Source organism: Dreissena polymorpha, unplaced genomic scaffold, assembly GCF_020536995.1.
Source record: "Dreissena polymorpha isolate Duluth1 unplaced genomic scaffold, UMN_Dpol_1.0 chrUn133, whole genome shotgun sequence".
NCBI lineage: Eukaryota > Metazoa > Mollusca > Bivalvia > Myida > Dreissenidae > Dreissena > Dreissena polymorpha.
The window spans coordinates 1-53,382 of record NW_026273447.1 but is presented as its reverse complement, the minus strand read 5'-3'; the positions used below and the strand labels follow the sequence as shown (position 1 = coordinate 53,382).

At 35.0% G+C, this 53,382-nt stretch overlaps 2 protein-coding genes and 1 long non-coding RNA gene across 4 annotated transcripts; 2 read left to right on the top strand and 1 right to left on the bottom strand.

Moving 5' to 3' along the window:
• Positions 1 to 3,246: 3,246 nt before the first annotated feature.
• On the bottom strand, positions 3,247 to 15,030 carry LOC127864126 (uncharacterized). Its single transcript, XR_008041500.1, has 3 exons — positions 14,913 to 15,030; positions 3,813 to 3,858; positions 3,247 to 3,413 (listed from the first exon to the last, which is right to left on the bottom strand). It is a non-coding gene; the product is annotated as an uncharacterized LOC127864126 (long non-coding RNA).
• Positions 15,031 to 19,970: 4,940 nt separating this feature from the next.
• Positions 19,971 to 23,958, top strand: LOC127864128 (tryptase-like). The gene is made up of 5 exons (XM_052403823.1): positions 19,971 to 20,575; positions 21,536 to 21,669; positions 22,798 to 22,950; positions 23,223 to 23,365; positions 23,601 to 23,958. Exons 2-5 carry the CDS (start codon positions 21,555 to 21,557, stop codon positions 23,760 to 23,762), a joined length of 573 nt encoding a protein of 190 aa, XP_052259783.1. The 5' UTR covers positions 19,971 to 20,575; positions 21,536 to 21,554; the 3' UTR covers positions 23,763 to 23,958.
• A 7,583-nt stretch (positions 23,959 to 31,541) lies between these two features.
• On the top strand, positions 31,542 to 43,960 carry LOC127864127 (tryptase-like). Of its 2 annotated transcripts, none has more exons than XM_052403821.1 (10): positions 31,542 to 31,676; positions 35,330 to 35,372; positions 37,910 to 38,127; positions 38,952 to 39,090; positions 39,799 to 39,816; positions 40,315 to 40,540; positions 41,500 to 41,633; positions 42,779 to 42,931; positions 43,204 to 43,349; positions 43,633 to 43,960. In XM_052403821.1, the coding sequence occupies exons 1-10, from the start codon at positions 31,590 to 31,592 to the stop codon at positions 43,792 to 43,794; spliced, it is 1,326 nt and encodes a 441-aa protein (XP_052259781.1). In that variant the 5' UTR covers positions 31,542 to 31,589; the 3' UTR covers positions 43,795 to 43,960. The 2 variants fall into 2 exon arrangements, with proteins under 2 accessions (XP_052259781.1, XP_052259782.1); XM_052403822.1 differs by lacking the exon at positions 31,542 to 31,676 and adding an exon at positions 35,131 to 35,181.
• Positions 43,961 to 53,382: the final 9,422 nt, after the last annotated feature.

Sequence of the window (53,382 nt, the reverse complement as noted above, 5' to 3'; positions counted from 1 at the left end):
ATTTCTATTTATCATCTGTGAAATAGTGATGTGCTATTTAAAAAGTGTGTAAAACGTTTTTGTTGCCAAAACATTGCAGACGACATATTTCTTTATAACTATTGAACTTAAATTACCGACGACAAAAAGGAAAGCTTCAGGTCGAGTCGACTTAAATGCTGATTTAAGGGCAAACCCATAGTACAGCTTCCTTTTCGTTGGACAAGTCCTTGTATGCAATGCTGAACTCTCTATCATGGTACATACTTTTACATTAAAGAAAATGGTAATAAAATATATGTAAGATATATAACAACTTTCGGAAATTGTAAACGTACATGATACAAAATTACATGCACTTTAAAACATTACATTTCAATCATAATAAAAATGCTGAAACAACTAGAGATTGTTAGTTAAAATTGATTATCTGGCTTACTGGAATTTGAATAAGGTCCAGACTGTATAACATGGTATACACGTATAAATAACAAATATTATGCCTTCCTAGAAATAATTTTAGAACAACAATCCCTATAACATTTTAATTTGTCGTTGTGAGGAAAGTGACAAATTACCTGAACAGAAAGCTGGCATGCAAAGTACAACAATGTATTACAATTACAAAAACAAAACTGCAGAAAACCTGCGCTTTGTTTATTTTTGTTCCAAATGATTAAAATGCATAAAAATAGAAAGAAGCAGTACGTCCATACAAGCGAAATTATTAAACTAGTAAGGCAATAAATATATATTCCAACATGCGGATTTATAAGCTTACCCTCGTTTCAATTCTTATAGCATAAGAATAAGGCGATATCAGAACCAATATTTTGTCCAAATACAAAATACAAATAAGAAAGGTTTGGTTGTAAAGTTATTTAAAATGCATGAAACCTATTTCGGCTTTACAGTTGGATTTTTAAATTACATCTGTTTAAATTGTTAAGTGATATTTTACTTCTCTTAGGTCCTTTTTCCACAATCGTACTTATATTTTTGATTTCTTGATGTGAATTTACCTTGAATTATTCAGACGATAAAATTAAAAAACGTTCAGATTCTTCCATGTAATGATGCTTTATGGCCATACTCAAAGCACTGGCTTCTTTTTGCATGACAAATACTTTTACGTAAACGGTAACAAATTATAAACATTTAGAATATTGTTGACAAACATGTTTGGAAGTTAATTTAAAACGTTTAATCTATATTCAAAAATACATGGACACATATCATAAATGTAAATGTTAAAATGACTTTATTGATAGTAACGAAATAAATCTTAATATGTGTTGTATCAGTAGGCGCTAAAATGATATTAAGAGTTATCTGTTTCGTAATTTGCTTAAATATTAGAGTTATATACAAAGTTCATGCTTGCAAATTTATTTAAGTTTGCATTAGACGAAACATTAAAATTAAAATAAAAACATCTTTGTTATCGGAATTTTAATTGTACATAACTTCAAGTATTGAAATAATATTTATTTAGTGTTCGATGTGTTGCCAAAAAAACGTTGTAATATATTTATGTTTATGTATAAATTGACCCCGCATTATTGGGACGTCAAACAATGAAAGCTTTCATATTTTATGCCCCCCTACGAAGAAGAGGGGGTATATTGCTTTGCTCATGTCGGTCTGTCGGTCTGTCGGTCGGTCGGTCGGTCGGTCGGTCGGTCTGTCGGTCTGTCGGTCTGTCGGTCCGTCCCCCAGGTGGTTGTCAGACGATAACTCAAGAACGCTTGGGCCTAGGATCATGAAACTTCATAGGTACATTGATCATGACTCGCAGATGACCCCTATTGATTTTGAGGTCACTAGGTCAAAGGTCAAGGTCACGGTGACCAGAAATAGTAAAACGGTTTTTGAATGATAACTCAAGAACGCATACGCCTAGAATCATGAAACGTCATGGGTAGATTGATCATGACTTGCAGATGACCCCTATTGATTTTGAGGTCACTAGGTCAAAGGTCAAGGTCACGGTGACCCGAAATAGTAAAATGGTTTCCGGATGATAACTCAAGAACGCATACGCCTAGAATCATGAAACTTCATGGGTAGATTGATCATGACTCGCAAATGACCCCTATTGATTTTGAGGTCACTAGGTCAAAGGTCAAGGTCACGGTGACCCGAAATAGTAAAATGGTTTTCGGATGATAACTCAAGAACGCATACACCTAGGATCATGAAACTTCATAGGTAGATTGATCATGACTTGCAGATGACCCCTATTGATTTTGAGGTCACAAGGTCAAAGGTCAAGGTCACGGTGACCCGAAATAGTAAAATGATTTTCGGATGATAACTCAAGAACGCTTTTGCCTAGGATCATGACACTTCATAGGTACATTGATCGTGACCCGCAGATGACCCCTATTGATTTTCAGGTCGCTAGGTCAAAGGTCAAGGTCACAGTGACAAAAACCGTATTCACGCAATGGCTGCCACTACAACGGACAGCCCATATGGGGGGCATGCATGTTTTACAAACAGCCCTTGTTCTGCTTAATGCTGATTTAAGGGCATACCTATGGTACAGGCTCGTTTTCGTTGTACAAATACTTGTATGTTATGCTGAAATCGCATTTGGTATATAATTATACATTCACAAAAACGGCAATAAAATATATAAAGTATATAACAGCATTTTGAATTTTGAAAAACGTACATGATCAGAAATTGCATATACTTTAAAACATTATATTTCTATCCTAAATAAACGCTGGAGCAACTAGAGTTTTACCCTATAATCAACGTATTATGCAACCCCTAGATATGTTTTAAATAGCGCTTTGTTTTCAATTCCCCCTAATGCTTGAAATGCAAAATGAACACACATAGAAATAATCAGTTTGTACATGCACGCGAAATAATTTAATTTTTATGGAATTTGTATATATCCCTACATGCGTTTTTGTTTCAATACCATGTATGTATATTCAGGTATACACTGTATGCATATTATATAAGAATACGGCGATATCAGAATCAGTTTTTCGTACAAATGAGAGTTACAATGTTATGAGGTTAATATCTATCAAGAACAAATAAGTAGTGAATCAACTAAATTTACAATATGCATGAATATGTTGATGTTTTTTTCTGTTTTTATACAAAATACATCATAACATCTACATGTATTATATATCGTTAAATGTTTTATCAGGATATGTTAATTTGACACCATAACGAGAATGCGTTCATATTCTTCGACATAATACTGTTTTTTTAGAAAACCAAATAATGCATCATAGAAATAAGCAGCAGCTAAATCGTTGATCACATTGCTGCAACAAGCGCTTAGTAAAGCTCAATAACACCACAACAATTTGTATTGATACTTTTTTTCCTCCTGCAAGTCCGAATGTATTGAACAAAACATTGCACACTTTGGAAAATGCAACCTAATTCTGGCAATGTATCTACAATACATAAAAATAAAGTAATCAGTCAAAGAATGAATACTCAGATCTAATTATGAACTAGATTGTTGACAATACTACTTTCTCAACATGTGTGTTTACACATGTGATTATAAGAGAAAGCACTTGGTTAAGGAAAATATTAATTTGTATGAAAAGTTATTTCATTATTAATATGACGAAATATAAAAAATAATAAACTACTTCAACGAAGCAGTTGGATTTTAAAATTGTGCATCTGTTTAAATGGTGATGTGATATTGAAGGTTTGTACATATTCGTTGCCATATTCATTGTAATAGACTAATTAATATATATATATATATTCAACTTAAATCATCCGACGACAAAAATAAAAGCTTTCAGGTACTTCGACTTAATGCTGATTTAAGTGCATACCCATAGTGCAGGCTCCTTTTCGTCGGACAAATACTTGTATGCTGTGCTGAAAACCACCATGGTACATAATTAAACATGCACGAAAACGGTAATAAATATAATTAAAGATATCAAAACTTTAAGAATTTTGTTAACGTACATTAATAGAAGTTACATGTTCATTAAATCATAACATGTCTATCCTAAATAAACGTTGGAGCAGCTAGAGTTGTATTCTTATATAATGAACGCATATTTAGAAAATGCTATAGGCATGCAGAACAAAAAACATGGTCCTGAATGGATTACAGGGTGTACACGTGTAAACATAAAGTATGCAGCCCCAGAATAAGTTTAAATAGTTATTGATGGGAATGCTGTGCTGCTGGAGCAGCGGAAGTTTTACATTAGTATACTTCACAAAACACTTTGTTTAAAATTACCACTAATGCTGGATAAACACAGGCATAGACAAAGTCAGTGCGTACATAACATGCAAGCATAATAGTTAAACTATTATGTTAAAATTTATATACTCCTACAGGTGTTTTATTTGCCTACCATGTACATGAATGTATATTCAGGCGTACCCGTTATGCATATTACATAATAGTAGGGCGATATCAGAATAAGTTTTCCGTTCAAATGAGAGTTACAATGCTATAAGGAAATTATTTATCGAGATCATGTAAGAAGTGAATGAAGACAATTTAAAATATGCGTGAATATGTTAACGTTTGTTTTCTGTTGTTTTTTTTTTCAATAAAATCATACATTCTACATTTATAAATATCATTCAATGTCATATCCAGCTATAATTTGACATCATAAAGAGAATGCGTAAATATTCTTCGACATAATACTGTTTAAGTAGAAAACCTAATAAATGCGTTATAGAAATTAGCAGAAGCTAAAATTGTGATAACATTGTTTCTACAAGCCCTTAATGTAATAAAATGACAACGCAACACTTTGTATTTATATGTTGTTTTTCTTCCAGTCAGTATGAATTTATAAAACCAAACATAGAATTTCACACTGTGATAAAAATGTGGGAAAGTATATAAAAGTACTTATTAATAAAACTGTCTAAGAATGAATAATCAGATGTAATTATGAACTAGATTGTTTACAATGCTATTTTCTTGACATCTGTGTTTACACCTGTGATACGCCTGTGATAATAGAGATAAAAAATGTTTAGAAAATAAATAAATTTGTAGGCATAGTTATTTCAGTAATAATATGACGAAACATAAAAATTAATAAACTATTTCATATAAGCAGTTGGATTTTTAATCTAACATCTAGTTTAATGATGATGTTCTATTCCAGGTTGAATGTTTTTGTTTCTAAATGCATTGTTATAGACTTATTTATTTATATAAATTGAACTTAAATCATCCGACGACAAAAATAAAAGCTTCTACGAACTTCGACTTAATGTTGTGTAAATGGCATACCCATAGTACAGACGCTTTTTCGTTGGACAAATAATTGTATGCTTTGCTGAAATCCATCATGGTTCTTAATTATAAATTCACGAACACTGAAATTAAATATATTAAAGGGATCTTTTCACGGTTTGGTAAATTGACAAAATTGAAAAAAGTTGTTTCAGATTCGCAAATGTTCGGTTAAGTTATGATATTTGTGAGGAAACAGTATTACTGAACATTTGCCACGGTCCAATATAGCCATAATATGCATCTTTTGACGATTTAAAAACCTTAAAATTATAAAGCGTTGCAACGCGAAACGATTGAATAATTTGGAGAGGTCTCTTGTTGTCGTTTAAATTTGTAAAACTACGAAGATTGCTTATATAAGGTATAAAATACGCATATTATGTATGATTGGCAGGATAGCTCAGTTGGCTAATGCATTTTTACTTAAGGATTCCAGGGGTCACTGGTTCGAGCCCTGCTGCGGGCTACTTTTGTTTCCTTTTTTAAATTTAATTTTTGATTTTTTACTGGAGCTTTTAAAATTTAATGTTTACATTTATCAATATAAAGCATTTAATGACAAACTTCAAAAACATGCCAAAATCTGTGAAAAGGCCCCCTTAAAGATATCAAAACTTATGGAATTGTGTTAACGTTCATGATCACATAGATTACATGCACTTTAAAACATGACATTTCTATCATAAATAAATGCTGGGGCAACTAGAGTTTTACTCTTATATAATGAATGCATATTTAGAAAACGGTATATGCATGCTGATCATAAAACATGGTCCTGAATGGATTACATGGTATAAACGAGTAGACAAATTATGCAACCGCAGAATATGTTCGAAAAAGTGCTTTGCTTAAAATTCCCCCTAATGCTGGAAATACTCACACATACAAAGAATCCGTTTGTTCATGCCCGCGAAATAATAAGCTATTATAGTAAAATATATATATTCCTACATGTATTTTTATTTGACTACCATATACGTGTTAAGGCGTACATTGTATGCATATTACATAATAACAGGGTGATATATTTCGTACAAATGAGGAGTAACAATGCTAAGAGGTTACTATTTATCGAGATATAAGTAGTGAATCAAGTCAATTGACAATATGCGTGAATATGTTTACGTTGTTCTGTTTTTTTATTTAAAAAAAACATCATACAATTTAAATTTATTATATGTCGTTACATTTTATATGAAGATATTTAATCTGACACCATAAAGAGAATGCGTTCATATACTTCGACATAAAACTGTTTGCGTAGAAAGCAACATACATTCTAACGGCAAATAATCAGAAGCTAAAATATTGCTGCAAAAAGCCCTTAATACAAATAAATGAAAGCACAAAACGTTGTATTCATTTGTTGTTGTTTTTTCTTCCAGCAATGGCACACTGTGGAAATGCAACCTATTGCTGGAAATGTATATACAAATACATAATAAAAATATCTTTCTATGAATGAATAAGCAGATCTAATAATGTACTTAAAACGACAACATTTCTATCCTAAATAAACGCTGGAGCAAGAGTTTTTCTCTCTCTTATATAATAAACGCATATTTAGAAAACGATATAGGCATACTGAACATAAAACATGAATGGATTACAGGGTATACACGTGTTAACGTAAATTATGAAGCCCAGAATATGTTGTAAAAAGCGCTTTGTTTAAAAATCAACCTGATGATGGAAATACACACACATCGAAAGAATCCGTTTGTCAATGCAAGCGAAATAATAAATTATTATGGTGAAATGTATATATTCCTACAACGGTTCTATTTGACTGCAATATATGTGTATTCCGTCGTACATTGTATGCATATAACATAAGAATAAGGCGATATCAGAATCAGTATTTCGTACAAATGAGAGTTACAATGCTATAAGGCTAATATTTATAGAAAACACATCAGCAGTGAATCAAGTCAATTTACAATATGCGTGAATATGCCACGTTTTCTTCTGTTTGTTTTTTTATTTAAAAAAAATCATCATTACATCTACATGTATTATATACCGTTAAATCTTATATGAAGATATTTAATCTGACACCATCAAGAGAATACGTACTGATATTTCGACATAATACTGTTTTAGTAGAAAACAAAATAAATGCATAAAATAAATTATCAGAAGCTCAAACTTTGATCACGTTCCTGCAACAAGCCTTTATTATACAAAAAGACATAACACAACTTTTTATTTATACCTTCTTTTCTTCCAGCAAGTCCGAATGAATAAACCAAACATGAAAATATATATAAAATACATCAATAAATATACTGCTAAGTATAAAGAAACAGATACAATTATGCACTATATTGTTTGCAAGGCTACTTTTCCAACATATGTATTTACAAATGTGATTATACTAGAAAGCATTTGTTTAAGATTTATTGTTATGCTTAGTTATTACAGTATGTATATGACAAAACATACATATTAATAAAATATTTCATCTAAGCAGTTGGATTTGTATTTTGAATTATTTTTAAGGTACTTCGACAAAACGCTGATTTTAGGGCTAACCAATAGTACAGCCTCCATTTCGTTGGACAATTACGTGTATGCTATGCTGACAATATCATGGTACATAAGTATACATTAACGAAAACGGTAATAAAATAAATATAACATATCACATCTTTAGGAATCTTTACATGATCAGAAATTACATGTACTAATTTCTATCATAAATAAACGCTGGAGCACCAGAGTTTTACTCTGATATAATGAACGCATATTTAGAAAACGATATAGCCATGCTGAACATAAAACATGGCCCTGAATGGATTGCATGGTAAACACGTATAAACAAAAGTTATGCAACCCCTGGCATGTGTTTTAAAAAAGGTCTGTGTTTAAAATCCCCAAGTGCTGGAAATACACACGCATGGAAATAATCAGTTTGTCCATGCAAGCAAAATAATTAAAATATTATGCTAAAATGAATATATTTTCCTACATACGTTTTTTATTTGCTTAACATGTATGCATATCCAAGCGTACACTGTATGCACATTACTTACCAATAAGGTGATATCAAAATCATTATTTCGCGCAATGAGAGTTACAATGCTCAGCTATAAGGTTAATATTTATCCAGAACACAGAAGTAGTGAGTCAAGTCTATTTTAAATATAGGTCAATATGTTAACCATTTTTTGTTTGTGTTTTTATAAAAAAATACATAATAAAATCTACATTCTTTATATATCGTTATATTTTATATGAAGATATTTAGTTTGACATATTTAGATAATGCGTGTATATACTTCGACATTATACTGTTTCAGATAAAAATATATCAATAAAAGAAATTATCAGAAGCTAAACCCTTGATCACGTTGCTGCAACAAGCCCTAAATGCCAACACAATTTTTTATTGATACTTTTTTTTTGTTCCAGCAAGTCCGAATGAATAAAACCAAACATAGCTTTGCACAGTGTGAGTAATGCAACCTAATGCTGAAAATGTATATAAAATACATAAAATTAAAGCGATCCGTCTAAGTATAAAAGAATCAGATAATATTATAAACTAGATTGTTGGCAATTCTACTTTCCCAACATCTGTGTGTACACATGTTATTATATGAGAAAATATTTGTTAAAGATAAGGATGTATGGTTATGCAAAGTAATTTCAGTATTCATATGCCTCAACATAAACATTGATTAACTATTGCATGTGTTTGAATGGTGATGTACTATTTAAAGTATGTACTTTTGTTGCCTAAATCATTGCTGAGGACTTATTTTATATAAATTTTATCCGACGATTAACAAGCTTTCAGGTACTTTCGACTTAATGCTGTTTTTAGGACATACCCATAGTACAGCCTCCTTTTCGTTGGACAAGTACTTGTATGCTACGCTGAAACCCGGCATGGTACATACATATACATTCACAAAACGGTAATGAAATATAATAGTATGAAAGATATCACAACTGGTGAATTTTGCTAACGTCCATGATCAGAAATTACATGTGCGGTAAAACATAACAACGTTAAAGGCATGCTGAACATAAAGCATGGTCCTGAATGGATAACAGAGTATACGCTAGCAAACAATAAACAATAATGGTAAAATGTATATATTCTAACATGCGTTGTCATGTCAATACCTTATATGTTTATTAAGGCATACACTGTATGCAAATTACATAAGAATACGGCGATGTCAGGATCAGATTCTCGTACAAACGAGAGTTACACTGTTATGAGGTTAATATTTTTCGAAAACACATTAGAAGTGTTTCAAGTCAATTTACAATATGCGTGAATATGTTGATGATTTTCTCTTTTTATACAACATACATCATAACATCTACATTATTATATATCGTTAATTGTTATATCGATATATTTTAGTTTGACACCAATACGAGAATGCGTTCATATTCTTTGACATAATGCTGTTTTAGTACAAAACCAATTAAATGCATCATAGAAATAAGCAGCAGCTAAAACGTAGATCAAATTGCTGCGACAAGCGCTTAATATAATAAAATTCCAACACAACACTTTGTATTGATACTTTTTTCTTCCTGCAGGTTTGACTGAATTTAACCAAACATAGCATTGCACAATGTGGAAAAGGTAACCTAATTCTGGAAATGTATATAAAAATACATAAAAATAAAGCTATCTCTCCAAGAATGAATAATCAGATCAAATTATGACATAGATTGTTGACAATGCTATTTTCCCAACATCGGTGTTTCACATGTGATTATAAGAGAAAGCATTTGTTTAAGAAAAGGATTTATTTTTATGCAAAGTTATTTCAATATTAATATATGGAAACATTAAACATTATGAACTAGTTCAACTAAGCCATTGGATTTTAAATTTTGCATCTGTTTAAATGGTAATGTGATATTGAAGGTGTGATCATATGATTTGCCGAATTATTTTTTATTGACTAATTTTTTTATATAAATTAAACTTAAATTATCCGACGACAAATATTAAAGCTTTCAGGTACTTCGACTTAATGCTGATTTAAGGGCATACCCATAGTACAGGCTCCGTTTCGTTCGACAAATACTGTTATGCTATGCTGAAATCTATCATGGTACATTATTTAACGTTCACGAAAATGGTTATACATATATTAAACAAAATTCACAACTTTTAGAATTTTGCTAACGTATATGATACGAAATTACATGTACTTTAAAACATAACATGACAATCATAAATAAACGCTAGAGCAACTAGAGATTGGTAGTTTAAATTTGTTATAACGCATACTGGACCTTACATTTGGTCCAGACTGTATTATGGGGTATAAACGTGTAAACAAATATTATGCCTCCCTAGAAATATTTTCAGAACACCAATCCCTACTTCATTGTAACTAGTCCGTGTGAGGGAAGTGATAAATTGCCTGACCAGAAAGCTGAAATGCAAAACATTACAATTACACGACAAAACTGCAGTAAACTGCAGCAAGCGCTTTGTTTAGTTTTTTTCCAAATGTTTTAAATGCATAAACATAGAAAGAAGCAGTGCGTCCATACAAGCGAAATTATTAAACTAGTAAGGCAGTATATATTTTTCAACATGCGTTTGTATAACCTTGCCGGTTATTCAATTCTTATTGCATAAGAATAAGGCGATATCAAAACCAATATTTTGTACAAATAGAAAATACAAATAAGAAAGGTTTGGTTGTAAAGTTATTTAAACATGCATAAGACGAAACAAAGAAAACTATTTCGACTTTACGGTTTGATTTTAAATTTACATCTGTTTAAATTGTTTAGTGCTATTTTACTTCTGTTCGGTCCTTTTCCCACAATCGTTCTTATATTTTTTTGATTTCTTGATGCGAATTGACCTTGCATTATTCGGACGACAAAAATGAAAGCTTTCAGATTCTAGGATTTAATTATGTTTTAAGGCCATACTCACAGCACAGGCTTCTTTTTGTTGGGCAAATACTTTTACGTTAACGGTAACAAATCATAAACATTTAGAATATTGTTGACCCACATTTTCAAAAATTAATTATAAACATTTAATGTATATCCTTAAATACAGGAATAAATATCATGAATGTAAATGTTTAAATGACTTTATTGATATTAACGAAATAAATCTTAATATGTGTTGTATCAGTATGACGCTTAAATAGCATTAACACAGTGCCTATACCACGTGACTCTTTCGGATCTGTGTTGGGAGAATAAAGCGCGACCCAGTTATTATTTTTAAGGATCTCTTTTTAAATATTTCACCATTTTTAATGGGATAAAGTGGAGAGCCCGCTCATTCGTGAGAGTTTTCTATAGGTTTTATGATCTTTTTAAACAAATAAGTATTTTTTCAGTAAAGTGCAATCGCGCGTTTGAACGGCTAGACAAATGTCGGATCAGTATGGGGACTTCATATTACAAAAGCGCGGTTGCACTTTACTGAAAAATACTTATGTTTTTTAAAAGATCATGATACCTTTAGAAAACTCTCACGAATGAGCTGGCTCTCCACTGTAATAGACCAAAATCCTGAACAGAAAGCTGCGATGTAAACATTACAAAATACGAGACAAAATTGGAGCAAAACTTTTATCAGCGCTTTATTTAAAATTCCCTCCCAATACTTAACATGAATAAAAATAGATAAAAGAAATGCATCCATTGAAGCGATATTATTAAAGTAGTAAAAAGATAATTATTGTTTCAAGTCCATTTGAAATATGCGTAAACGTGTGCATGTGTGTTGTCTGTTACTTAACATAACATAATAAATCAAAATGTACATTCATCATATATCGATAATGTAACATCAATTGATTTTTGACAATAGAGGCGCATGCGTTCATATACTTCGACAAAATACTGGTTTAGGGGAAACCAAATTAAATACATCAATTCAATTTGCAGACTCTAAAACTTTGATCACGTTGCTGAAACACGTGCTTACTCTATAATATTGTCGGTAAAAAAATTGTGTAAGGATATTGTTTTCCTCAAGCAAGTCCGTATGAACAAACCAAGCCTAACATTGTACACTAGGTAAAACTGCAACTCAATTCTGAAAACTCTGCAAAATATATACAAAAAGTTATCCGTCTGAGTATGACTTATCAGATCTAATTATGAACTAGATACTTGGCGATGCTGTCTTCCCGACATCTGTGATTACAAATATGATTGTAATAGAAAGCATTTGTTGAAAAAATAATGCTTGCAAATTAATTTTAGTTTGCATTAGACGAAACATTAAAATAAACAAACAGCTTTGTAATCTGATTTTAATTTGACATATCTTCAAATGTTGAAATGCTTTATGTTTTGTATTCGGTGTTGTTGCCACAAATAGTTGTTATATATATATATGTTTATGTATAAATCAACCCTGAATTATTGAGATCTTTAACAATGAAAGCTTTTATATTATTCTGCTTAATGCTGAGTTAAGGGCATATCCATAGTACAGGCTCCGTTTTGCACAAATACGTGTATGCTGTGCTGAAATCCATCATGGTACATAATTATACATTCACGAAAACAGTTAAAAGATAAATAAAGGATATAACAACATTTTGGATTTTGTTAACATACATAATCAGAAATTACATGTACTTTAAAACATTATATTTCTTTCCTAAATAAACGCTGGAGCAATAAGAGTTTTACCCTTTTTAATTAACGCATATTGCGAAAACGATATAGGCATGCTGAACATAAAAATAACAGCAGTTGGATTTTTAATTTTGCATCTTTTTATATGGAAATGTGCAATGTAAGGTGTACACGTTTTTGAAGCCAAAATTATTGTTTTAGATTTATTTCTTTTTATAACATGAACATAAATTATCCCGTCGACAAACAAAAAAGTTTTCGGGTACTTCGACTTAATGCTGATTAAAGGGCTAACCCATAGTAAGGCCTCCTTTACGTTGGACTGTACTTGTATGTTATGCTTAAACCCAGCATGGTACGTAAATATACATTCACAAAAACAGTAATACAATATATAAAAGTTATCAAATCTGTTGATTTGTGTTATCGTACATGATCAGAAATAACATGTACTTTAAAATATAACATTTGTATCCTTTATACAGGCTGGAGAAACTAGAGTTGTACTCTTATATAATGATGGCATATTTAAAAAACGTTAAATGCATGCTGAACATAAAACATGGTCCTGAAGGGATTACAGGGTATACACGACCGCACAAAAGTTATAAAACCCCACGAAAATGTTTTGAAAGACGACACAAATAAAAGCTTTCATGTACTTCCACTTAATGCTGATTTAAGGCCATACCCATAGTTCAGGCTCCTTTTCGTTGGAGAAATACTTGTATGCTATGCTGAACACCATCATGGTACATAATTAAACATGCAAGAAAACGGTAATAAATATAATTAAAGATATCACAACTTTTGAATTTATGTTAACGCATATTATCAAAAATTGCATGTACATTAAATCATAACATGTCTATCCTAAATAAACGCTGAAGCAACTAGACTTTTACTCTTACATAATGAAAGCATGTTGAGAGAAACGCTATAGGCATGCTGAACAAAAAACATGGTCCTGAATGGATTACAGGGTGTACATGTGTAAACATAAAGTATGCAACCCCATAATATGTTTTAAAAGTTATTGATGGGAATGCTGTGCTGCTGGAGCAGCGGAAGTTTTACATTAGTATACTTCACAAAACACTTTGTTTAAAAATCCCACTAATGCTGGATGTACACAGACATAGACAGAGTGAGTGTGTAAATTACATGCAATCATAATAATTAAACTATTACGGTAAAATGTATATATTCCTACAAGTTTATTTACTTGCCTTCCATGTACATGTATGTATATTCAGGCGTAACTATTATGCATATCACATAAGAGTAGTTCGATAACAGAATCAGTATTTTGTTTAAATGAGAGTTACAATGCTATGATGAAATTATTTATGGAGAACATGTAAGTAGTGAATGAAGACAATTTACAATATGCGTTGAATATGTTGATGTTTGTTTTCTGTTGGGTGTTTAATAAAATCATAAAATCTACATTTATATATATCGTTAATTGTCATGTCCAGCTATTATAATTTGACTCCATAAAGAGAATGCGTTCATATTCTTCAACATAATACTGTTTCAGAAGAAAACCAAATAAATGCGTCAGAAATTAGCAGAAGCTAAAATTGTGATCACATTGCTGCTACAAGCCCTTAATATACTAAAATGACAACACAAATGCTTGTTTTCATATGTTGTTTTTCTTCAGTAAGTCAGTATGAATTTATAAAACCAAACATAACATTGCACACTGTATAAAATGCAACTTAATGCTGGGAAAGTCTATAAAAGTACATAATAATAAAACTAGATGTCTGAGAATGAATAATCAGATGTGATTTTAAAAAAAACTTTGTTTAAGAAAAAGATTAATTTTATGCAAATTTATTTCAGTATTAATATGACGAAACATAAAAAATAATAAACTATTTCATCTTAGCAGTTGGATTTTTAATTTAAAATCTAGTTAAATGGTGATGTTCTATTTCAGGTTGAATGTTTTTATTTCTAAATGCATTGTAATAGACTAATTTATTTATATAAGTTGAACTTAAATCATCCGACGACAAAAATAAAAGCTTTCACGTACTTCGATTTAATGCTGTATTAAGGGCATCCCCATAGTACAGACTCCTTTTCGTTGGACAAACGATGTTGTATGCTATGTTGAAATCCATCATGATGCATAATTATACATTCACGAAAACTGAAATAAAAAATGCAAAAGATGTAACAACTATTGGAATTGTGTTAACGTTTATGATCACTTAGATTACATGTACTTTAAAATATTACATTTCTATCCTTAATAAATGCTGGAGCAACTAGAGTTTTACTATAGGGATAATACACGTTTTCAAGGGCATGATCATCTGCGGGCGCTCAAAAAATCCGTTCCTGCCCGAGTGCGCAGCACGAGGGCAGGAACGGATTTTGAGAGCGCCCGCAGGCACGAGGGCAGGAACGGATTTTGAGAGCGCCGGCAGATGATCATGTCCGAGAAATGTGTATTTTCGCTATTATTGCATAAACAAATCACACATACCAAAATAATTTTAAATAACATTGAAAGCAATATTTTGTTCATTCGACATCGACAAAATAATTCGATTATTTAAATACAGTTCAAGGTTGTGTTTTAGATATGCCTCACTCGGTGATCATCCGAAATGACGAGGCTTTACTTTCGGATAGGCAGCTTTCGATTTAAAATGTGTTTAAACAGTGGATTAATGCAAAGTTGAAATGCAGCAGCGTAAAGTAAGAAATGAGGAATTATTTTGGAATTTACAGCAGGAACGTTGAAGGTACATAAACACTTACATTTTGAGCATAGTCTTTTGAAAGTGTTGAGTAAATAACCTTAACTTCAATGACGTTGCCAATACAATAAAGCTGATGTCAAGAGAGTGCAGATGGTATACAAGTAACTTGAAAAGTGGATTGAAATCGTCATTATCCCTGCATGCATGAGGAAACTGGTGCTTATTCAGTTCCCCAATTATGCTTGGAAAGTCGTCGAAGGCTGGAGAAGGGAAGTAACTGCGCGTAGACCAGATTATGGATATGTAAAACACATAACAGCGCTTGAACGGCACGTGAATCGCATTGTTAATACACGATTTCTTCCGTTCAAGCCATCTATTTGCCAAGTTTCTGCACCCCGCCAGAGGGCATTATAGATAGAGTTTATGCAATAATATTATATAATGAATGCATATTTAGAAAACGGTATATGCATTCTGATCATAAAACATGGTCCTGAACAGATTACAGGGTATAAACGAATAGAAAAATTATGCAACCACAGAATATGTTCTAAAAAGCGCTTTGTTTAAAATTCCCCCTAATGCTGGAAATACTCACACATAGAAAGTATCCGTTTGTTCATGCAAGCAAAATAATAAACTATTATAATAAAATGTATATATTCCTACATGCATTTTTATTTGACTACCATATATGTGTTCAGGCGTATAGTGTATGCATATTACATAAGAAAAGGGCGATAGATTTCGTACAAATGAGAGCAACAATTCTAAGATGTTACTATTTATTGAGAAATAAGTAGTGAATCAAGTCAATTTACACTTTGCGTGAATATGTTTTACGTTTGTTCTATTTTTATATTAAAAATTATCATAAAATTTACATTTATTATATGTCGTTACATTTTATATGACGATATTTAATCTGACACCATAACGAGAATGCGTTCATATACTTCGACATAATACTGTTTGCGTAGAAAACAAAATACATTCTTACGGCAAATAATCAGAAGCTAAAACGTGTTTCATATTGCTGCAAAAATTCCTTAATATAATGAAATGAAAACACAACACTTTGTATTCATACGTTGCTTTTTTATTCTTCCAGCAATTGCACACTGAGGAAAATGCAACTTTATGCTGGAAATGTACATAAAAATACAAAATAATTAAATATCTTTCTAAGAATGAATAAGCCGATCTAAAAATGAACAAGATTGCTGACAATGCTTTTTTCGGACATACGTGTTTACACATATGATTATAAGAGAAAACATGTGTTTAAGAAACTGATTTATTTTTATGCAAAGTTATTTCAGTATTAATATGACTCAACATAAATATTAATAAACTACTTCAACTAAGCAGTTGGGATTAAATTTAACATCAGTTTAAATGGTGAAGTGCCTTTTTAAGGTGTGAACATTTTTGTTGCCAAGATCAATTTTATAGACTATTTACTTTATATAAATTGAACGTCAATTATCCGACGACAAACATGAAAGCTGTCAGGTACCTCGACTCAATACTGTGTTAAGGGTATACCTGACGTACAGGCTTCTTTACGCTGGACATTTACTTGTATTAAGTGCTCAAATCCACCAAGATACATATTTTAGAAAACGGTAACAAAACACAAAACTTCAGGGTACAAACAAAGTATGCCAAAACAAAATTGGGTACGAAAAAACATTTGGGTACGAACAATACAGGGTATATACATTACAACAAATATGCTTCCCTAGAAAGATTTTCAAAACAACAACCCGTCCACAGGGGCGGCTCCGGAATATCTGGTTTGGGGTGGGGGGGGGGGCGGGATATTCAAAGTTTTGCCGGTGGTCCAGGAGGGCCGCTAGAACCTCTGGTGGGTGCAGGGCATAGTGATAGGGGTCCAGGGGAGCGAAGCCCCCCCCCCCCCTAAGCTCCACGATTTTAGTGATTTTGAAGGCTTTGACAACCACTTCTCGAACATGTCACGCCTTATATACTTTCATCAAAGTACCTTCTTTTAATGCCAAAAAAGTGCATAGTTTATCGTTTTGGGGGTCCAGGGGGGCAAAGCTCCCCAGAAGCGCCACGATTATAGTGATGTTGAATGCTTTGACATGTTTAAATAGGTGATTAAGATCTAGTTAAGTGTTAAACATCAAATGAATTGACTTTACTTTGGCGATTTTAGGGATCCGCCTATGGTCCTACATTGCATAGCATCACAAAATATCAGATAAAACTGCGGTCAGTGCTGTATTTAAAATTCCCTTCAAATGCTGGAAATGCATAGAAATAGAAAGATGCAAGCGAAATTATAAAACTTGTATGGCAAAATATATGTATATTGCAACATGCTTATTTATAGCCGTATATGAATATTCAGGCGTACAATTTTTGACAATTGCATACCAATTATGCGATATCAGAACAAATATTTCGTACACATGAGAATATTGTATGTATCGAACCCGTATTATGTATAATAGTTAATACACAATATGTGTGAGTGCACTGTTATGTTTGTTTGTCTGTTTTTTCTTCTTCTTAAAGTATAATAATAAAGTATACATTTATTTCATATCGTTAAATCTTATATCGAGAGGTCTTATTTTTACGACAGTAAGAGAATGCGTTGTCATATACTTCGATACAATACTGGCGTAAGTGAAAACCAAATACATGCATCAAATAAATTAGCAGACGCGTTTTATTTGTGTGTTTTTTTGTTCAAACGAAAAGAAAAATTGATACTTGTTATTTCGTTCATTGCATCGTGCCCCAGAAAACTATAACTCTGTTGCTTTGGTTTCTTCTAACCATTGATTAATCCAGCCGTTATTAAATTATTTATAAGCTCTCTTTTATTGCCTTTCAATTTGTATTACAAAAGATTATTCACACTTATGTGTGTTTTATATCGCTGGGCTAAGTGTGAGGTTCGGGATCTCTCAAATAGTTTTAAATTCGCAATGCTATGTATTTAATGAACGTTCGAAGCAGATGACCACACTTTTATTCAATGTCGTTTTTTACGTTGTTTCGTTTTGTTTTTGTTTTAACCATTAGCTGGCCATCATTATAGAGACGCTAATCAAAATCCACCAGAGAACTAATTCAGTTATCAAAATTAGAATTTATATAATATTTGTAATTACACTTACATTGATAAGAATATTAACCATCAAGGTAATTAGCTATTCGAAGCATCACGTGATAGTAAATGTGACGTAAATTAGGCGCAAATAATGCAAGCACTAAACTGTAAACAAATAACTAAGCAGAAGTAAACGGCGTACACTGATTCATTCGTGCAAAGCAATGTCGTAACGGTTTAGCACAACACCGACCATAGGTGAGTCGAAATAAATGTAAGATCTTGAATGTTCCACAAATGTCTGAAGTAACCAACAAAAAGCACACAATACTTGGATGAATTTAATGCATCGCCGAGGTCGTGATCGAACAGAGCAATTGAATCTCAACAAATAAACGTATATATCTGAGTGCACCCTAATTCCTAACATTTACTTAGTGTATGTGTTCTATTTTTAGATCAGAGAAAAATCAGCACGCGGATAATACATAAATATTATAAATATTAAATATTATATTAAATTGTAAGAAAAGTATCATAAACGCATAATAAAATTATGCTGTTACGTTTACAGACGTGTATCGGCATAATATATTTTTATTTATTATTTATTATCTAAATATTTATTTTTGCTAAATTTATCAACAGTCTTAGAGAAGTAGAGCGTAAATTAGTATGTTTTCGGTATTAAGTCCCCTTCTCCCAAGTGCATTGAAGAGGTAAAGTGAAATTTCTATATGGGTTTTTTGGCATTAGGTAGAAATAGAATTAAGTCGAAAATGAAAATTTAGGAATTTAACATATAATTGTGCAAAATTTAAAATATTTTTTCATAGTTTTACAATGTTTTTCTCTTAAATTATTTAATTATGAGATTTTTATTAAACATAAACTTAGTTTAAAGAAGTTAAAAAAAATCGCCAAAGTGCTGTGTTTTTGCGCACTTCGCCCTAAGGTGGCGATAGTATTTATATATATATATATATATATATATATATATATATATATATATATACAGTGTGTGTTACATTTATAGATGTAGATTGTTGTTTCAACATAATTATAAAGTAATGGGTAGCAATTTTTTAACATATTAAAACATATCACATGTACTGCGTGTGTCTTTGAACCGTTCTATGTTTGGTTTACAGATGCATTGACGCCGCATGGTTAGTCACTGTATTGTGCAACTACGCAGTATTTTATTAATTTGAAATTCATCTATATAATGCATTAAAATTACGTTTACTGATTCAATAGTTTACTCTTTTATTAACCATAATCAAAGTTTAAAGACGTGCATTTGTTCCGCGTCATGCGAACTTGGGTATTAAGCCACATGCGGACACCGTAGCTTCACACTAGTCTGTGCAAAGGCGTATTCTAGCCAGGAGCAATCCTGTCCTCTAATGAGACCGCGAAACCTTGCGTGACTTTATAGTGGACATGGTAGCTCCGGGGCAGACTGGGGATTGAGGAGGCTGGTCTGGAGCTACGCTCTCCGGCATAAGACCCTTTTTGACATATTGCGACTCCTATGGACTAATTGCCAATAATCGCATTTGTGACGTTCTTAAAATGTAAAGATTCATCGAATGAAATCTTTAAAATATGCATATTTATTTTTTCCAATAAATGTCACTTGTATACAAATATATCTTTGTAAGAACTCGCGAACTCGTATGGCAAAACCTACATTGTGCAACCCGAAGCTGGGCAACACCGGAAGCGCGTTGTAGGCGGCTTGGCGTCACATCCTGGAGAGTGGCCGTGGCTGGTGTCACTGAATTTCCTGTTACAACACAACTACACGGATAAGTCCGGGTTACCCCATCTGTGTGGGGCATCACTAATTCATCCGCAGTGGCTTCTCACCGCCGCGCACTGCTTCGTGTGAGTTCCAGTGTCACTGGAAATGAAAATGTCGATGTTTAACCATCGCGACACACAAAAATAGCCCGTGGCACTATTAAACTGTTTGGTCTTCAAAGTTTGCTACTTATTGTCATTTTGCACCACATTTTTTATGCCCCCCATTAAAGGACACAATTCACTTGTCCATACGTTCGTAATTCCATACGTCGATTTTTGTCCGTACTATAACTCATTATAATTCAGTTAGTTTAATCATAAACTGGTAAACTTGATCTCCGTGATTAGAAGACTCATGAGCGCACCGCATCTGTTAGTTCCAAAGGGTTTGTCCAAACTTTAATTTTATCATTTATTAGGTTATTGTAAAATAACTGGCCACAAATTATTAACGTGCGTAGTTGGTGTGCAACACATTCCAAGCTTTAAGGTCTAGACCGAACCTAGAGGTTTAAGGTAATATATGGCCACACAACAGCTTACTTGCCATGTAATACTCAGATTGGATGCAGCGTGTCGATTGTATCACTTGTATCTCTTGCCACCATTTTAAGACCGCTTGTTGCACAAACTTCGTGTTACCCTAGCCCTAAGTTCATCGTCACATTTCATAGAAAATATCAAATTACACAGCTCTTTATTAACTGATGTATTATTGCATATAGTGTTTTTGACACATCTGTTGCATATGCCCAAAACAATGATAGTGTAGGGTATTTTAGTCAACCGGGTCACACTTTTTGTTTTTAATTTGAACTCTCCGTAGATCTACGTGAAACCATAAGAGCAAAACGAAGGCAGCAAAACAGAAGCGGGATGTTCTCTTGTTACGTGATACGCTATCAAAACTAACAATGCCTAGAAATGCCTACGCTTGTTAAATATTGCTCTCAGTAAGTTACTGCAATGAAAGTAAGCACAACAATAATGCCACAGCTTTGAATGTTTATATATGTGTGTAATACATGCGCATATCTGCAGTGATCCTGAGAGGCTCGACATGTCGGACAAAACCAACTGGCGCGCGGTGCTCGGGGAGCACGTGCAGGGTCGAGAGGACGGCACGGAGCAGAAGCTCACATTGGACAAGATAGTCACACACCCCAACTATACGCGTAAGTGGCTGCTCCGTTATTTAACTCCTTAATTACTAGTTATTGATATAATTGAGACCCATTAACATTCCAGCGTGTACTAAACATGCATATGTGCTATGAAATACATTTTACCAAGATCCTTTCCATGATGCCACACGATTGTTTGCAACTTTAAGCAACTACACTGAAATGTTTGCGTTTAAGTGTTTCACATACCTGCTAATTTATATCAACTTACACGTATCTACTCATTTGTATCCCACACTTTCACTTGCAAAGGTCGGTTCAATTGTGTCACACCCATGAAGGTGCCGTGCACTTACATGTGCTAATTCAAATATATCACACACTTAAATTTGGCCATTAGTATGATCCACGCGGCAGCTCATGTCAACTTCAGTACTCCTGTGCACCACACGCTTTTTGTTGTCTACTGCGATGTATATGACTTATGTCAGTGTCAATTCCAATGTATCACACGCGTGTTGGTGCCCACTGCAATTTATTGCACACGTGTAAGTGTCATATCCCATTAACTAAAATTCTCATTTCAGTGTCCACCGGGCAAATGTTTTGACGCTGACACCCGTGCGATGCACTAGGGAAGACAATGACAAGCGTGGGATATATTGGAGTTGACACTGACATGCATGTGATCTATTGAGATTTACACCTTTGTTCCAAACGCTTGTAAATTTCAACGCTATTGTATGATACATTTTTGTTCCAATGTCGCTTGTCAATGTCAATGCCAGTGTTAATGTCATTGTATCACACGCTCTTTACTGGTTGTGAAATGCATTTTGTGCTTCATTAACAAAGTTTATCGGGTAAGCTCTAAGTCCAAAACAAGTAAAATCCCAAAACGATTTCCACAGCGCTCCGTGCTTCATATAGTATCGATTCACTAGATTAACGTCGCTTTACTAAAGACACTACCAATGTTTTACACAATTTTAAGTATAAACTCCTATGTATCATACGTTTGTTAGCGTCAACTCCAATTTCTCAGACGTGTGCACTTGACACCTATAGGAGACATTTGAAGGTTTCAATAGCAGTATGTCATTTGTGCGCACGTGTCAACTCCAATATATCAGACGAGTCAGTTCCAATGCAACACACGTTTACATATGCTTATTTTAGTGGAGCCTACGATGCTGTATGATATCGCCCTGGTAAAGTTGAGCAGGCCCGCTCACATGTCCGAGTATGTGAACACCATCCGTATCGAGCCCAACTACACCGCGCCCGATCACAGCCACTGCGTAACTGCGGGCTGGGGAGACTTAGTGGAAGGTAGGCTCATGTTCTTATATGACTAAATAACGAGCATGCACTATAATACAATACATTTAAGGTTCAGAGAATATTAACTGTTTTCCCAAAGTAAGAAAAATAACTATCTCTTATTAAGTGCTGCTTCCCAGTTGCAATCCAATTATGAGCAAATCTGCTTATCTATGTTTGTCGTTCATATTCTTTTGATTGAACACAATGCTTCGTATACAGCAGAAATACACACGCATCAGAATAGTTGAGCAAATCTACCATCATGACGTGTTTTTCAGGGGGTGTGGGCTCGGAAATACCGCACCATGCTAGCGTGCAGATTGTTCCCACTTCTGTCTGCGCTGACCTGTACAATTCAATTCACGTCGCCATTGCTGACTCTGTTATTTGCGCCAGCACTGAGGGAAGAGACTCCTGTCAGGTAGGATTGAATAACCCACATTTGTAGTGACGCGGGCATAATTAACACAGATTAACAATACGTTTTGTTTAAATTAGATGTGGTTCATTTTCGTTTGATAGAATGTGATTAATAACTGATCGGTCCAAGTTGTCATCTTAAATCATAACTTATTTTTATAAGAAAAACGTCAGATTCGCTGAAACAAATCCTGAACTCGTTTGTAGATCATATGCCACCTTACATTCTTTCCCAGGGCGACTCGGGCGGTCCACTGTCGTGCTTCCATGATGGCCACTGGACTCAGGTTGGCGTGTCTTCTGGAGGCTATGGTAGCGCCAGACCTCAGTACCCCGGCTTCTACACGCGCGTTAACCACTACTATGAATGGATAAAGACTGTCATCGAGGCCAACTGAGCAACCAAAACTACGGGAAAGAGTGTAACCACGGTGCGTGTAAAACTTCAAATGGACACTGCACAACTATCGGTGCGCCGGGAAGATGCCGCTCGAAATGTTGGACAGCTACATCTCTACTGTATATCCATAGCTTACATTTATACTTTTCCGGGTATCTTCTCAACTTGATACATTATTAAAATATCAGATGGAACCTTTTCATTTTGTATACACATACATATGGAAAAGACAAAAACACATACTTTAAGCAACTACACTGAAGGCTACAGTTACACTGGCCATCTGTATTCTCCCGGTACGTTACGTTCAAATAAAATGGAAGTTGAAACAAATGGGCATCTTTGCGAAAACGAAACTCCTTGTCCGCTAATATTAATTAAGTTTTTATTCAAATATAGGGTTCAATTGCGTTTTATGTATTCAAGACAGCATACCTTTAAGGGCTGTGAGATGCCATATTGGTATTCTCGCGGTAGGTAGGTCAGCAGACTGTATGTCGCTAAATCACAGTTTATATATAATATCTTCAAAGCAGCTTCACTACTTAAACAGTAACAAGTATTAATATAAAAACTGGAGGATTCTGTGTTGTACTGGCGTCATGTAAGGTTGATGTAAATGGCCTTGGTGATGTCATTTGAAACAGTCGAATGATAAGGGTAGACAGCGAACCCAATGTTTCACATGTTTTGTCCATAGTCTTTGAGTTGTTTGAGACCTTTTTGGCCGGCAGTCTTTTCAGAAAGTCAGTTTTTGTCGGACATCAGGTTTCCAATATCCCTAACAGGTGGTGTATACAGTCAAACCTGAGAACAGCGGTCAGTCAAGGGAAACGACCAAAGTGACCGTTGTCCACAGGTGACCGTTGAATTCGGATCACAATTTTAAGACGGTTTGTCAGTTGGTAGTAGTATTGCAACGTCGTTTCCCCACCCAGTCGTTTGCATACAGTGTAAAACAAAGGTTCATTGCCGTTAACTAAGCATAATAACAGAAATAACTTACGTGTACATTGAATAATACAGAATAATAAAGATTATCAATACTTTTTGTTAAAATTATATGGGGTTTATTTTCGTTTGAAAGAATGTGTTTAATAACTGATCGGTCCATGATGTCGTACGGACAGGAAAACAAATGCTTTAAGCAAGTAACCTGAAGGCTAAAGTTACACTGGCCATCTGTATTCTCCAGTCCCGGTACTTAACGTTCAAATAAAATGGAGGTTGGAATAAATGGGCTTCTTTGCGAAAATTAAACTCCTTGTCCGCTGATATTAATATAGATTTTATTCAAATATAGTGTTCATTTGCGTTTTATGCATTTAAGACACCGTACCATTAATGGGCTGTGAGATGCCAAATTGGTACCCTCGCGGTAAGTAGCCTGTATGTCGCTAAATCACAGTTTATGTATTATATCTGACAAGCAGCTTCACTTCTTAAACAGTAACAGGTATCAATATAAAAACTGGAGGATACTGTGTTGTACTGGCGTCATGTAAGGTTGATGTAAATGGCCTTGGTGATGTCATTTGAAACAGTCGAATGATAAGGGTAGACAGCGAACTCATTTTTTGACATGTTTTGTCCATAGACTTTGAGTTGTTTGAGATCTTCTTGGCCGGCAGTCTTTTCAGAATGTCACTTTTGTCGGACATCAGATTTCCAATAACTTTAACAGGTGGTGTATATTTATGCTTGGGTATGTGAACAACATGCCCAATTGTTCTGTTCGCGAGGAAGCCTTTGCAGTGCTCGTTGTCAGTTCTTAACCGGAATTTCAATTTTACTGACTGACTGCATGTATGGCATTTGTATCTCCTTCTTAAGCATCATCCATGTAAATAGTTGAGGGAGCCGTCTGTGTTTCAAAACTCCGGTTACTGTCAAGTGGATAGATGCCAGATTTTCGAAAGGCTGATATAATGTTATCAGGTAAAAACGCTTTTGTATTTGGTCGTGAGGTGAATTTGGCAACTTAATATCTAGTTTTACAAACCTCTGGGTTACTATGTACATATGTATGACATTAATGTGACTTATTTTTCTTTATTGGACGGAAGGGCTGTATCAATAGGCTTGAGTGATGTGATGAGTGTGATTTGTGTGGCCGTCGAATAATATAAGGGTAGGAGGGCCGATTTATAGATTGTGGGTATCACATAAATTTGAGTGTTTAAGCCCGCGTTGCTGGAAAAAGCTTTTGTTTGAAATATTTCTCATTATATATTTATAGTGGAATTCTCTGAGTCGAATATCGTTTGTAAGCAATAGAGGTTTGACAAAGATACTATAAAAATCAAGTTCTTTGTCAAAATGTGTTTCCCATTTGATAATGGACTTGATAGCGTCTGGACTTTTAAATAGGATTAACATGCAACCATGTCAGTAACAAAAAGTTAACATGACACATTGTTTTCATCATTTTCAATATACATACCATCGTCGTATTCTTATTTTACCGTAATCTTATTGTTACAAATATTGTAATAAGTGTTGTTTTATATACAAATCATTTACAACAGAATATTTTATTCATTTAGATAAAAAGGGTCACAATTCATCAGCGGCTTAGTGGCACGAGTTTACCATTTTATTTCATTTGAGTCTATCAAATAATTCTTTTCACGCATTCATATTTAAATCCCTTCCGTTTGTATTTTATTCAAAAACATGTTCATGCAAATATTGAAACTATATAATTGTGTTGTCAGTGTAAAGTTTTAAACAATATTGAACAGCACAAACAGATAGCCGAGTGTTTATAGTTTTCCAAGTATGCGTCTAGTAATGGTAATATTAACAGTACTTACTATAATTATTTACCGTGAAAAACAAAAACAAACAACAGACCAAACTATAAATTCAATGACACACTGACAAGATTCATTAAGGTTATAACACTACCATATCGATATATACTACCGGTAACTTACTTCTACCATATAGAATGAATGCCGCTATTAGTGGTTTTATGTGTTTCCTTTATAAATTGATGTGTTACCACTGGTCGGAGCTTGTAAAATTCACATGTTAATGAGATCGGGAAATTGCGAGCAGATAAGGTGTAAACGAGTTGAAAACTAGCTAAAATCCTGAAAAGTTAAAGCCCCATTAACACTTAACATCAACGAATATTGCGTAAAATATTTCGAAAAATAAAGTTAACGCATAAAAAAGCTTTGTTCCTTATAACCATAGACAAAAATTCAACGCTAGATGTGGTCTGGTAACATAGATTTAATAAGATACAGAATGCTGGTGTGTTTTTTGTGTGTGTGGCAATATATTACATATGAATTTCTCGCGACGATATCCGAACATATACGAGCGAACGCGAAATTTGCTTCGGGCAGCTCATGAGAACTACATCTTGCTTCTGGTCGGTTACAGTTTTCAAGAATCCTGTTAAAACAGGTTTAAGAATGTTCAAGAAATCATCGCTAGCGAGCGAGATTGCAGCTTTAGGGTATGAAAAACTACGAACATACGTTTTCATGTCATTAATGATTATTTGAAAAAAATGCAAATAGAAACTAAGAATACATAATCTCAATGTAATACAGATTATATCAGATCATGAGCATATGATTTGAATGTAAGGGAACATACTTGTTCGGAATGTTTGTCCACATTATTAAGCTAATGGCAAGAATAAAGGCTAATCAGGGAGACACTTTCCGCTTTCATGGATTGTTTTGAAAGGAAGTCCCTTATTAAAGAATATCCAGTTGAAGCGGAAAGTGTAAAATATTAATTTATAGTAAACGTGTTATTTTCTGTGGTTTTTTTGCTCCGCTGGCCAGAGGGCTTATGTCATGGTCCTGTGTACGTCGTGCGTGCGTGCGTCCGTGCGTGCGTGCGTTAACTTTTTCTTTAAACATCTTCTACTAAACTAGAAGTCCAATTTTGATAAAACTGCTCACAAATGTTCCTGTTGTGAACCTCTTTCAAATTAGTTCAAATTATGACCCTTGGGTCAAATTTGACCCTGCCCCGGGGGTCACACAATTGAAAATTTGCTTATATAAGGCCTATTTTGTGAAAACTTTCAAAATTCTCCTCAATAACCATTGGGCCTAGGGCTATCAAATTTGGTATGTAGAGACATCTAATAGTCTTCTACCAAATTTGTTCAAATTATGCCCCTGGGGTCAAATTTGACCCTGCCCCGGGGGTTAACAAATGAACATATGCTTATATAAAGCCTATTTTGTGCAAACTTTAAAAATCTTTTTGTCCATAAACGTAGGGTCTAGGGCTACCAAATTCGGTATGTAGTGACATCTAATAGTTCTCTACTAAGTTTGTTCAAATTATGCCCCTGGGGTCAAATTTGACCCTGCTCCTGGGGTCACAAAACTGAACATATGCTTATATAAAGCCTCTTTTGTGCAAACTTTAAAAATCTTTATGTCCATAACCATTGGGCCTAGGGCTACCAAATTTGGTATGTAAGGATATCTTTTAGTTCTCTACCAAGTTTGTTCAAATTATGCCCCTGGGGCCAAATTTATATATAAAAATGCTCACCCTTCCAACTTTAAGCGCCCAGTGGGACGAGGGATAGAAGAGAAAGTCACATGCTTGAATACATTTCAACCCATGCGCATTGCACGCTTTTTTCGCATAAAAAACAGTGGAGCGATACAGGGCCATCATGGCCCTCTTGTTATGAAAACAATAGCGACGAAAGCTTATTATAATGTGAATGTTGTTTTGTTCCACTATAAACAAGTAAATGATATTGACTAAATTTTACTTGGTCTTCACCATTTTTACTTTTGCTAAAATGTGGTAAAAATAAGTAAGTATGTTCAGACAAACAAAATAGACAATACAGAGCATGCCCGACGGGTCAACCACACGAAGAAGTAAATAATTAACAATAATTCATAATAATATTGAAAGGCGTGACACTTAATTTTTAATCATGTTAACAATTCTAGCAAGTGAAACAAATCGAAAATAAACACATTAGAAAAACAAAATATGCTTTAAGCCCCAGTCCGATATATATGCAGGTTCAACACGGATCATATCCGGGACATCAGGCATGTGAACCGTATAGCCGCCGAGCAGCTCCGTGTCGATCCTTGTAGGTCATTGCACGTCCGGGAATATCCTTTGGGCTCCGGAAGGTCAACACCGCAATTTTTAGAATACAACCGTGTTGATCCGTGACCATCCGGGACGGTGGCAGCATCCGGGGTGATCCGGGATGGTCCGTGTAGATGTCGTATAGGGTCCTGGGACAGCCGTATTTATGCCTTGGTTGTCAGTGTGCGTCATTGACAGTCCGGAAACACAGTTCAGTAAAACACGTCGTAATAATTTGGGGTTAATTATATAGAGGTAGGTGTTGGTGTGTTGAATGTGGAAAGTTTATCGCATAAGGCGTAGGAATTGTATCCGGTGAGCCGAGCTCGATAACATTTCCCTATCCAAGGCACTAAATATCTATTATGTGTATTCTGAGGTTTTCATTTTATGAGTTTATTCTTTATAATATCAAGTTTTTCTTTCATGGATAAAACGTACAAAGTCGATCAAACCTAATACTAACCGTAATTAGTTAGTTCCGGCATGTGATAGAGGTAATACAAAAGTCACGTTTCAGCTAACCGCATATCACTTAGTTTATCCTACACCACTTTATCCGACAGTAAATATCGCAAATGACAGGATACAAATACCATCTTATAATAAAAAATAACATTAATTCACACGAGTAATATAAATGTATACTCAAACTACATATTGATTTGCCCATTTTTCTTGCCATGTTAGACGACAGGATTACATAGTTCTGCATTAGGAATTTTAGCCTATCAGCCATGTATTTTATTGCCGAGCCTCTCTTCTTCCTTTACAGTCTACCAGGTCTTCAACATTAGCTCCGACTCAAGATGAAGCTCTGCTGCCTATCGATTTCAAAGGCCTGTCTTCTTCGCCGCGTTTTTGTATTTCTTCTCGCTCTTATTGTACTACATAGGATTCCCCGTGAGTCAATCTGCCATGTCAACCGCCTGTTTCATTTTGATTTGAAGCTTGTTTCTTAAATGTTAATTGTCTTCAAATATAATAATAATCGTTTGTGTTGATAATGTGAGTCTTGTTCTGAGAAACTGGGCTTAATTTACGTAAAGTGTCGTCCCAGATTAGCCTGTGCAGTCCGCACAGGCTAATCAGGGACGACACTTTTCGCTTGTATGAAATTTTTCGTTAAAATGAAGTCTCTTCTTAGCAAAAATCCAATTTAGGCGGAAAGTGTCGTCCCTGATTAGCCTAAGCGGACTTCACAGGCTAATCTGGGACGACACTTTACGCACATGCATTAAGCCAAGTTTTCTCAGAACACGACTCATGTCAAACCACAATCTTGAAAGTAATGAGTCGTGGATTCTGATTTGCTGCTCGAATTGCAATTTGAATCCTGTAAACACTCTTAAAAAGTCAATGCAGGGCAAGTTACTTTCTATGACCATTGAGACCGCCGTTTGTGAAAAAATGTCAACATTGAAAATTTGTATTAATAAGGGATTTTTGTTACTTAGAAAAAACAATGTAAAGGACGAAATAATTGAATGTTTTTTCTTTTTATTGGAACGTATCGAGTTAAGATGAAATTAAATTACAATATTATCTGTTTTTGTCGAATTGTCGATCAGCAAAACCATGCGACTATGTCAAAACTTTTTACCGTTACGAAATGCATCATGTGCTTTCCCACGAGCTCTATACACGTGACTCAAAAAGGATCCACGACTCAACAAAACAGGCCATACAAGAGTTTTTGGCCTAACTTGTTGCATCTTGTTTTAATATTTAATACACATGCCTATGTCGCGTGATGATGATCTGAAATATTAACTTTATGATGCTATATTCTTAAATCTTTTTCTAAAAAGAATGGATGTAGTTGACACTTGTTCGTAATTTCATTTCATCATTCCTCAAAAGTTGTATCTCTTTTGCTTTGGTCTCCTTCCTACCATTGAGTAATTAAATGGTAATTAAATTGAATGAGTTTTAATTCCATTTTATTATTGTTTAATTTGAGTTGCAATGCTATGAGGGTAAATTTTACACTTATATGTATTATGAATATTGCTGAGCCACGTGTGAGATTGAGCGCTCTAAAACCGGTTTAAACCCCCAATCCTTTGCATTGACCGTTGCAAGGCGGTGACCCCAGCTTTTTTCTTCTATGTGTGTATGTTGTTTCGTATTGTGCTGTTTCGTACTGTTTTGGCAATTGGTCACTCTCTTTAAATAAAGGACCAACTAATTGTATGTAATGAAAATGCAATACTGCTCCAGCAGCTGGAGTTTCACTTCTTTATATTGATGCTTCGGCTTTAACACAACGGCATATTTGCACGGTATGCGAAAAAAACGCCCAACCTGAAATAAGGTGTTTTTCATCAGGAAGGGGCACAACCATCGATGCTACAGCGCTGTCGTCATGCATAATGGCATACGTCAGCATGTCAATGAACACGCTATTTGCATTGGAGTTCATATTCCTAAAAACGATCGTTTTAATATTTTTTATGACAAAAGTATATGAATGTAACAATTTTAAACATCGTAGCGCCATAAAATGGCAAGACCATTTAATACCAACTAATAACTAATAATTCACTAATATGAAATTGTTAATTTCGACAAATTGCGACAAGCGGTTTCTCGCCCAAGCGATTATGCGACATCACGTGGCATTGTCCAAGAGAAGTGCTTTAAAACGCTCAAACTGTTGCTGCAACCGTCATAGAGAAGCTGAATCTCTGCAAACTGCAGTATTTCGTCTTAAATAAAAATGAAGACTTGGCTTCCATATGTCATCGGCTTACACTTGGTGCTTATATTTGTGGAGTTGGGATGGTGTAACACACTAGATAATAAGGTAATTAATAAGTTTTACAAGTTTATTGTCGATTAAATGTTGTACAGGGCTCGCTTCCGCAAAGCTACTTTACGGAAAAGCTGTACGGAACTTTCCATTTAACATAAGTTTTCATGGCTCCTATAATATGTACATATAAACCAAAGCGCAAAAGACTAAGAAGATAATGCCTAGATAGCGATCAAGAATAATGTTTCGGAATTTTTACAGACGCTGCAATGTTTTCCTAAACCAATGTCCAGGCTCGCGGTCGTCAATGCACGTTTGGAAACACGCAATGACGCTTGCACGCGTTGATATTGGTGGAGCCTCGTCGCTTTATTTGATTTCCTGATTAATGTTCGTTTAATGACGTATTGAAAAGTAACCCATAGTGTTTTTAAATAACATAGTGCTATGAAAGCCATAAAATTGTGTCCATTCGCGGGCATCTAGGGTAACGCCATCAATTATTTTAACGTTGTTTTATGTCGGACCGTTATGTTCTTCATAATCATCTCCTTAATGAAGATGTTGTGATGTTGTTGTTCATTTAATAGCTCAACAGAGTCGTAAGCGGTTGATGACCCGCGATTTCTGACTGAATTTATTTTAAATCAAATGAATGCTACCAAGAGCACACGCTGGCAATTCTATCACGCGCAGTAAGCGTTCCCCTTATTGCAAGACATATTTTTGAACACAACAATTTCATATTTTATGTTGGTAGCTCATTGCTGTTTAACAATTTATGTTTGTTGAAAATTAACCGGCCTTGATCTTAATCTTTTTACAGTCAATCATCGTGTTTAATGCGGCATGCATGGTAAAAGAGGACCCATATTTAGAAAGTGGTAATCAGCGACATTGTCACATTTGCTCATTAAATGTTAACTGATCATAACATTATTTTTAGTGTGATTATATTATTCTTAATTATATTATTTGCATTAAATAACTTAAATTGCCCGCATGCATTATTTATTTATATTGTTTATTCTTTATTACATTAACCTAACTTTGTTGTTCTTGTCATTATTTAAGAAATAAAACGTTACATATTTATTTATATTCACTTCAGTTTTCTTTATGATTTGGCTCCATAAAATTGACATTCAAAGGTTCTAGTAAGCGCACTCCATGTAATAAAGTGTCCACGATTATATACTTATATCTTTTATTCTCTTGCGATTCTCCTGCATGTCATGTATTGACATGCAATTCGTCGGAGAAAAACGAAGTTATAGGTGTTTTATTGTCTTTTGTAATTTTTATTGTTTCCTCATCATATGTTCCAAAGCTCAACTTAAGAAGGAGCCAAGACTGAAACTGTCATCTTTTCATCGTTTTATTGTTGTGCTTTATATAATATAAATGTCTATACTAATTACTTAATTGAATACATATTTGTAATTGTATACATATATCACTTATGAGTGACGATACGAAATTGTGCGATTACAATTCGAGGTTGTTAAATTTAGGTGCGAGATTGCGAGATTAATTTTGCATTTAAATAGGTCGATTGATGAATGGTGATAATGTCGAGAACAACAACATGGACGCATAAGTTAAAAACAACTTTACAGAATTGCATGTTCTCGTTTGCTTCCATGTCAATCCATAGTACTTGCATCATGATTGACTGCTATTCACGAATGCCACTGATGCGAAACACATCAAAGGGGTGCCATTTTAGTTCTTTTCGAGATGCAAATACTACTTAATAAATCAAACGTGTGCTTCTATTTCAATTAACAATATACATTTTTGATATGACATTTAAGTTGAATGGAAAATACTCTGATTCTTCCATATTTTTCACCCACCCTTTTATGTTTCTTCCCTTTTTATGCCACGTTTAATTCGCGAATCTTTTAAGCACCATCCTTGTCATGCTCCTACTTTTTTATGTTTCAATGTTCTCGTCAATCTTCGGCAGGCAATATGTCAGGTTGCTCTTATAAAGCTCGGTGGTGGTATACAAAACTGACCTCGTGCTATGCAAAATAAAAACAAACGGAAACCAGGGTTAACTATAATCATTAAGTGCCACATGCGTTAAATGTTCAACACGATGAAGCAAAGCATCACACTTATTAATGGACCATTTTCATTTCTCAAACTACTAATAATGCCAGTTTTTCATGTGGCCGGTTTGACTTGCTTCCAATCGTAGCAACACTCGATCTTGATTTTCTTAACCTTATTCAATGTTGAGACTGGCAGCAGCATTAGCGGAAGCAACACGTTGCATAAGAGTATATAAGAGCAATATAAATCATGAAAAAAACATTAATATTACAACTATTATATTTATTCATTTAAACATAATTCATTACTTCGAAAAAAAAGTAAAAATACAAAAAAACAAAATAATAACCCATCCCATTAGGGGTCATACACAATTATCATTCCATATCGACCGCCGCAATGCGGCACCCAATAAGCCACTTACTGCCCACAACACATTTTATTTGTTAATATGCTATTAATTACAACTATTCAACGCACAATAAGGATTGTACTACATTATTACGCCCGGCATTACTTGTGACCTGATGAAAAAGAGCTTCTAACTCATTAATTACAGCTGCCAAAGTCCGGAAATATAAGGTGAATATTTATTCAATTTGCATATGTAAATAAACTATTGAATTGGCGGTGCCATTAATTGTCGTAACTTCTGGCAGCAATAAACAACGTTTCAAGCTCGGAAACAGATATTTGGATATGATGTAAATTTATTGGCGAAGGACAGATTGCGCAGTGGAGCTTGTAACCCAGTTCCGAAAAAATAGGCTACCAGCATCAATATACAGACAATAAATCACGACACATTTATTTACATGTACATTGTACTTCTATGTGTAATATTACTTATATGTTCGTTTCTTTCGTGTGCATTCAAAATGGCTGTATTTAACTTCGTTAACACGTAAATTTCGTATTAAAAGGGGTCATTCATAGCTTAAACAAAAATCATCATGCCTAAAAGAGGCACGTTTTGGTAAATTGACAAAAATATATAAAAAATGTTTAAGATTCGCAAATTTTAGTTGTAGTTATGATATTTGTGAGGAAATAATAATACTGATCATTTACCATGCTATAACATATCCACTACATGTATATGCATCTTTTGACGATTTAAAAACCTGAAAATTATAAAGCGTTGCAACGCGAAACGATTAAATAATTTGGAGAGTTCTGTTGTTGTCGTTATATTGCGATACTCCAGGGGTCAGTGGTTCGAGTCCAGTTAAGGGTTACTTTTTTGGTTTCCTTTATTGTATTCTTGTTTTTTTACTGGAGCTTTTTAGATCCAATGTTAACAGTTATCAATATAACACATTTAACGACAAAATTCAGTACATACCAAAATCTGTGAAAAGACCCCTTTAATGCTTTTGATGCTTTCTTAGCGATAAAAAAACGAACTATAAAAAAGTGTCTCTTATCTATGAATGAACACTTGTATTCGTACATGGTCTGTGTAGTGTGGTAAGGTTTGAACAACATATAAGTAAGGATAACATCGAGGTTATAAACATTCTCGCCATGTACATTTGAGAATATAAAACAAGTATAAATGCATATAAATGTGACGCTCGTCTTTTTGTGTCGTTATACATGTGCTCGGTATACCGACTGAAATATGTTGTTCGTTGTAGGTTTTTGAGGACACTGTCATGAGGTCTGAACTGCGTGGCCACTGTAAGTATAATTCTACTTGTGAACAACAGATTTGATATGTTGTTCTGTGAACAAGAACTTTTTGCAATTAACACAATTTTGTGGCTTTTCGTAACAGTGAACTTTCATACAAAATTAATGTACGGCAGTAATTGGGTTCCATAATAATGATTGTACTACGTTCAGAGCATTTATATTTATTAAGTAATTACGGGTAAAAGAGACTAATTTTCAGAATAATCATGGATGAATGATAATTCTGGAACATACCACACATTTTTAAGGCAAATTACAACTCACAAGTTAAAGATGTTACATAAAATCGATGAAAGTAGGAATTTATCGATTTCAGGTTTTTCGTGAAATGAAATTTTTACTTAGGGACTTCAAAAAATGCACGATTTCTTCAAGATTTTTCACGCAATGACTGAAACAACTTCAGCTTTAGTATTAATTGTAAACTGGTAAATAAAATTAATGCGACTAACAGTCAAACATCAATTTTTCAGATGAGTGTATATCTTTGAAAACCTGCATTAAAATGAACTCACGATATATTTTACCAATATGAACTCACAAGATGTTTCACACTGTTTTAATACTTCTAATCTTGTGACAGATGAAGACATTTCTCCAATATACCAATCGCATATATTTTCTCAATAAATCATAGTGTGCATACTTATTTTTTTTGTTTTTACAAGTCAGACTGTTATGGCATCCACTATTACAACGTAGCTGGGCCATAAATACTGTCATCTCTTAGTCGTGCACTGTCTCTCGCCATTCTGGTCACATTAAAAGAATCATTGACCACCAAAATCTGTCTACCGACAGCTTGACGAATTGTTACAGCATAGTCTGTGTCTTCATCCTAATCGGTGAGAAGGCGTTGTGGGTAGAGGTCAAATTGGTTCCTGGAATATTTTATAATTAACAACATGACTTCACGGCGATTCTGAATATGTCATTTTCGTCCCGGACGATAATAACACCGACTATGTTTCTAGTAGCAGTTGGCAGTGGCTAGATGGAGGAAGTAGTTGGTGGTTGCTGGTTGGTACTTGTAGACGTTGGTGGTTGCTGGTTGGTTATAGTAGCAGTTTGTGATTTTTGGTTGGTACTAGTAGCAGTTGACAGCGACTGGTTGGAGGAAGCAGTTGGTGGTTGATGGTTGGTACTAATAGCAGTTTGTGGTTATGGTTGGTACTTGTAGCTCTTGGAAGTGTCTGGTTGGAGGAAGTAGTTGCTGGTTGCTGGTAGGTATTAGGATGTTTGTGGTCGCTGGTTGGTATGAGACGCAGTTTGTGGTTGCTGGTTGGTACCTGTAGCAGTTGGAAGTGAAAGGTTGGAGGAAATAGTTGGCGGTGGCTGGTAGGTACTTGTAGCTGTTGGAAGTGTCTAGTTGGAGGAAGTAGTTGCTGGTTGCTGGTTGGTACTAATAGCAGTTTGTGGTTACTGGTTGGTACTAGTAGCAGTTAGAAGTGGAGGTGGAGGAAGTAGTTGGTGGTTACTTGGTTGTATTAGACGTAGTTTTAAGTTGCTCGTTAGTTTCAGTTGAGGGATGACACAGCGATTTAGTAAACGTCTTTCATACCTCTTCAATATGGCTTATCTTAATTCTATCTCAAGGTTTGTTGGATCAATGTCTTTGGTTTCAAATCGTATGAAGGAATGAACTCACTGCATTTAGCTAAGGTTTCTATAATACAGAGGTATGCACATTTTGAGGAAACAGCCAAATTAGTGGCCCTTTGAACTGTCTTGAATCAGTCGAGTTTAGTTTTTCTTTAACCTTTTATTTATGATGTGTGAGAAGTAAATAATCCTACTACTTTACATTGTTTAGCCAATTATCCATTTATCCTGTATTAGAGCAACTGAAGCAGTTATGTGAAAGCAACAAAATAATCAATATGCGTTTACAATGGTATCATTATGACTTTTGACTCCACAATTAAACATAAATCAATATCAGTATGTATCCATTAAAATAACAAATATAAAATAACAAGTACATTTAAAACATTTCCTGATTCCTCTTAAAGGTCTTTAGTAAAACTGTGTAAAATTATGTCACTATTTTCAGTCATTTTACAAAATTTCTGAAAAAAAAAGCCATTTCGTCAAATCCCTAACAGAAACAGTCATTTCACGAAAATCATGAATTTATTGAAATTCACATTTGTACAGATTTACTGTTACATAGTAACGAAGAAAGAGGCGGTACGCGGACATATACTTTTACGAGTATTTATACCCATGTTTGGAGTAGAACTATAAAAACAATAAGCAAATTCGACCGCTTGGTTAGTTGATTCAGTTCCACTGCTATTGCAAACGATGTCTATTAATTACGCCGTCTTAATAACACCGTCTTGTCACAACCGATACAAAAAAACATGTATTACCGCTTTTTAAGAAGTTTATGCATAAACTTCCTAAATGCGACCAATCATATTACATATCATTTTGTATGTCGAAAAGACAGCATGATCTTTATGCATTTCTGATTTCCGCGTACACGCGCACTATCTTACTTTGATATTATGTCTAAGTGGCGGCAGCTCCCGACAATTGCAAGGGCTCCATTACGCAAAGAATAAAGAACATTAACTCCAAGATGCGGGGATTCGTTTTTGACAAAGAGAAGAACATCACGTCGATACGGATCACCATCGACGGTCAGGTTACCGAGCCACCAGGGTTCAAGGTGGGCTTTTCTAGGGCAAACTGCACCAATAGTCAGTTCGTGATGGAGAACGACAAGGAGAAGGTAGGCAATATCTCGCCCGGTGTGACTGAGGTGTACGTCCCTGTTCTTATCCGACCGGGTTTATCAATAACCGAAAATAGTAATTGATATGCGCAAACAGTTTGGTCAGGTTATTTATGGCGCTAATGGACCCAGGAATGACTGATAAGCTCGGATAATTATTATGTGGGTGGGTGTGAGTGTGTGCGGGGTGGGTGCGGAGGGGGTGGGGGTTGATAAATCACGACTCACCCTTAGCAATAAATTAATCCAACATTACAGTCTAACTTATTGCATTTCAATTCACGTTACAGAGCTTGTTATGACAAGAGTGATTATACGTTATCAAATATTAGTTATTGCATGTATAAATAATGAATTAAGAACGAATTGAGCATATGGGTATAAAATCAATGCTTAGTCGTGACGGGTATGGAATGTGACCATTTTGTAGGGTTTTGGTGAGTATCTTTCGGCAACTCGACAAGCCGCTGAATACGTAATCTACTTTATTCATCGGAATGATAACTTTCAATTTGTCAAGTTCTCAGAGATCACTTAAACCATTCTTTTTTCGCGAAACATACTTATTTCGCTTAGTCGAAACACGTCCACTGCTACTATGACTGCCATATTTACGAACTCTAAGATAGGTCTGACGACACTTTGGGTGCGATTTCTTTGATAAAACGGCTGATAGCACTTGCCATATGAATCTAACGTAAGAACATAACGATCTGTTGATAAAACGGCCTCATTGATACTGTTGCGTAAACATAAAAAGGTTCAAGGGTCATACAAACGCGGATGTTATTATTGTAATAACGATATTATGTTTTTGTCAGTATTTTCAGATCCCGTACGGTGAAAGCTCGATAGTGATAGAGGGACAGGGGTTCCCTATCCGCTCACGGTGCATTTATGTGATAGAGGACTGGAAGCATCGTGCGAGTTCAGACGATTATCAAGCGACATTCAAAGGCTGTATTACGTTTAACATAATATTAATATCCTGTATCGATTGTTTTATTTAAACATATGCACCTCGTATAAAATGAAACAAGCGGGCAATACTATGTGATAATCATTTAAATAAGCTCATCTGTTCAGTTATGTTCAGTTTCAATAAAGTAATCGATACATTTAAGTAAAATAAAAACAGCTTTCCAACGTTTTAAAACTCGTCGAAACGCAATTACGGTTTTGGTTTTAATATGTTTATAAAATGGTGTGTAATGCCGTTGACTTCTTGATAATATTTAAATTTAAACGCATCTGGTTAAGGCATGCTAACTTAAATGATGCTGAATTTTTTGGTTGTTTTTTTGTATTTTGTGAACACATCGAAAATACGCTGTTTACAACAAAATCAAGACATCAACATTGATGCTTAAGACTCCTTGAAGTAATGGTACAGGTCAGTCAGTCTGTATATATATATATATATATATATATATATATATATATATATATATATATATATATATATATATATATATATATATATATATATATATATATATATATATATATATATATATATATATATATATATACAGTGTGTGTTACATTTATAGATGTAGATTGTTGTTTAAACATAATTATTAAGTTATGGGTAGCAATTTTGAAACATATTAAAACATATCACATGTACTGCGTGTGTCTTTGAACCGTTCTATGTTTGGTTTACAGATGCATTGACGCCGCATGGTAAGTCACTGTATTGTGCAACTACGCAGTATTTTATTAATTTGAAATTCGTCTATATAATGTATTAAAATTACGTTTACTGATTCAATATTTTACTCATTTATTAACCATAATCAAAGTTTAAAGACGTGCATTTGTTCCGAGTCATGCGAACTTGGGTATTATGCCACATGCGGACACCGTAGCTTCAGACTCGTCTGTGCAATTGCGTATTCTAGCCAGGAGCAACCCTGTCCTCTAATGAGAACGCGAAACCTTGCGTGACTTTATAGTGGACATGGTAGCTCCTGGGCAGATTGGGGATTGCGGAGGCTGGTCTGGAGCTACGCTCTCCGGCATAAGACCCATTTTGACATAATGCGACTCCTATGGACTAATTGCCAATAATCTCACTTGTGACGTTCTTAAAATGTAAAGATTCTTCGAATTAAATCTTTAAAATATGCATATTTATTTTTTCCAATAAAAGTCACTTGTATACAAATATATCTTTGTAAGAACTCGCGAACTCGAATGGCAAAACCTACATTGTGCATCCCGAAGCTAGGCAACACCGGAAGCGCGTTGTAGGCGGCTTGGCGTCACATCCTGGAGATTGGCCGTGGCTGGTGTCACTGAATTTCCTGTTACAACACAACTACACGGATAAGTCCGGGTTACCCCATCTGTGTGGGGCATCACTAATTTATCCGCAGTGGCTTCTCACCGCCGCGCACTGCTTCGTGTGAGTTCCAGTGTCACTGGAAATGAAAATGTCGATGTTTAACCATCGCGACACACAAAAATAGCCCGTGGCACTATTAAACTGTTTGGTCTTCAAAGTTTGCTACGTATTGTCATTTTGAACCATATTTGTATGCCCCCCATTTAAGGGCACAATTCACTTGTCCATACGTTCGTAATTCCACACGTCGATTTTTGTCCGTACTATAACTCATAATAAATCAGGTAGTTTAATCATAAACTAATTAACTTGATCTCCGTGATTAGAAGACTCATGAGCGCAACGCATCTGTTAGTTCCAAAGGGTTTGTCCAAACTTTAATTTTATCATTTATTAGGTTATTGTAAAATAACTGGCCACAAATTATCAACGTGCGTAGTTGGTTTTCAACACATTCCAAGCTTTAAGGTCTAGACCGAACCTAGAGGTTTAAGGTAAAATATGGCCACACAACAGCTTACTTGCCATGTAATAATCAGATTGGATGCAGCGTGTCGAATGTATCACTTGTATCTCTTGCCACCATTTTAAGACCGCTTGTTGCACAAACTTCGTGTTACCCTAGCCCTAAGTTCATCGTCACATTTCATAGAAAATATCAAAATACACATCTCTTTATTAACTGATGTATTATTGCATATAGTGTTTTTGACACATCTGTTGCATATGCCCAAAACAATGATAGTGTAGGGTATTTTAGTCAACCGCGTCACACTTTTTGTTTTTAATTTGAACTCTCCGTAGATCTACGTGAAACCATAAGAGCAAAACGAAGGCAACAAAACAGAAGCGGGATGTTCTCTTGTTACGTGATACGCTATCAAAACTAACAATGCCTAGAAATGCCTACGCTTGTTAAATATTGCTTTCAGTAAGTTACTGCAATGAAAGTAAGCACAACAATAATGCCACAGCTTTGAATGTTTATATATGTGTGTAATACATGCGCATATCTGCAGTGATCCTGAGAGGCTCGACATGTCGGACAAAACCAACTGGCGCGCGGTGCTCGGGGAGCACGTGCAGGGTCGAGAGGACGGCACGGAGCAGAAGCTCAAATTGGACAAGATAGTCACACACCCCAACTATATGCGTAAGTGGCTGCTCCGTTATTTAACTCCTTAATTACTAGTTATTGATATAATTGAGACCCATTAACATTCCAGCGTGTACTAAACATGCATATGTGCTATGAAATACATTTTACCAAGATCCTTTCCATGATGCCACACGATTGTTTGCAACTTTAAGCAACTACACTGAAATGTTTGCGTTTCATTGTTTCACATTCCTGCTAATTTATAACAACTTACACTTATCTACTCATTTGTATCCCACACTTTCACTTGCAAAGGTCGGTTCAATTGTGTCAGACCCATGAAGGTGCCGTGCACTTACATGTGCTAATTCAAATATATCACACACTTGAATGTGGCCATTAGTATGATCCACGCGGCAGCTCATGTCAACTACAGTGGATCAACGCGTGTCAGTCCACTCCTGTGCACCACACGCTTTTTGGTGTCTACTGCGATGTATATGACTTATGTCAGTGTCAATTCCAATGTATCACACGCGTGTTGGTGCCCACTGCAATTTATCGCACACGTGTAAGTGTCATATCCAATTAACTAAACTCATTTCAGTGTCCACCGGGCAAATGTTTTGACGCTGACACCCGTGCGATGCACTAGGGAAGACAATGACAAGCGTGTGATATATTGGAGTTGACACTGACATGCATGTGATCTATTGAGATTTACACCTTTGTTCCAAACGCTTGTCAATTTCAACGCTATTGTATGATACATTTTTATTCCAATGTCGCTTGTCAATGTCAATGCCAGTGTTAATGTCATTGTATCACACGCTCTTTACTGGTTGTGAATTGCATTTTGTGCTTCATTAACAAAGTTTATCGGGTAAGCTCTAAATCCAAAACAAGTAAAATCCCAAAACGATTTCCACAGCGCTCCGCGCTTCATATAGTATCGGTTCACTAGATTAACGTCGCTTTACTAAAGACACTACCAATGTTTTACACAATTTTAAGTATAAACTCCTATGTATCATACGTTTGTCAGTGTCAACTCCAATTTCTCAGACGTGTGCACTTGACACCTGTAGGAGACATTTGAAGGTTTCAATAGCAGTATGTCATTCGTGCGCACGTGTCAACTCCAATATATCAGACGAGTAAGTTCCAATGCAACACACGTTTACATATGCTTATTTTAGTGGAGCCTACGATTCTGTATGATATCGCCCTGGTAAAGTTGAGCAGGCCCGCTCACATGTCCGAGTATGTGAACACCATCCGTATCGAGCCCAACTTCACCGCGCCCGATCACAGCCACTGCGTAACTGCGGGCTGGGGAGACTTCGTGGAAGGTAGGCTCATGTTCTTATATGACTAAATAACGAGCATGCACTATAATACATAACATTTAAGGTTCAGAGAATATTAACTGTTTTCCCAAAGTAAGAAAAATAACTATCTCTTGTTAAGTGCTGCTTCCCAGTTGCAATCCAATTATGAGCAAATCTGTTTATCTATGTTTGTCATTCATATTCTTTTGATTGAACACAATGCTTCGTATACAGCAGGAATACACACGCATCAGAATAGTTGAGCAAATCTACTTTCATGACGTGTTTTTCAGGGGGTGTGGGCTCGGAAATACCGCACCATGCTAGGGTGCAGATTGTTCCAACTTCTGTCTGCGCTGACCTGTACAATTCACGTCCCTTTTTCGCCATTGCTGACTCTGTTATTTGCGCCAGCACTGAGGGAAGAGACTCCTGTCAGGTATGATCGAATATCCCACATTTGTAGTTACGCGGGCATAATTAACACAGATTAACAATACGTTTTGTTTAAATTAGATGTGGTTCATTTTCGTTTGATAGAATGTGATTAATAACTGATCGGTCCAAGTTGTCATCTTAAATCATAACTTATTTTGCTCGTTTAAGAAAAACGTCAGATTCGCTTAAACAAATCCTGAACTCGTTTGTAGATTTGTGTATTGAATAACTACGTACAAGGTAGTACTTTATGTCATTATATGCCACCTTACATTCTTTCCCAGGGCGACTCGGGCGGTCCACTGGCGTGCTTCCATGATGGCCACTGGACTCAGGTTGGCGTTACTTCTGGAGGCGAGGGTTGCGCCAGACCGCAGTACCCCGGCGTCTACACGCGCGTTAACCACTACTACGAATGGATAAAGACTGTCATCGAGGCCAACTGAGCAACCAATACTTCGGGAAAGAGTGTAACCATGGTACGTGTAAAACTTCAAATGGACACTGCACAACTATCGGTGCGCCGGGAAGATTCCGCTCGAAATGTTGGGCAGCTACATCGCTACTGTATATCCATAGCTTATATTTATACTTTCCCGGGTATCTTTTCAACTTGATACGTTATTAAAATATCAGATGGAACCTTTTCATTTTTTATACACATACATATGGAAAAGAAAAAAACAAATACTTTAAGCAACTACACTGAAGGCTACAGTTACACTGGCCATCCGTATTTTCCCGGTACGTAACGTTCAAATAAAATGGAAGTTGAAACAAATGGGCATTTTTGCGAAAACTAAACTCCTTGTCCGCTAATATTAATATAGATTTTATTCAAATATAGTGTTCAATTGCGTTTTATGTATTCAAAACAGCATACCTTTAAGGGCTGTGAGATGCCATATTGGTATTCTCGCGGTAGGTAGGTCAGCAGACTGTATGTCGCTAAATCACAGTTTATATATAATATCTTCAAAGCAGCTTCACTTCTTAAACAGTTACAGGTATTAATATAAAAACTGGATGATTCTGCGATGTACTGGCGTCATGTTAGGTTGATGTAAATGAGCATTATAAAATAAAACATTCAAGAGGGACATGTCGATGGCTTAAACGGTGTTCGATTTTCAAGACCAAATAAAACAATGAAACAATGCTGTGGTTGCAGCTATGTCTTAATACGTCAGTAATACGTCAATAAAGCATTTGTTTCCGTTTTATATATCCGTACAATTGAATTATGTGTCACCTCAATTTTAAATACCGTCGTTATGTCCTTTTATTTTAATGTAAATTCTGCTACCACCAACCGCGTGAAATAACTATAATGATGACAACGTAAATATACATATTTTAAACTTTTTTCAATATATTGTTGATGGCGTATGAACAATGCTGGAAAAGAATATTTTATACACTATCACAAAAAAAGCTGGGCTAACGTTTCTAATACCACAACGAATCGGGATTTGTAAACATATTTATGGTTATAATCAATCATATTATTTGTTTACTCATTCTAAAATTCAAAATAGACAATAACAACAAATATACAGTCAATGTTTTCGGAAGTTGCAATTTGTGGGTAGGCAATTGACACCATGTCCACACAAAATTATTAGGTAAACAACTTATAAGGAAGAAGAAGAAAACAAAATTGCATTTACACAATAAGTCATTTTCTTCGAAAGTAACTATCTCAAGAGGTATACAGCATCGATAAAAGTTGTTCAGTTAGAACAAGTTACTTCTAAAATGTTGATGCATTATTTACCAAGAAGATGGAAATTTTATAATTATTATTCATTAATGTAATCATTACTCATACAACTAAATCTCAAACTATGTATAATAAGAGCTGTCAGAGGACAGCGCGCTCGACTATTCGAGTGCTTGACAGTATAACATAAGCCAGCATGGGGAAATTGTTCATATTCAATGATTTATTAGACGATCTTTAAAAAAAAAAGGAAAACAAAATATTTTCAAGATTTTTTTTTTGGAGGGGAGATAGGGGGGGGGGGGTTGAGAGGAGGGTATAATGTGGGGTGTGGTCATTTATTAGATGATCTTTCAAAAATAGAAAAAGGAAAAATAAAAATATGATTTTTTTTTTTGGGGGGGGGGGGGCTGGGCAGGGATTCTGGGTTGGGGCGTGGGGTATTGTTTGGGTGGAATCCATTGTGGTATTCATGTAAGTGTTTTTTTTGTCAAATTATTAATAAAATCTTATCATAAACAAAGAAGTTATGGCAATTTAACTAAAGTAATATGTATATTATAATGGAAAAAGGGCCATAATTCTTACAAAATGCTTGATTCAGTCTGCTCTTGTTTATAGATTGGGGTCATGTTGGTAACGAAGTTTGCAAAATATTAAAGCGTTATGTCAAGGGACATTGCAAATATTTGAGGTCGTACGCAAACTTTAACATGGATTTATCAATAATATGCATATTCTAAGTGAAAAAAGAGCCATAATTCTTACAAAATGCTTGATACAGTTGTCTGCTTTTGTTTATAGGTTGGGGTCATGTTGGCAAAGAAGTATGCAAAATATGAAAGCAATATGTCAAGGGACATTGAAAATATTTGAGATGGTACGCAAACTTTAACATATTTTTATCAATAATATGCATATTCTAAGTGAAAAAGGGCCATAATTTTTACAAAATGCTTGATACAGTTGTCTGCTCTTGTTTATAGATTGGGGTCATGTTGGTAAAGAAGTATACAAAATATTAAAGCAATATGTCAAAGGACATAGGAAATATTTGGGGTGGTACGAAGGCTTTAATATTTGCACGCTCACGCTCACGTTCACGCTCACGCTAACGCCGACGCCGGGGTGAATAGGATAGCTCCACTGTATATATATATCATATATAATAGTCGAGCTAAAACGAGCTAAAAATGAAAGCATGCCATAAATCCCGCCAGTTGTTCTTATTTATATTTTGAATTTATGTCCCACATGTTTGGCGTATTAAAACAAACCTGACAACATCAAATGAATAGAAAAATCTAAAAACATTACAAACATCAACGACGCGAATAGCAAAACAATTGTCATTAAACAATTAATACTAACAATAAAAATAAGAGAGCCATGGTGACCCTACATCGCTTACTTGTGGGGAGATATTTTAAGCTGGCTCAGCAATCAACTTAACGCCTTTAAAACGAATGCTGATCTGGAATGTCGCGCTAGAGTGCTGAGCTCGCTTAGCATTCGCCATAACTCTTATAAGACGAATACTGATCTGGAATGTCGCGCTGGGGTGTTGAGCTGGCTCAACATTCAATTTAATGCCTTTTAAACGAATGCTGAGCTGGAATGTCGCGCTGGATAGATAGATAGATTTATTTCAGTTTAAAGATACAACATGATAAATACTATATACATACATGATAAAAAAGTAAAACAATAAACATGTATGAGAAATGAAACCATGCCAATAACATCATACCAAGGATTACACAAAAAGAGAACTTAATCGCTTATTTCCATTGTGGTCCTTGGATATTGATGGTATAGACATAGTGAGGCATGAGATGAATATCACAGATTTGAGTTATAAAAGACAATTATTTGTATAAAAATTAAAAACTAACTGTATAGATCTAAAAGAATGATTACATATAAAGAACATGAGTTTTAACGGACATCTTAAAATTAGATATACTTTTAATATTCCTTAAGGAGGAAGGTAGTTTGTTCCACAGAACACAATCATTATATGCAAAAGATTTAGCACCAAAACTTTTGACTTTTGGTAAAAGATAGCACCCGCTTTCACTTGACATAGTCATGTATGAATGAAGAGTGTTAAAGGGAACAAAGTTTTCACTCATATATTCAGGAGCCTTTTATTTTGAGAACATGACAAAGGGTAGTTTGTTCCACTCTCTTTTGAACAGGTAACCAATTAAAAATCTTAAAATGTTCATTATCGATATGTGACATATTACCTAGACAGAGGACAAACCTTATTAATTTATTTTGTGTGATCTGAAGTTCATCTTTCCAAAATTTGGTAATACCATGATACCAAAAACAACATGCGTAATCGAAATGACATTGGATTAGAGCCATGACCAGAAGTTTCTTAGTGTGGAATGAGAGAAAATCACGTTTTCTATACAGGAACTTTAACTTTGTATCGGCCTTTTTAACAACAGAACTAACCATGGAATCACTAGACAGAGACTGATCAAGTGTAGCACCAAGATATTTGACTGTAGAAGTTGACTGAATATGAGTACCATTACAACTAACATTGACAGAAGCACCTGAATTAGACAAAGGTTTAAAACCAAATAGAATTTTTTCTGTTTTACCTTAAGGAAGAGAAAGTTTATTTTCTGTTAACCATTGACTGACAGACTGTAATTCATCTGTCAGTTCTTATTCTATGAAAGACCTGTTTTAACCTTCAACAACAATGGCAGAATCATGAGCATACAGAAGAAGTTTACTTTAACCACTTTCTGCATATCATTAATATATATTAATAAAGTAGTGGCCCCAAGATGGATCACTGGGGAACACCGCAAGTAACCTTACCATTAGAAGAGAAAGAACCAGCTACATCAACAAGTTGTTGCATGTCAGAAAGGTATGACTTGAACCATTGAAGAACATCAGGACTGAGACCCATTGCTTCTAATTTAATAAGAAGAACTGAATGGTCTACTGTGTCAAAAGTTCGATCAGCATTCGCAGTAACACTTTAAAACGAATGCTGATCTGGAATATCGCGATAGAGTGTTGTGCTGGCTCAGCATTCGCAGTAACACTTTAAAACGAATGCTGATCTAGAATGTCGCGCTGGAGTGCTGAGCTGGCTCAGCATTTGCCGTAATATTTTAAAAACGAATGCTGATCTGGAATGTCGCGCTGGAGTGGTGAGCTGGCTCAGCATTCGCCGTAACACTTTTAAAACGAATGCTGATCCGGAATGTCGCGATAGAGTGTTGTGCTGGCTCAGCATTCGCAGTAACACTTTAAAACGAATGCTGATCTAGAATGTCGCGCTGGAGTGCTGAGCTGGCTCAGCATTTGCCGTAATATTTTAAAAACGAATGCTGATCTGGAATGTCGCGCTGGACTGCTGAGCTGGCTCAACATTCGCCGTAACACTTTTAAAACGAATGCTGATTTGGAATGTCTCGATAGAGTGTTGTGCTGGCTCAGCATTCGCCGTAACACTTTTAACATGAATACTTATATGAAATGTCGAGCCAGGTGCTGTGCCAGATCAGCTTTCTTAATTTTCTGAGCTGATGTCGATAACTGAGCGGAGTGCCAAATTCACGCACCTTTTAGACGTGGTGGTTTTTCGATAGTAACAAATATTGAATATTTTTAAAGCATCCAAGGAATCCAAAACGTATTTCCGATTGTGTGTTTGTCATGCATATTTGTTAATTTCGATCGGAATAAAATAACTGGCTCCGACAGGATTACGATTTCGTAAATCGTATTTTGGTTCAGAATGGTTAGCATTCGACACAAAGGCTATCAAAAATAGTGTGGTTTAAAATTAATTTCGATAAAGGGATGAAAGAACAGACAATATCAGCGTATATTGTTTAAACGTTGTTGTTATAAGCATTGGATTAACATTGTCATTGAGATAAGCGGGTTGTTAATACTGAATTGAGTATTGTATGACTTCTGTCCAAAGCTTAAATAGTGTCATCAATATTATGTGCAGCACAGTTTCAGCTGCAATCGATATTTTAATTATCCATATAAAGTGCTACGTGTAGTTATAACTAGTTTCGACGCTTTTGTTGATTTGTTGCTCAATTTTATTAATATCTGATGACTTAGACGGACTGTGCACGCAATTCTGTCCAATTGAATGATCAAATCAAACGTTTTTGTTTTGCTGTTGCATTTCTTTAACAATAAAAATATCCCATTTCCGAAGCTTTCTTTATTTCTTGTCATATTTCAAAAGGAGAGTATTAAAAGGAACAGTTAAACGCGGAACTATTTTTTACGTGCACAATTGATAGTTATTTGGTCGTCAGGAATGTTGTGTATATGTAGGAGGCCCCGACCAGAATAATTATGCTGTAATGTCAATAAAACACTTGCCTTCGATAAAATGTGTTAACGGCATAATTTAAAATGAAGAAGAAGAAGACATCAAATGCATGTGCTTATCGTCCAAGGCACCCATACAGATAAGCAGCTGCCATCGGTTTCCGAACAGCAGGGCGATGTTCTTCCAATCTTATGGCGTTTTAGGACAAGGAATTACTTCCTCATCAAATTCTACAAGTATCGCATCGCAGACCTGACATATGATCTTGGAGATGATGTTTGTGCGTGTTGAATGCATAGATCAGAGAGTAGTTGCTGTCTCCTAAGATACTGCAATGTTATAATCAACTTAATGCCATCTGTCAGAAGCTTCTCGTAGTTTTACTTCTTCCGCTTGATTCTGGGCTCAATGCGAGTCAGGATCCTGTGGTATATATGATAACATATGCGCAGAAAATTAAAGAATCCATAGGTATCTTTCTTCAGTTTGTCCACCAGCCATGCATATTGACCCAGGTCTGGTCTTCTTGCGAGCCATTTTCTAACCCAGATGGTTCTACTTTTCATTCTATTCACCGGTGATTAAACGATTTTTTTCGCGACTTCTCTATTTCTCTATCTTAACTTCGCTAAAGAAATATTAATGTTTTCAACTTGAGCTTTTTGCAGCAGAAGCTGGCATCTCATCAGAATCAGCTTGTCCTCGGTCGTTATCTCAACGCCCATGTAGCATCGCCGGTGATATGAATATATGTACATCCGCCATCGTCCGTGTTTTTTCGAGGTTCCTTCATGATACTCTGTCTTTGTCTCCGTGTTCGAACCATGAAGGTCCCTTGTCTTTCCGGCATCGTCCGTGTTCTTAAATGGAAGTCCGTATATTGGCTGTGTTTTCACCGTGTTTGTCCGTGTTTGCAATGTCTACTTTTTAAGTAGCTTTGTTCTGATCCGTTATGGTAGCGATACAATGGCAAGTTACGTTTAACCGTCCCGAAGGGTCCGGGGACAACCGTACAATTGCCGTTCATTGTCCTTGATGGTCCGGGGTATTAATTAAGACATGAATACAGGTGTTCCCGGTAGCCATACACAGCTACACGGACCATCCCGGATGCTGACATCTTCTCGGAACGCCATGGATCAACGCTGCAGTTACGAACTTCCCAAAAACTTCCATGTTTGCCTCCCTGAGCCACAAGTACATACCCGAACGTCCCAGGACCTACACGGATCGACGCGGAGCTACACGGTTCACATGCCTGATTATGCCGACCTTTGTCTGTTTTTTAGAAATAATGCGATTTAATATTTATAATAATACTCGACTTCAAACGAGCTAAAATCAGAACATTGTATTATTACCCAATTTGATAGTTTTGATAAGATACAAAATCCATTGTTTAAATGTATACCATCGGATTGATACAGTTGCCATTTGATAATGCTATCTGGTCATGTTATTAATTTGTACGTAATGTATTTAATTCGAACGTTTTAGTACAATAAGTTAATATACCCTGTTTAGAACTCAACTAATATGCAGGTACAAACCGTCTTTTTACTGTTATATGCACTTGCATTACATAAATATTTGCAATTGGATTTAGGTCAACTTTTATTGTAATCTTAAGACTGAACCCCATGGATGTATGTCACTGTTACATGTAGTTAATAAAAAATAGAGGATAAAAACAGTTGACACTGAGTTTTAGATAACAGTAATAGTTGTAGAAGAAGAAGCAGTAATCAGTAGTAGAAGGAAGGGCCAGTAAGTGGCACTTAAAGAAATAGAAGTGGTTGTATAATAATATAAGTAATTATAACTGACTCAAGTTGTAATATAATTTCATTAAACATGGGAAACCAGTCTACCAAAAACTATTAAGTAGAACATAGGAAACGACCTAACCGTACAATTAATTAAACCCACAACAGCACAATACTTACATTTTCAATAACATGTTCCAACTTTAATGTAGTCCAACAATAGCTGTGGAAATTACAAACCTACACAAGCCATGTTTACCAACACATTCCTATCCTTGTCAGTAGAGTACTCTAAGATTTTTATGCCACTTTAAAACATTTTCTTTTAAAGGATGAATGTATTTTTGCCTTTGTTGCGATATAGTAGTTTCAAATGGATCAAATGTACATACCACGGATGAATTTTGAACAAACACAATCTGTAAACATAGAAAGTGCAACGTGTCGATTTCGATGTTAGAAAACTTATTAAATAAAGCAACATATTTCCATAGAAATTTATTTTTTTGCTTGTTAGAAACTTGCCGTGTGATATTAGGAGTTAAATGGTTAAGTGCATAATATATTCCAATAGACTTCAAACACGGCATCATGTTTGAAAGGCGTCTCTACAAATAACTTAACCACTTTATGCAAATATTTCAGAACAATTATTTAAAGAAGTACAACTATTCGTGGAAATAAAATAGAATTTGTTGTCTTTTCAGGTTGAACATAAAAATAATTTGAAGATATACCATTTACGATAAGAATGACATTAAGCAAAGCCTCAAATTTGTTTAATTGCTTGAGATGGAAAGCTTTGTCATCTTCTGAGTGATGCCATTAGAACAAATTATAAGAGTAATGCCACATGTATGATGTACCTTTAATCTTTGTTTTACTAAGCAGACGTCTTCATAGATACCATATCAGCCTTGGCAGCAATGCATTTCCGACTCTTACACGATACAGCATGTAGTTTAACTAGAGCATAGGCTTGAGTAATTCATGCGATAACAAATTTCTCCAATCATAAAGGGGCATGTGACACAGATTTGTGTACTTTAAATAAAGGATAATACTTGGGATGCTTCAAAATAATTATAACTGTAAGAAAACAATGAATACAATGGTTTGTACTTACCGAACGCGCTAGCTGCGTATTTTTAACGGTATATTACTTCAACATTTTGTTTTTGAAATCTCGATGACAAAAAGATTCATCCGCTTCATAATTTAACCATTCACGATTGATGATAATCTGTTCACTATTTGGTTGTAGTTATTTCACGTTTTTTTTACCCATTCAGTGTAGTTATTTCACATTTTCTTACCCAGTCGTTGAAGTAAATTCACGTTTTCTGACCCAGTCTTTGAAGTTAGTTCACGTTTTCTGACCCAGTCGTTGAAGTTATTTCACGTTTTCTGGCCCAGTCGGTGAAGTTATTTCACGTTTTCTTACCCAGTCGGTGTAGTATTTCACATTTTCTGACCCAGTCGGTGTAATCATTTCACGTTTTCTGACCCAGTAGGTAAAGGTTATTTCACATTTTCTGACCAGTCGGTGAAGTTATTTCACGTTTTCTGACCCAGTCAGTGAATTTATTTCACGTTTCTGACCCAGGCGGTGTAGTTATTTCACGTTTTCTACCCATTCGGTGAAGTTATTTCACGTTTTCTGACCCAGTCGGTGAAGTTATTTCGCGTTTTCTTACCAGTCGTTGTAGTATTTCGCGTTTCTGACCCAGTAGGTGAAGTTATTTCCGTTTGTGTTGTAAATATTATGAATATTGAACCTGGTTTCTTATGGTTATACAGTTCAGATCAATTTTTTTCAATTGAATGTCTAACTGAACCGTTTAATGCTGAAGCTTTGTTAATGACATGTTAATACCTCTTTAAAAATTGTATATTACAGTAGACTCTCTGTAAACCGGACTGTCTCGGGACCGGCCTAATCGTCCGGTTTTCAGAGAGTTCCGGTTTTACAACGAGTCTTTCATATTGCCGAAATATAACGGTATTCATTGTGTACATAATCAGATAAAAATAAAACAAATCGTATACATTTACATGTACCATGTTGATAACTGTACGCAGGGTTACTGATGATGTTAATTGCATTCTTTAAAAAGTGTTTTAATCGATTAAAGGCAAATACTGATGGATGGATATTTAACAGTAATTTTCTAACAGTTTATCTGACAAACAAACAAACAACCAT

Coding starts and splice junctions, on each gene's coding strand:
- LOC127864128 (XM_052403823.1), top strand. CDS start 21,555: ATGTCGGACAAAACCAACTGGCGCGCGGTGCTCGGGGAGCACGTGCAG. Junction 21,670..22,797: donor CACACACCCCAACTATACGC/GTAAGTGGCTGC, acceptor TGCTTATTTTAG/TGGAGCCTACGATGCTGTAT. Junction 22,951..23,222: donor CTGGGGAGACTTAGTGGAAG/GTAGGCTCATGT, acceptor CGTGTTTTTCAG/GGGGTGTGGGCTCGGAAATA.
- LOC127864127 (XM_052403821.1), top strand. CDS start 31,590: ATGAAGACTTGGCTTCCATATGTCATCGGCTTACACTTGGTGCTTATA. Junction 41,634..42,778: donor CACACACCCCAACTATATGC/GTAAGTGGCTGC, acceptor TGCTTATTTTAG/TGGAGCCTACGATTCTGTAT. Junction 43,350..43,632: donor AGGGAAGAGACTCCTGTCAG/GTATGATCGAAT, acceptor ATTCTTTCCCAG/GGCGACTCGGGCGGTCCACT.